The following is a 60,948-nucleotide window of genomic DNA, read 5'->3' as shown; positions in this document are numbered from 1 at the left end:
GAGTGGCCTCCTCTGCCATTGACTGTAACCCTTCTGGAACAGCCCTCAACTCAGACCGGTGCACCTGCCGGACTGGTCCTTCTCCATCTCTAGGGGCCACAGTATATACTGTTCCAGTCCCAGAGGGACTCCGTAGCACCCGAAACACAACAGAGTTCCAGTGATCTTGGATCTTATTCCGTCCAGGCACATGGTTACGCAGGTACACCAGCCTCCCCTCTTCAAGTCCAGGATCGTTCACATTGTCATTATGACGCTGGTTTCGTCGGCGTATCAGCTCATCTGATCTTTGCCGGACATGCTCCTGGGTCACCCGCATACTCTGTTGATGTTTCTGGATCCAGTCCTCCAAGTTGCCGGCGTCCTGCACTGCAACCCCAGTCCCGAGCAAGAAATCCACGGGTAGTCTTGGATGGTTACCGAACATAAGATAATATGGAGTGTGCCCAGTAGTCTGGTGAGGTGTCGTGTTGTAGGCAAAAGTCAGCTGTGGCAAATGGTGGGGCCAGTGTCGTTTCTCGGCTGACGGTAGGGTACGCAACAGGTCGTGCAAGGTACGGTTAAATCTTTCACACTGTCCATTACCTTGGGGGTGGTAAGGGGTGGTTCTACTCTTCTGGATGCCATACATCTGACAGAGTTGTTTAATCAAGATGCTTTCAAAGTTCCGCCCCTGGTCAGAATGGATACGGCCTGGGGGGCCGAAACGATGGAACCACTGCTGGACCAACACTTTGGCCACAGTGGAAGCCCTTTGATCTTTGGTGGGAAATGCTTGAGAGTACTTGGTAAAGATATCAGTCAAGATCAAAACATTCTCCCGACCATCGCTTGCAGGTTCCAAAACTGTGAAGTCGATAGCCAGGATCTCATTTGGCTGGGTAGCCTGCAGTGTCCCCCAGTAGGCACGAATCTTGGGCTGGACAGCCTTCCCCAATACACACCTTTGACATCGTTGGCACCACCGTTCAGTATCCCCGGTCATATTCGGCCAGAAGCACCGGTCCCGTAGGAGCTGGAGAGTCCTCTCGGTGCCCTGGTGCCCCTGATTATCATGGACACTATGGAGGACTTCTTCCTGCAAGCACTGGGGAAGCAGCAGCTGGAGTATCTCCAGGCCTTCACCTGGGGAATGAATGAGGCGGTACAATACCCCTTCCTTCTCGACTAGGCGGTCCCATTGACGCAGCAGCGCCCTGCTGGGGCGGGACAACGACTCACGCTCCTCAGCTCTTGGACGGCGACCTGCTTGATGATATTTGCGCACCGGGCCGATGACTGGGTCAGTCTCTTGCAGCAGGCTTAGGTCCTGAGATGTACGGCCAGGTAGCGCCACCACTTCTCCACAGTGACCCTCGGCAGCAAGGGGCTGGCCCATACCAGCCAGGGCTCCCAGCAATGGGACGTCTGTCCCAACAGCAAAACGGTCCAGGTATTGCCGGGATAATGCATCAGCATTTTGGTTGTTCCTCCCTGGGCGGTACTTGATAGTAAAGTTGAATGATGCGAGTTGAGAGGCCCACCGCTGTTCAGTCGCCCCCAGCTTGGCAGTCTGCAAATGGCTCAGAGGATTATTATCTGTCAGAATGGTAAAATGATTCCCCAGCAAGTACTCTCTATACTTTTCTGTCACTGCCCATTTCACTGCAAGAAGTTCAAGCTTCATTGAGCTATAATTCTCCATGTTTCTCTCGTTGGGTTTCAACCCTCGGCTAGCAAAGGCGATGGGGCGAACCTTCCCGTCACACTCTTGAGAGAGAACCGCCCCCAAACCCCCGTGGCTGGCATCTACTTCCACAATAAAGGGCTTTTTAAAGTCAGCATAGGCCAAGACTGGGGCAGAGGTAAGTCTCTCCTTCAAAGACTGAAATGCATTCTCACAAGCATCATCCCATGCTGTTGTTAAAGGAACCGGAGGAGTCTTCCCCTTCCGCCTTGGTCCACTGAGCCTCCCCACAAGATGGTGTAATGGGGCTGAAAGCTTAGAGAAGCCTTCCACGAACCGCCGATAATAGCTTGCAAAGCCAAGGAAAGATCTCAAGTCGGCCAAGTGGGCCGGGCGCTGCCACTCCTTAACCACCTCGATTTTCGCAGGGTCAGTAGCCACCCCATCAGCAGAAACCACATGCCCCAAATAACTCACTTGATGCTGGAAGAATTGACACTTGGGCAACTTAACTTTCAGGTTCTGATTTTGAAGGCGAGCAAACACTTCCCCTAGCCGCTCAAGATGTTGTTCTACTGTAGTGGAGAATACAATCACATCATCAAGGTACAGGAGAACTGATTGATGACGGCAATCTCCAAACATGCGCTCCATAAGGCGCTGGAAGGTGCCTGGAGCATTGCAGAGCCCGAATGGCATCCTATTAAACTCAAAGAGGCCAAACGGGGTGCAAAAGGCAGTCTTTGACTTATCTTTATCTGCCATTGGGACTTGGTTATACCCACTTGCGAGATCAAGGGTAGAAAACCATCTTGCCCCAGACAGGGCATCTAAGGACTCCTCTATCCTGGGGAGAGGGTAGGCGTCACGACGAGTCTTGGAGTTCAACTGCCGATAATCCACACAGAGACGAAGACTCCCATCTTTCTTTGTTACAAGGACGATGGGGGAAGAGTACGGGCTGTTGCTTTCTCTTATAACTTGGCTATCTAGGAGCTGTTGAATGTGTGCCTTCACAGTCTCATACTGAGAGGGCGGGATTCGTCGGTAGGGCTGGCGGACTGGGGCATCATCAACTAATGGAATCTCATGAGCAATCAGAGAAGTACATCCCAAATCTCCATCACCCTTGGAGAAGATGCTTTCGTACTGGGCAAAGAGGGCCTTGGCTTGGAAAACCTGCTGTGGAGCCAGCCCCTCGAAGTCAGGGAGGATAGACTCAGGGACACTGGAGGAAGTGATTGCCTCCTGGATAGAGACATAAGCGCTACACTCTTCCCATGAGGGCTCAACAGCGACTGGTTTGGTTCCAGCAGAGGTCGCCACCACTGCTTGCACAGTCCCAACGACGCGACGAGGGGAAAGCCACACTTCAGTACACCCAACATTAACTATGGGGGCATACAAAAGACCCTTTTTGGCAGAAACCAGGGTGGGAGACACCAGAAGACCTTCGGGCAATTGTCCATCTTCAAAACCCAACGGCTCAAGCAAGAACTCAGCGGTCTCGAGCTGAGGGCATGTAACTGGAACCATAGTCAGGGCACCAGCCCCAAGGCAGATCGGAGACTTCCCTTGGACTTTAACCTTGAACGGCTTGGGGGCGTTGACGAGGGTCTGGATCTTCGCACAATGTCGCAGGGCCCGTTGAGCTGCTGGGGCCGCCGACTTAACCGGAGGGAAGTGGAAGAGCTGTGAACCATGCTGCTCAAAGAGAACCCTGTAGCACTCTGAAAGTACATTCATACCCAATATTCCAGGGGTAGCCACCTTACGGTCTTGGAGGGTCACATTCGGTGGGTCCCTGACAATCAATACCCCCCTCCCCGGAATACGCTGTCCTAAAACGACCACATCCAATTCAATATAGCCAGTGTAAGGTATGTCTAGCCCGTTAGCTGCCTTAAGGCCTAACCACTTGCAATCTTTCCTCTGCAAATGACTAAAATGCTTACTAAAGAAACTCTCAGTTACAGTTGTAACCATTGATCCAGTGTCAATTAAACAAGGGACTGTCACACCTCCCATAACCACACTCAACACCGGGCATTTACCCACTAACTGTCCAAAAAAGGACGGACATGCAGAGCCAGAACCCATCCCTCCCAGTGTGCGGCTCTGTACACTGGGGGGTTCTAGTTTCCCAGCTGGCTATTAGAATTACTTACAAGGGGCAATGACTGACTGGTGGAATCTGATAACGTGTGAGAGGTAGATCTACTATTGCTAGCAGGAGCAGACTGACAATACCGGGCTATATGCCCAGGTCGATCACATCTAATACAGATAGGCTGACCATTAGGAGCACGTTTAAAACGGCCTTCCCTATTTAACAGAGGGGCGTGAGGTTTACCAATAGACTGTCCCAAGTGTTGGACCAGCATATCTAGTTGGGCTTGTTGCTTTAAAACCATTTCCTTTAACTCCGCCATCTCAGAAGGTTGAGCAACAGTGGAGTCACACTGAGACATATAAGAGGTTTCACTACTGCGCCCCGGTACGCGGTGACTCCGGTCACGACCTGTCTGTCCCTCCTCCACCCACCTAGTGGCCTCCCGTCTTACATCCAAGAGAGACAAACGCCCATTAGCCCGAACCAGTCTTTTAAGTTCCCTTCGTAACATATGATCTCTCACATTCTCACAAAATTGGTCTCTTAACACTATGTCTGGATCAGAAATTGAATCTCCCTTGGACTGTTTCACCTTTTCCATAAGCTCCATTAATGCATGGGAAAACTCAAATAATGATTCATTTTCTCTTTGTTTTCTGTCAAAGAAACGCTGTTGCCAATATACATATGACTTAGAACATCCATATACCTCTTTTAACACTGAAATGATTTCTGTAGGATTTTCTCTTACAACTACAGGTCGATATTTAATCTCACTCCGGGCTTCGCCCTCTAAATGGTCATACAAAAACATTGCCTTTTCCAAATCAGACATGTACCTCGACCTAATGCAACTTTGTGCTTCTTCACTCCACTCTTCAATAGAAAGTGACCCAGCTGTTACAGAGCCGGAGAATTTAGAGCACCGTCTCTCTCTAGGCAGATATACTGCCTGCTCTCTTCGTACTGGCAGGGGACCACTCCCGCCAGCATCGTTTCCTTGGGCACCTGACAGTCTCTCATTTTCAGCTTGGAGCTGTGTCACACGGTCCCGCAGTTGCTGCAGTGCCGCATCAAATCCTCCACCGGCGTCGCCCGATTCCATACTGCCAGCCGCTGTTCTCCACGCACACACACACACACCACACACACACGATGCTGCTCAATGTAGCCAACCAACACTTCAAAGAAGAAAAAAAAAAGAAACCCTGCCGACTGCGCCAATTTGTGGCACCCCTAATTGTACAACTGACTACGCCACCCCTTGAGCTAAACTGGTTAGTGCAAGTGTCAGAGCAAGGGGAACTCTACTCCAATAAAATGTACAAACACAGGTTCGTAGAAAAGTATAAAAATACAATCTTTATTGAGGAATGATATTGATTGAAGGTGTTGGTTGGTTTAAGAAAAAAATAAATAAAAACAAATTGCCATAACTAGGGAATACCAAGCCCTCTGCACAGGAGCCAGTAAAACAGTTGTGAAAACACTAGGGGAAGCTGAGTTCACACTACCACCGGTGAACAAAGACCTCACTTTGAAGTAATATACACTGCACACTCACAGCACTCTAATAAATAGGGTTTAAAAGACATTAAGGTTCACACTACACAGCACTGCAAACTTCTTCGTTAAACAAAAGAAAAAGGGAAACTCGCTTTCAGTGAAGCTACGCTGGCTCCAATAACACAGAGGCTGGTTACAAACAAAAAGGGAATTGGGCCTAAAGAAAATAATAATAAATAAATAAACCCACTCTAGCCTGTGACGTACAACTCATACGATCACACGGTAACAGCTACAGCCAACAGGCTAGAGGAAAACAAACAACCAACAAAAGGGAGAAAAGAAAGAAAAGAAAAAAAAAAACTAATAAAAAAATAAACTATACTATGAGCAGCATCCACAATCACACAGTATGGAGAACAGCAGCTAGCAACTCAAGTGTAACTGCACAGGTCTGTCGTAGCATTCACAGTGAAAGGGGGAACACGAAGTTGAATATAAACATCCCACTGCAGTCACAGTCTCCAGTTGACGCTTATTATCCGCGGACGTAGTTGGGCACTACTTTGCTGTGATTCGTTCGCCCATACATGGTCAACCAGGAAAACAATAGCGTGCTGCGGCTCAATCAGCGTCAGCTCCTTCACGCACTCAACACTCAAACAGCATCTGGATCACTGATTCACCACACCAGAGCCAGCAGTACATTTACACCATCCCAGTCTAAGGACACCAGGTGTTTATAAGCCTGCCTCAATCGCGTTTGACGGCTTACTAAATACCCGCTCCACCCACCAATTAGTGACGTGATTAAACATAAAACTGAAAGAGAACGAGAGTAAACCGAAGGGACCCAATCCTAACCAGGCCCACAGGCTACATTCTATATCCCGTCAAATCCCATTAACTGGTATACCTTGAGGAAATCAAACAAACTGCTCTGCGTCTCATGATTTATAAAGCAACGCAGTCTGAGTCTGTGGCAAATGGCCTTGATACTTTAAGACAGATGATTTTCTTTATTCTCGTTCAGTTCAATTCTCTGTTATTTCCACCTGTCTGGGCACCAGAGAGTTTCATTACACCCTTTTATTACACCATGTCTGTTCTGCTTGCTAGCCCCACATATTTTTTTATAAAATGAAGATCTGGCATGTTTGTCACTGAATCTGTGGACAATTCAAATGCAAATCTTTTCAAATCCACATGCTTTTCATTCTTCCATTTAAAGGTCCCTTTTTACATGTTTGACATTTATTAACATCGAAAATGTCAACATGAAAGGACCCTATGTATACATAATTCATGTTACATTTATGTTACTTACTTTTTTTTTTGTCATATTATAATTAATACTTTACTTTCCACCCATTCCTTTCAGGTCCGTAAAACCCATTCTCTGATCCAATCAATTCCTAATGGAGGATCAGGTCCTAATCAAGTCCCATCCTAATTTTCATTGAATATCATGTGTTTCAATGTCAAATTACAACAGTAAGACTGTTGTAAACCAGTCATGATTCAAACTGTCAATAAAAAGTCAGAATTCCGAGATAAAATCGTAATTTCTCACAATTCTGACTTTTTCCTGCGATTGTGAGTTTATATCTCAGAATTCTCAAGATTTAAACTCACCAGGCATTGTGAGATAAAAAGTTGCCTTCCCTTTTTAATTTTTTTATTCAGTGGCGGAAACAAGCTTCCATAGTGGGCCAACTCAAGCTTGCTCATTTTAAGTAAAATGCAGCATGCAAATCTTTTTAAGTGTCTATATTCCTTTACATTTTAATTTTAACTGAATTTAAATGCATTTGTGTCACACTTATTCAGTTGTGTGTTGTTCTTAGTTTAGTTTTCATGGACTTTTAGTTTGTTTTCATTAGTCACATGTGTTCCTTTGTTTGAGTTTCCGCCACTCATCAGTTCCCATGGACATAATCATCATCACATTCACAGCTGTTTGTCATTTAGGTTATCACCTTCACTCGGTGTTGGTCTGGTCTCGTTTGTGTTTGCCTATGCATTACCTGTTGGATTGTTAATAAAACGCCGCATTTGAACTTTATTCCTTTATATCCAGTTTGTGAGCTATTCATTGACACTTCTCTCCACATCTACTGTGTATACGATTTATTGTCATCTCTGCACCCGAAGAGCGTTTGATAAACAGAGATGATTTACCTTCATAATACATTCACGCATCAGGAGCTATGTACAAAGATAATAAAAAGATTCCCCCCATGTGTTTAGAGAGAGAGAAATCATCTTTCATTACCAAACAAATAGACATAAGCTTCCCAGCCTCTAAACTATATAACCCAGCGACAAGCTCTTTTTCCAGGATTGATTGCTATGAGCTCGTCATTTAATATTGGATATATTCTCAGATGTCACTTAACTTAAACTTAAATGTCCGTAAATTTAACTGAACTTAAATGTCAAGTTGGCGTAATTTAAGTTTGAATTAAAAACCATTCTTTCAGTCTAGGCATATTTGAACTTAACATGCATTAACTGTATATATGCTTTTTGGTTTGACTCTGTTGTAATAGAAAAGATGAATTATCTGTGTTCCAAAAAGTTGTTAGAACTTCAGAAGAGTATGCAAACCAAAATAATAATAATAATAGTTATTATCAAGTTAATTATTTTAGGACCGGGCTATGTAAATGAAACATCCCACCCTGTCTGTTTGTTAATAAGCCCACAATTAAGATAAAAAACTTCTACATACAGCCCCATATACACTTTTATTTTACAGTGTGGGCTGTGTCCCCCTGCATTACAATATTTCATGATTATACTCTCAAGGTGTTGCTTTCGTTTAAGCTGTCCTTTTCCTCCCATGACACACAGTCATTTAATCTGGCAACTGTTATTGTGCCATTGGAGGTTCATTACACATGAGGGACTTCCCCTGTCCATCAGCAGTCTCTGCGGGCTCCTGTTTCCCCTACTGCTCGTCACAACGTGTTCTTCCTTACACCAGAACGAAGCATCTGAGTGTGACCTCTGGTCAGCTGGAATTGTGCCTCATTAGAAGAAGATGATTAAAAATATAAAGGAGAAATGACAGCAGGCTTGATTGCACAGAGCGTAAAAGTGCTTCATTTACTGTCGTCGACGCTAAAAGGCCTCCAAATTGTTCCGTAATTAAAGCAGGAGGCGTAGTTGTGCCTGTTTGAAATTCATACAGCGCGATGGAGTCTCAGGAGGAGCTTTTAGTTTTCGTGTGGTATCGAGGCGCTGGTTTTAAACGTTCAATCAGCACTGTGAATTCAATAGGGGAAGCCCTCGGGTCTGCAGTCGTTCATGAACTGCTGCTCTCCTGCAATAGTGGACCCGTATCCTATTCTCCCAGTGTTCCGTTCCATGTTCCCCAACATATTAACAAAGACCTATTGCCTGCGAATGCAATTATCTGCAAAGCTGCGGAAGACATTAAACCCCACACTTCGGTAGGCAGCATAGTCAGGCTCGTAATCCACTGGAGTTTAATTAATCAAAAAGTTAGACTGTTTTGCAGAGTGGGGGTTGCGCTTCAGATCAGTTTATGACAGTGGATAAATCTCGTTCTCTCTTGCCTACGCTCTTGTGCGGCGGACTAGCTTAAATATTAATAGAGCTCATAGGCTTTGGGACATCTTCCATAATGAACACATGATCATCGGTGACTGATTTCTGGCATGGACTGAATTTTTCAATCCCTAAAACTGATTGGTCTGTAATAATTTGCTATATTTTCCCCTTCCGTTCTCATCTCCTGTATGAATTGTGACTGATAGACGTGGATATTAATTGGAATGGTGGAGTAGAATTGTGTGGATAGGTGAGGAAGAGGCTGTGCTTGGCCCAATTAGTTCTGTCACTCATCACCTGTCGTATCTGCAAACTCAAGTCAAGACAGCGGCATTAGAGTAATTCCTGGAGATGATACAGTGGCCTTGGAGCTTGGTTCGCATTACCAGCAGTATGTCAGACTTGTTCCCGGTGCATGTTGGACTTCGACAGGGCTGCCCTTTGTCGCCGGTTCTGTTCATAATATTTATGGACAGAATTTCTAGGTGCAGCCATGATGTTGTCGTGTTGGCCCCTTTAGACCAGGACCTTCAGCATGCACTGGGACGGTTTGCAGCCGATTGTGAAGCGGCTGGGATGAGAATCAGCACCTCCAAATCCGAGGCCATGGTCCTCAGTCGGAAAAGGGTGGCCTGCCCACTTCAGGTTGGTGGAGAGTTCCTGCCTCAAGTGGAGGAATTCAAGTATCTTGGAGTCTTGTTCACGAGTGAGGGAAGGATGGAACGGGAGATTGACAGACGGATCGGTGCAGCTGCTGCAGTAATGTGGTCGATGTACCGGTCTGTCGTGGTGAAGAAAGAGCTGAGCCGCAAGGCGAAGTTCTCGATTTACCGGTTAATCTACGTTCCTACTCTCACCTATGGTCATGAGCTTTGGGTCATGATCGAAAGGACAAGATCCCAGATACAGGTGGCCGAAATGAGCTTTCTCCGCAGATCCCTTAGAGATAGGGTGAGAAGCTCGGTCACTCGGGAGGAGCTCAGAGTAGAGCCGCTGCTCCTCCACATCGAGAGGGGTCAGCTGAGGTGGCTCGGGCATCTGTTCCGGATGCCTCCTGAACGCCTTCCTGGGAAGGTATTCCGGGCGTGTCCCACCGGGAGGAGGGACTATGTCTTCCGGCTGGCCTGGGAACGCCTCGGTGTCCCCCCGGAAGAGCTGGAGGAAGTGTCTAGGGAGAGGGAAGTCTGGGCATCTCTGCTTAGACTGCTGCCCCCGCGACCCGGCCCCGGATAAGCGGAAGAGGATGGATGGATGGATGGATGAATGGATGGATGGAGGCAGGTACAAATTCTGCTTTATTTTGGGATAAAATCAAGACTGTTATGTATAAATGTTAAACTTTTATTCTTAATTTATTTTATTTTTATATTACAAATGTTTATTATATTTTCCGAAGAGACATCTTAAAAAAAAAAAATATATATATATATATATATATATATATATATATATAATTAATTATTCCAAACGTTTGACCTGTAGTGTAATTTTTTATTATTATTAACAGACTCTAGAGAGGGAATGCTACTGCTAGACAATGGCAACATGCAAGTTTCACTGTATTGAGGAGTTAAGCCCAATGTAAAAAAAAAAATTAAACGGCTTAAAGATTCATAATGATTGAGATTCAGCGTTTGTGACGTGATAAGTGCTGAAACCTAATATAGACCCACTTCATTTCCCTATTATTAAATGCTTCTCATCACTGTCAGGTCTCTGGTGGATAGAAGGGAGGAGGACTGGCACATCCTATACACATTCAGCCAAATAATGTGTGGACTGGAAAGCGATTTTGAGTGACATTTCAGACTGAGCCAGCAAGTTGGATTGATCGCTGAGCAAACCACAGAAATTAATCTATCCATCTATCTATCTATCATCCATCCGTCCATCTGTCTGTCAAAAGTGGAAATATTTTTAGAAATAAGTTTCATATGGCTTGTTTGTGCTGAGAAGGATTGATTTATGAACACATATACCACCAGATCACTCAATGAATGCATTTTAACTGCATATAGTTTATCCGACACACATATTCACACAATCCTGAGAGTGTGAATCTCAACCACAGCAACCAATTTCTGGAAAAACACACTGATGATCCTGTTTCCACCACACACACACAAACACATACACTGCAGGGAGAGACACATGTTACCAGAGTGCAACACAAATAGCCATTTAATCACTGATCTCTGGTGCTGGAAGGGTTTGCCGTGCAAGGCGAGACACTGCTGTGTTCTGATGAGATTCCCCACATCAGCTCTGCTCCATGTTACTGAGTGCACACAGTCCTGTAGATAATACAGCCTCACATTACCACTGCAATCCTGGAGTGAACTCCAGTGCTTATTCTCATCATTAACACAAGGGTTAGATAGTAAGCAGAAAAAAATGCAGCCCATTGGGTATGTTTGTATTAATTTTATTATTGTTTTATAAATTTGCATGTATGGCTGTCTATAATTTAGCTTTTATTTTAGTGTTTATGTGCTTTTGTCATTTTTTATTATTTTTATTTTAATATTATTTTTACTCATTTTTAACTTATTTTATTTAACTTGCCAAAGTTTTTCAAGTTTGTCTAATATTTGTATTTTTATGTCATCTTTATTTCAATGAACAAAAACATTTTTCCGTTTCAGTTTTAGATAACAAAGGCTACTATACATTTGTTTGAGTTTCTTCTCATGCCACCTCACATTGCAGGCTCTCCTGCGCTGACACTTTTATCTAAGAACTTCTTTAGAGACGGAGCTTCAAAGTTAGTGGGTCAGTGAACCTTGCAGGCCTTTGAATTAAATCCCAACCTCAGATACAAAATGAAATCAAATCCAGAGGGGAAAGTTCTTCCCTTTTGAGCCAGAAAGGTTTTAAGCCCCCTTGCAGAACTCTTAATGCTTGAAATGCGTCCTCTGCAATAAAAGTACTCAGCGTCCTTTGAGATTTAGAGTTGTGTAACTCCCCGATTCAGCATTCACACAGCGAAAGCTCTGAGATCCCAACGCACCACGCATACTAGTCCCTACACATCTGAGGAAGAATAAACTCAAATGCAATCATATATTAATCCCGAAGCTCTACTTTATTTGAACAGTATCTATTTGAAACATCTAAAACTGTTCAGAGATTGGAATAGCAGATTGACGGCTGAATGGCACACATGTCCAGGTGAAGGACAGGAGAGCTGGTCAGTATTTCAGGAGAAGAAACTCCCAAAGGCTCACAGGCACAGCTAACAATAGTCCTGCCGTTGTACTTGTAGTTCTCTGTTGGTCTGGCCTTGGTCAAAACAGGGAATTGAACTAATAATGCTCAAGGAACAGCTGTGCTTTTTGACCTGTTGTTTACTGTCAGTTGTTTTCTTCATAGTACCATGGTACACACTGTTGCATCAGTTGGTAAATCATTGTGCTTTATTATACTCATGGTAATCTATCATACTCACTAACGGTTTTATCTTCAGTTTCACAGTGATGTGCACATCACTGTAAAAAAGAATTGTTTTTTTAATAGAAAAAAGCTATCAAAAATCTATTAATTTGATAAGTTTAAATGATAAAATATAATATTCAATTTAACCGGATACATGTAATTTTACTGTAAATTGTATAACATTTCTTGTGATGTTCCTAATTTGTTAGTCACTTTGGATAAACAAATCTGCCAAGTGAATATGTAAATAAATTATGTTTTTAACATTTAGTTCAATATTTATATAGCTATTAAATCTTTGGAAAATTATATATATGTGTATGTATTTACGCACACACATTGTTGTAAATAACTGTCAGAATTACAGTATGTATTTTAATTTACAGTGATTTAATAAATTTACTTTACAGTAAAATAGTTTTTGTGAGTAAAAGTGTAAATCATCTAATAGTTTCCAGTGAAAAACAGTCATACAAAAAAAGAAAACCATTTCTAACAAATCACCTTTTTAATTTTGGATTTAAATTGAAAAAATGTCTCCTCTTATTTAGTTTATGCAGATTATAGTGTTTTGTTTCATTTTACGTTAATGTTTATAGCATTATAGCTATATAGTTCATGTATATAGCATTTTAGTGCCTTGTATTCAGTGCTCTGTCCATTGAGTTGTAGTTCAGGTAGGTTAATTTACTAACATTATATCAGTCAGTTTAACAGTTAATTGGACGTCACTGTTTTCTTTCAAATCAATTTCTGGCAACAGCAGCTGCTTTTTACAGGTGATGGTAATGCTATTTTGAAAGGATATTCTGAATCCTCTTGTTGAATATATCAATGCTAAGAGAATCTCAGCAGGCTTTAATTTCAGCCCTGTGTTCCCTGTTGTTCTGGGTCAAGCAAACAGAATGAGAATCAGAGATGCTGCAATTAGCCGTAAGCTCCACACACATGAAGGACACTTCTCTTCTTGTTCAGCTGTAGGTTTGTGCCCAGCATTTGCATGATTTAACATTTGGAGATGACAGGAATAAATAGCAGATATCTGCACCATGTAATTGCAGTCACAATCACTGGGCACTGGCATTTGCAGTTAACCGATGCTCCCTCTTGTTTCTGAGATGTGCCTGGCATTAAACACCAAAGCCTGATATGCTTGCAGCTTGCTGGTCACGTTGTTAGACCATTGAGGAGGTCAAGAGGGGGGGTGACGGGATGTGAGGAAAATGAAAATTTCTTCCAATTGACTTTCTCTCACACACAAACACACACACAGACCTGGAAGCCGAGGCCCAGAGAAATCTTTAAGCTGGGTGTGTGATTTTAGCTCCGCTGCCTCTATTACTTATATATTGGCAATGCAATTTTTTTTAGCAAATTACTGGATTGTCCGCTTCCTTAGCTCAAATTAATGTAGCTTGCTAAGTTGCTATATGTCTATATTACACTAACATTTGTGTCTGTCAAAGATGTATATTTCTAATATTATACTTGTATATTATATATTTTTTTATAATATATTATTTGTATCTAATAATATGTTAGATAATATTGATATATTTATATACATATAAAATACTCTAAATAACTTTCAAAATTATTAATAATGTTTTCTGAAAATTCTATTTTCTAATGTTCTAATTTACAGTGATAATTCAGAATTTGAGAATTTGCTCTCTTTCAGTTTTCAAGAGTGGATATAAATTGAATTGTCCACGACACAGGATGTTGAATTCAAATCTGAATGACAGGAAGAGAAATTTACTGAATTATAATTTAATTAGAAGAAATTCAACTTAGTCTTATATTTGGACTAATTATGCCTGCTTTTTTACCATGATATGGTACGTTGAACATGTATTTTTCTTCAACTGATTAGACATCTATTACATATAATTCACGACTGTCAAAACAATTAACATCATAATAACACTGGATTTATGGCAGCACAAAATGTCTGCCACATTATTCCTTATAACATCATAAAAATACATTTGCAAAAAAAGTATTAAAAAAAATTCTGGAAATCCTAGATGTTTAAATAAATAAATAAAAGAGTTATTTTATTCAATTCTGCCCATGTCTGCAATCTCAATTCAAATTCAGGAACTGAACCCTAAACAACCCGGCTGATCTTATACCTAAACTCAGAGGGAGCTTGAAATATTTCTATTTATAAACTTTTATATTTCCTTGCATAATGCTATAAAACAGAAACTTACATGAGCAGACAGATGCCATCTTTAGCTACTTCCGCTACACTGAATCAATCTAGCACCGGTTACATTCCCAGCACATTGTCACTTAACATCTGCAGAGATGATGCCGCCAGAATGCTTTGGATTTTCACTGCTTTCATTAAACACATCTGCAAATGTCTGTTATCTTAGCAATAAATGCTAAATCAGCATCAGTCGTATCTTCCTGCTGTGTGTTGTTTCCTGTCTTATCGGTTTCAGTCTGGCTTGTTGTCCCCTTAATTGCCTCTTTACACATTGATTGACCCAAATGAAAATTGTTTGGATGGAGGGGCGCCAATGCCCTTGAGGCCAGACGGAATCGGTTAAATGAAATGAAAATGACTTGTGAGAATTGGTTTGCTTAAGATGAAATAATCTCTCAATATGTGAAGTATACACTTGCACTTACAAGGATTTCCTTGCACAACTTTAAATACAACACAACTTCTTTTTTTTCTTTTTGTGTCAGTTAAGTTACACCATTGTTTGAGATATAGATCATTTCCCTCACTTTAAGTAATCCCTTGTTCAAGCAATACTAGAAAAACAGAATATGTAAAACTGGGTTATTTTGTGAACACCGTACGGTTGTTTGACTGTCGTAACGGTTCAATACATGGACATGAAAATCAACAGTTCAAACTCATTCATTCAGTAAAATAAGTGCCAATACATTTAACAAATATATCATTCAAAAGTCTGGGGTCATTAACATTTTTATGTTTTTGAAAGAAGTGTTTTATGCTTACCATGGCGGTATTTATTTGATCAAAAAATATTTTACATTGAAAAATTATTGCAATTTAAAATAACTTTTCTATTGTAAAATATAATTTATTCCCATGATGCAAAGCTGAATTTTCAGCATCATTACTCCAGTCTTCAGTGTCACATGTTCCTTCAGAAATCATTCTAATATGATGATTTGCTGCTCAAGAAACATTTATTATAATCATCAATGCTGAAATCAGTTATGTTGCTTAATATTTTCGTGGAAACCATGATCATTTTTTTTCAGGATTCATGAATGAAAAGTTCAAAAGAATACATCTTTTGTAACACTAGGTTTTACTGTCATTTTTGATGAATTTAATGCATTCTTGCTGAATATATGTATTAATATCTTTCACACATAAATCTGACTGACTCCAAATGTTATGTTTATTTAAACTAAATTGAATCAATTTTATAAAAATATTTCTGACAGTTATTTGACACTTTTTTTTTATCTGACAGTATTGTCCGATATATAGAGTGATATGCAAGGAAAAACTTTTGCAGAGTGTGTGTGGCTGAAGAGATTGCGAAACGACTGAAATGGCTTCAGTCACTGTACTGATGGTGAACATGAACTGTTTACTGTGGCTTGACTGGCTTCAGGTGCTGCTTAAAATACCTGAAATACATCCACAGAATCCTCAAAGGCTCTGAACTCGGCGGCATCAGACTTTCGGATGCTCTGTGGCTGCCAAGATTTAAAGTGTCTGATTTTTTTTTTTTCATTTCATGCCACAAAATGACAGATCTGTGTCCTTGTCTGTGAACCCGAAAGAGCAAATGTTGGTCTTTGAAACAAGATCTTGATTTGCACAGATTGGCTGCAGCCTCTTGTTGTATGTGCCTTGTTCTGTCAGAGTTTTTAATTATTCCTTTGCGTAAATGGAAAGCCAATTTTGCACCGATGTTCTCATTATACTCGTCAGGGTTGGTGTGGTTTTGAAAGGATAACATTTAGCGCCTTTGTGTTTAGAAATTGAGGGGCAAGAGAGAATGAGAATGAGAATGAGAGAAGCCTATACCAGTGTGTTGATATTCTGAGGATGAACCATTGAAGTGAGTCATTTAGCAGAACAGATTCAGACGAAAGCAGTGTGTGTGTGTGTGTGTGTGTGTGTGTGTGTGTGTGTGTGTGTGTGTGTGTGTGTGTGTGTGTGTGTGTGTCCTCTAATGATGCTCTCAGTACAGTATGAGACCTTGAGCAGTTGATCGACAAGGCATTGAAAGCTTTAAATGTTTTTGCAGCAAAAGCTCTGGATGTCATGGAAACACATTGCACATTGACATGCACCTGTTTTGTGCAGATGTGCATAACTTTATGCATAAATAAAAAACTGACTGACATAATCATCATTAATGTCTGAAATGTTAATTTCCATGAACTCCAATATTCTGACACAAAGTTGTACACTTTAAAGGCAAGGCAAGATTATTAATATAGAATGCACAGTTTTTAGTGGAAATTCAAAGTGCTTCACGCATGTAAAATAATAATAATAAAAACATTTAATTAAAATAATTGAATATCACAAGTCAAGTAAAATTGGAGTGAATTTGATTTTAATAGAAAAAAAAAGAAAAAAATGTGTTTAAACTCTAGTTCATTTTTCAAGTGCGTCTGTGCATCAGTTTAACAAGGAATACTCTGTGACTAGATCTGTTTAATGCACTGTTTATGATATTTATATATTGGTATCTAAAGATATCACATCACCACTTCTGTAAACAGCCAAAAAAAGTCAAGAGGGAGTGTCAGAACCCTCTTAGCCAATCAGAATCACTCTCTGCCTGTCAGTCGTTTTGCATCCTCAGGATAGAGCGTGGATGTTGCTTTGAGTCTTCATGATGGTTTTTATGGAATAATACAATTTGTTAAGGGTATTAAATGCAATATGTGTAGAGAAGATTTATGTATTCTGCTTATTCCTTATGTGTTCTAGAGAATAAGCTAACACCATGCATCTTTTAAATGGATATTTGCACATGGGGACTCTTAGAGAAAATGTCAGGAAAACAGAGGTCACATGTAGTGCAGGTCACATGTCTGAGTCAGATGGAGGAGGATGATTAAGAAGAGACGGAAGAGAGATTGGGCTGATCCAGTGAGAGAGAGGCTAATGTAATATAGATGAATAATCTCATACTTCCTGTTTGATCTCTACGGGGGTTGAAGTTGCTTTGCAATAATGGAGCGATTATTATAGCCTATTGTCATTTGGTGCTCAATTAATGTAGTGCAGGGACCTGATTTCAGTGAGGGGCTGTGAAGATATGACATGCTCATTGAACAGTGTGTGAAATCTGATCATTGAAGCCTATCAGACAAATTAGTTTAATCAAATTTATGTTTGGCCTTCATATTTTCTTTGTATTGCTCCTTTTCTCTCTTTTTCTCAGCCTGCCATTTTCCCCAAAGCAGTCGCAGGGCTTTTTTAAAAACCGCGCAGACACATACTCACGTACCGAAGCAATGGCGCTGACAAGATTTGTTCTCTTTCATTAACTTTCACTGCCTAAAGTGTGTTCCATTTGCAAAACAACTTGAATCATTAATGCATGAGGTATTTTGACAAGAAAGCCTTTCTGAAACCAAATGTGAAGTGTAAAGAGGGTCGGAGACCGAACACAACACTGTTCGTGTTAAGAAGCAACAAAATGATACCAAATCAATCTGCTTTGCAGATATTTGTCTGCAGTTTATTCCACATATTCCGTCACATTTTAGTACTCTTAAAAAGCATACTGAACATTATATAAAAAATGAACTAGCCATTAATATATAAAAGTGATAGTTGTTCAGCCAAAAATGAAACTGCTGTCATCATTTACTCATACAAACCTGTGACTTTCTTTCTTCTGTGCATTTTTTTAGTTTATTTTGTATATACAGTGAAAGTCAATGGGTCCACTGTTCCCATCGTTCATCAAAATATCTTTGTTCACTGAAATATTATTGCAATCCCTTTGTCCACATCAAAATATCTTTGTTCAAAATATGTGTTCACTGAGGAAGGAAAGTCACAGGACAGGTGTCGACATGATAACTGCATTTTAATTTTTTTTATGAATTATCCATGTAACCTTCATGTTCTGTGTTTAGGATACCAAAGGCTCTAATGCGGCATGTGTACACATCATATTAGTAATTTAAAATGTTTTTTTTTTTTTTCTGAATGCTATATAATGTATTATTGAAGCTTTAACCTTCTGTTATATCATTAAGTTTGCATGAACTTATAAAGAAGATATTAGTTATTTAGTATACTAAAAATGAGTAGCACTTTATTTTACAGTCTTGTACTTATTACAGTAAATAAAATAGCTGGGTAATAACTAGGTAGCCCTGAACCTACACCTAAATCTCACATATAGCTATTGCATTACCTTAATTTACCCAGTATTTAAATGTATGTGAGTACACGTACTGTAAAATAACCTAAAAATAATTCTGTTTTGAGTCAATTATAGGTTTGACTTAATGCTTTTCATCAATCCAATTACACCAGTCTAGGCAAATGGGAAAAATCTAGAAAAATGTATCTCATTTCTGCACTATATAGAAATGTTGTTCTTTTTGTAATGCGTATAAAGTTTGCATATGGGGCTGGAAAAAAACAGATGCATTTACACTTGGCCAAGCCATGCCTATTATTCATCTCAAACCCCCTGTTGGATTGCATTGACACTGGGTCTTTTAATGATTTGATAGCTATGCAAACAGCAAAAATGCAAGTGACCGGAAAAAAGTGGTAACCCCAGCAAAAACACTTTGTAGAAAAATAGAATACAAAACTGGTATAAGTGTACATCTACAATGTCTGTGCCCATACAGATAATTTATTACACTTTGTTGTAAATTGCGATTATTTAAATGGAAGGGAAATGCTGTTTTCGTGCATGTATCTTTAAATGCAAATGAGGTGCTATGATGATCTACCCACTTTCCAGAGGAGGGCGGAGCCTACAGCTCGCGTCGGATATTCTGCCAAAAACTAACAAAACTCCTCTTTGGTTTTGATTATCATCTTTATCACGGTCGCGGTCACGCTCTCGTGACATTGTAGTTCTTCATCATCATGAAAGTTCATTATCTGCATACATATTAAATCCACATCAGTCTAAACTTCTGATATGGTTTTCTGAGGCACACACCCTTAAGCACGTGTGTGGTCACAGAAGCTGGATTTCAGACAGAGTCATGTGAGTATTAAAACTAAGTTCTCTTTTACGTGTTATTGCGCTTGAACTGTCAAATACAAACAAGGTTATGTAAAAAACACAAAGTTCACATAAACATAGTTGGTTATGTCAGCTACGTAAACATCAAGTAAAGAAATCGCATGTGTTAGCCTATGTGAGATATATTAAAGTGAAAGCAGCGTAATATACAGTAACCTACCTACTGCTATGCTGTTAATATGAATCAAACAGAAAATCACTCACTGCTCTTGACTGCGTGGAGATAAACATGGCGTAGGCTACTGTGTACAGCCAGAGAATGTCTAATAAGGGGAGAAGGTTCACTCTCGCTACACTTCCGGCTTCTGACTGGTTGCAGTTCCACTCTGATTCCATATGAGGGCGCTCACAGGACGAGTGCAGAATGAATGGAGGTCTATGGAGCTATACCCCTCAAAATCCACTTTTCTCAAGATATAATTTTTTGTCTAGTAATTTGAATGTTGTATTCGAAAGGAGATGCAAAGAAATTGCACATTGCTGGGTGTTATATTTTTTAGAGTCACTTATTTGCTTTAAAAAGTCTTTCAAAATGTCAATGACGTCATACACATCGTACGACCAGAGATACTGCTTTACGGCAATCCTTCAGTCACTGTGGTGCTTTCGCGCTCTGCACTTTATTTTCTCTCGAGGCATCGCCAGCACAGCTGACACAGGTAAACACACGTGCTAGAAGAGTTTCTGCTAGAATACATTCTGTTCCCGCTTCGGATGCCATTATGCCATCAAGCGGTATCTCTGGTCGTAACCAGTCCTTCACTGACCAATCAGCGTTCATTAGCAGAATGCTAGCGTGTTATGGGCAACAACAACTCAACCTGTAAGAAATCGAAAGGACATAAGTACTCGTTCATTCAATTTTCGACCTATAACCCATGTTGAACTTGCCAAACCTACAATCAAATCTGAGATTTCTCAACGGCAATCGGCTGAAAGGGACAAATTTAGCCGTCTAGCCCCATAGACTCCCATTCATTTTGCACTCGGGGGTGATCGCCCCCAGTGGAACTCTGGTGGAACTACAACCAAAATTCGGTACAATAGGACTTAATAGGGAGTGAACAGGCTCTCCGTAGACGGGCTCTGGTACAGCTCACTCAGGGCGGGTCTATGCTAATATAGACCAACGCTACTTTTGCGTCATCGAAGGGTAACGCCCCTTTTTGGGGGAAGACAAACGGATTCCCCTGAGAACAGAACTCGCTCTAATAAGTTTCTTGACAGCAAAAATGGTACAAATATACACACTCTTTGCCGGCCGAGGACCGTGAGTGGTATTTAAAGAAGCTACTGGACATGGGGATACAGAGGTGTCCCTTTGAAATGGTCGAAAACTGGATTAATGATCCCACGCAGTGGCCAAATATGAACTATTCAGAGTTTCAGACATCTAGCACTGTCTCGTGGAATCACCAAATAACGTTAGCCTATTTTTTTTGTCATTAACACTCACAGTATGACAAACTAGACGATGTCTAGAGGAGTCGGTGGTTTACTTGGATCATATTTCACTTGATTTAAGCTATTGACATAGTTTTGTTGTCGACTAGCAGTAGCTAACGTTGTTACTAGTTAACGTTAGAAAGACGAAGCTGCTAGCAGCAGTTTAGTTGGTATGATAACGAAATTAAAGCCAGTAACTAGCAAGTACACTACTTCATGTTAAATACAGATAGTTTGGGGGATTGAATTACGTTAGTGACACAAGCAGAAACCAGCCAAGTCCACTTTAGTCCTAGCCTGCCACTATTTCAACAGTAAAATCAGTTAACAGCCAAGGTAACGTGCCTAGTGAGAGCTAATCACGTAACTTTAACGTTAGCTGCTAGCAGCTTCGTCTTTCTAACTAGTATAGCTAGTCGATAACAAAACTATGTCAATAGCTTAAAATAAATCAAGTGAAATATGATCCAAGTAAGTTAAACCACCGACTCCTTTTGACATGGCCTCATCGTCTAGTTTGTCATACTGTGAGTGTGTTAATGACAAAAAATAGGCTACTTACTCTTTAAATACCGCTCACGGTCCTCGGCCGGCAAAGAGAGTGTGTATATTTGTGCCATTTTTGCTTTTTAAGAAACTTTGCAGATCTAGAGCGAGTTCTGTTCTCAGGGGAATCCGTTTGTTTTCCCCCAAAAAGGGGCGTTACCCTTCGATGACGCAAAAGTAGCGTTGGTCTATGGCAGAGGCTGTCAGCAGTCGTGGGCGGAGCCTAAGCATATGTGACGACACTGCATAGAAACTGAAAATGCTTATTCTTACTGCTTATGATTTATGGGGATTTAAAAAAAAGGGAGTGGGTGGATTTTTACAATTATTGGGTGGTTGTGTACACAAACTGCTGACACACAATATGTTCAAACACCATGTAATAGGTATGTTTTTGGGACTTTAAAAATGGCCTTGGAGTCTCTTTCAAGAGCATGATGGTTAAATTCCTAAAATATTCCAGAAAAAATTACCTTTGTAAGCCTTTTGATTTTAATTTGTTGCTTTTATTGTTGTAAGTAGCTTTTACCCATCAATGCACGTGGCTCAGCACTTTTGCATTAATCGGACGAAATTTAAAACAGCTTGTCTCATCACAGTCACATCTGCACTTGTACACGAGGGCAATGTCTATTTGTGTCACTTATCTCGGAATAAGTCCCTGTATTATGTAATTTTGCAGTGAGATTAAGCCTCTGAAGTGTCCACCAGGTCATCCATGTAATTATGGGGAACGTGGCTGTTCGTCAAAATACAAATCGCCTTTCACTTGATAGCTATCTGCCCTTTTCTCAAACCTCTCTCTCTCTCTCTCTCTCTCTCTCTCTCTCTCTCAAATTACCTCTCGCTTATTCATTCCTCATACGTCTCTGGCCACAGAAGGAAAAAGCGGTTATGCATCGTTCAAAGGAACCCTTGAGGACAGACTATAGAAGACTCATTTCCACCATTTAGGCATGTACAGTCATTGTGATGGGCGATTTAGGAGTGATTGAGACGGAAATGAAGCCGCAGTGGGCGCCACATTTCACTGAGATGATATTTAGAGAGCTAGTGCATCTTGCTGTGTTGTTGAATGAACATTGTGTTTCTCTGGATTTTAAAAGGCACAGTAATTGTAGGGCTAGACCAATTTCCTGGGAAACAGGATTAGTTTTTCCAGTTCAAGTCATTGTGTTTATATACAAAAGTACTTTTTTTTTTTTTAAAGCAAATAATTGTTTTGCCCAGATAATATTTATTTGTTTAATTATCATTTTGAAAAGGCTGTGTTGCACTCTTTAAATGTTACATTTAGCGAATATTACTACAGGAATTATACTTTTTTATTTCTGTCTTATACAAAAACGTAATGGTTTATTGGGACAAGAGCACTGATTGCTGCCTGCATGACTGTTCCATGTCAAAAAGGTTATTTCGATTTAGCAAAATGATAACTTTCTACAAATTCAATAAATGACCTTCATATCTTTTGAAAGGCTGGAAGGTCCTTTATAACTTTTTCTATATCCAAAGCAAGTAGCAAACCATAAAGTTGGAAAAACTGGGCTATATATTTGGATTGCAATGAAGAAAAAGTAATCATTTTTATTTATTGTTGAGGTTAAAGTTTCCTGTAAAGAGTCCAATAAACCAATAACTCTATTGTTCCCATATTTAATACATAATAGAAAGCTCTGAATCTGTCTAATACAGAAGCTGTGATGTGCAAGTTACCTCATTATACATTTATATTATATTTGTCTAAAATGTGTATTGTTTCAAGGCTGCATTTATTTAAACAAATACAGTAAAAACAGTAAAATTGCTTAATATTATTACAATTTAAAATAAATTTGAATATATTTTACATTTTTATTTATTCATGTTATGGCAAAGCTGACTTTTCTGCATCATTGCACTTCAGTGTCACCGGATCCTTCAGATATCATTCTAATATGCTAAATTGCTGCTCAAGAAATATTTCTTATTATTATCAACAATTATGCTGCTTCATATTTTTATGGAACCATGAATTTCAAGGTTCTTTGATTCTTTGAAAGTTTAAAAGAACAGAATTAATTTGAAATGTAAATATTTTATAGAAGTTTACTCTCGTGCACTTTTGATAAATGTATTGTGTTCTTGCTGAATAAAATTATTATTATTTCTATTTTTAAACTTACTGTCCCCAAACTTTTAAACAGTTGGAGATATCTCACATCTCAAGTAACCTTTTAAAACCCCCCCCCAAAAAAAAAGTTTCAAAGAGGATTTAAATAAAATACCAAACTCTAAGACTTCCAAAGCCACATGAAAGCATTTAATAGAGCATAGGCCAACATTTGTAAATCATAAAATATAGATCTTTATATTATAGTCCACATATTAGTACAGTACTTCAGACATTGTTCTCGCTTAACACTTGCGGTACGTAATAAAACTGGGCTGTGGTGTCAGATATTGGAGGAATACCCTTTAGCTGTAATGGAAAAGTGAAATATACACCACATAAAGCCCTGAGCTCAACACAATAGTGTGCATTCATCATAATAAAAGTACCTGCATGCTTTTGCCCTTTTAAGAAAGTTTGTTTTAGACTGAAGCTACACAATAACTGAAGCTCAATGAGTAGAAGAGAACATGAGAAATGGATTTTCAATGATGGTGTCATTGTTTCATGATATTTTTTTGTGATCATCATCCCCAGTCTCTTGGGTAATGAGGGTTGAGTTAATAACAAAAGAAGCTATTTCCATAAACCGTCTGTTCTGCCATCCTTGCAGAGGTGCAGGAAAGTTGAGATACTGCCACAGGTAATCATAGATCATTATATTGCACTTCAGTGACCTCTCTGTGCTTTAGAGCCAAAAAGTGTCCCAATTATCCTAAATTCATCTGGCAGAGTATGCAGTGACACAATATTTAAAAAAACAGTTTATAATATTTTGATAGAAATAAATGTGTAAAGCAAGTACAGAACTTACTTGATGTGCTTTTCTTAAAGGGATAGCACAGCTTAATTGATTCACTCTCATCTTCTGCAGAACACAAAAGGAAATATTCCAAAGAATGTTGGCGTCCAAAAAAAACATTGATTATCATTGTAAGAAAAGAACAATCAAAATATATTCTTTTGTGCTCCACAATAATGAAGACGGGTACATGATGACATAATTTGAGTTAGCCTTTAACACTGATATGAAGTCAAGTGCATTTTATTATTTTGTACTTTTTGCTTTTGTGCAGTTTGAATAATGCAAATGTCCAAAAGAAATTATGAATCACTAATGTTACACATTTATATGCCCCCTGCCATGAGACATAAGATGTTGTCATTTATCTCACTGTGCAGTTGCATCACAGACGTCATTGTTGAATTATTCTGAATTGTGAAATGCATCCGTGTGCTGCACGCGCGTGAAGAGAGACAGCACAGGACCTGTGGGAGGGGACATGTGTATCACGAGTTCGCTCATGCTCCTGTGTTTCGCCTACCAATTCCACATCATCGTGCACATTGTTCCTGCGAGTGAACGATCTCACTGACACTACGATCCAATACACCTTCATCTCATGTGGATCTGCCCGCGTTCTGAGAGAACCGGAGAGCTGGCCAGAACCACAGCTTTGCGCTTTGCGCGACTCATTCTTGTATTCGTCTGACTTCATGGGACGTGGTTTTAACCCAAAACGGTTTAAAGACCATCAAGTCGTCGACATATTGTCTGTTTATACGCTTGAAGACAATGTTTTAAAGCAAAAATTGGCGCGCGCGCTTCTATTTAAATGAGCTCAGATTGGAGAGGCACTGTGAAGCAAAGCAAGGAACTAACTTGAACTACGAAAGTGAGTATTTCGATTAATTTTTATTGACTTTAATTGCTGCACGATTGTTTTGTTGATATTTCAAGATTTACATTTTATAAACGCGCTTTTGACAGCTCGCCTGTTTTCAGTGTAATTCCGATGAGTTTTTAACATCTGTAGCCACTAGCCAGGTGTTTTTTTTTCCTGCTGTGTCTCATGCTTTGATATAGCTAATATTCCCATATTCGTCTGCTTCAAATTAAAGTAGTTTAAAAACCTACTATTTGTCCCAAAACTGTGTAAGTCAATGTCAAGTACAAAGATGCTATACCTCACTACTGATAAACAGTCATTTGTTACTGTTTAGATATTTTGTTTATTGTAGTAATATGCCTACATTTCACTTGAGTATTATGCCATTTCGCCACCCTCGTTTTATTTGAACTATTTCAATTCATAATTCAGTCAGCATATACAGTTTGGAAACAAATATAGAATAAATTAAACCATAACAGTGTGGCTGTATACACTTTGTGTGTAATCTCTTTGGGTATTTGTGAAGTGTTTCAACCCTCCTCAGTCAGATCAGTAGCGATACTTCTATTTTTTATGTTTGCTTAGATGTTATTTAGCAAATTCAACACAATTCAGATGAGACTAGTTCTGTCATCTGATAATTATCTGTCTTAAAATTTGACTTACTTATCCAAATCTAAGTGCTGCTTTTGGTTGACATCCCAGCTCGCATTGCTGTTGTTGTTGTTTTTTGTCCTGTGAATCCTTTATACTTCTACACATTGTCACCTCAGGAGGGTGGTGTATATGTATGTTTTCAGCTCATTCAGCTCATTTCTGATTGGTTGAACTGGTGACTAACTGGCTTTAAGTGTTTCCATTTATTTCATTGGCACTTCCCTTCCTCAGCTGGTGAAGGACCCCCTCTTTGCCCAAGGGTGCTTAGTTATACTTCCAGTGCTTTACACCATGACAACACTGGTTGTCTAGTGACGATACAAGGACATGCACAGTTCCAAATCCTTTACTAATGACTATCCTGAGCTATAAGGCTATAACATAAGGCCTCAGTTGCATAAATATAGCCATATGTTAAGACTGTCTTAAGAACTAGTGCGAACAACTTTCAGTTAGTTAGGGGTAATCAGTTTTACTTTTCGGTATCAAATTAGACCAATCTATGTTTTTAAGTAACTGACTTGAAAAAGATATGAGCAGTCTTAAAGAAAAAAAATTGATAACTAACTTGTAAGACTAGTCTTAGCATTAAGCCAGTATTAGGCTTTAGTTAAATTAGGACATTTAAGTATCTTTTATAAACATGCCTTAAAAAAAAAAACATTTACTGGTGTGCATTTTGAGACAAAACAATGGCACTGATATATTTTTAAGATGTGTCAGTGCAAGTTGCTTTCAGTTCAAACATGCATTTAAGTTTGAGTTTAAGCCTTGTCTGTGAAACTGGGGGTAAATGCAGCAGACAGGGGAAAATAAGTCAATTTTACAATTGTAAGAGTCTCCAAGAATAATCAGGCACTTGTGAAATATATACTATAATATAATTAATTATTTGCAAATGTTTGAAAATTATGACATTTTAAATGTTTGAAAATTAAAATGTCATTAGAATACTCAGATATTTTTGAATAACCGTGACGTTTATCGATTTTTGTACATGTGGTTTACAGCTGTCTTCTGAAAAATGGGACTTTATCAGAATTACATGCCTAAATAATTGACATGCATGAATGATTAATTCAGACATAAACCTGAGCATGGTTTTCATGGGAGTACAGGAGCCGACTGTTTGTCGCTCACGCTTCTAGGAGGCTATTGAATAAATCATCGTTCTAGAACTGACAGGGAATGAGCCTTGGGAATGGTGAGCTCACCAAAACCCTGTTTGTCATGTTAATGCTTTAAAAAAGGCAAAGGCTCACAAGACCTACAGGCAAAATTAGTATTTTTTTTCTTCCCTAGCCAGTGCAGTGGCATATGTTTGAATTGCTGGGTGAACATTGTTTCAAAGGTGAACAACATTCAGCCGCTATGAGGTCTACCACTAAATCTTTTATGAGGTGTATTAGGATGCTGCTTATATGGCATTTTGGGACATATAGGGGAATGCTTATATTTACATTTATTCAGTCTTGGATTTGATTTGGCACATTATCTTAACTTGACTGAAATTATCTACTAGGTGTATTATAATTAATAATTAATTTATATAATTAAACCTCTACAAATTATCCAGAATGCTGCAGCCCGTCTTGTCTTCAACGAGCCCAAAAGGGCCCACGTCACTCCTCTGTTCATCTCTCTGCACTGGCTACCACTCACTGCTCGCATCAAGTTCAAGGCACTGACGCTTGCTTACAGATCGACCACAGGCTCAGCTCCCTCCTACTTTCACTCGCTCCTACGAGTCTACATCCCTACCAGAAGCCTGCGATCGGTCAATGAGCGACGGCTCGTGGTACCATCACAGAGAGCCACAAAATCACTCTCCAGAACATTCTCATTCACGGTTCCTTGCTGGTGGAATGATCTCCCTACCCTCGTCCGGAATGCAGAATCCCTGACCACATTCAAAAGACAACTGAAAACTCATCTCTTCCGTGAGCACTTGACATAAAAATAAATAAAAAAAAAACCTCTCCTTTACCCTCCCTTGTTTTGGCTTATGCTACTCTGAGCAATGCCTGAACTTTGTATTTTGAGCACTTCTTGCGTTATTTTTGCCTCTTCACGATGACTCGCTTGCTGTAGTCCTCAGTTGTAAGTCGCTTTGGATAAAAGCGTCTGCTAAATGACTAAATGTAAATCTACTAGACAAGTGCAGTTATTTACTGCTAATATAAGGGTAGTTTGAGAGAGATTTGAGTAGTTGAACCAAAAATTCTGTCTTAATTTATTGACCCTCGTGTTTGTTCCAAACCTTGACTTAATTTCTTCTGTGGAACAATGAAAAAATATATTTTGCATCTCTGTGTTTTTTGTCCATATACTGTCAATGAAGTCCAATTGAATTGTTTTGGTTCCCACTGACTGTTATTGTATGGACAGAAACAGTTTAAAAAAAAATCTTCTTTTGTTTTCTGATGAAGAAAAAATAGTCAAGAAAGATGGTCTCTCTCAAATCAAATTGAAATTTTACTTTCTTAGACTCGAATTGGTTTAGAGCAACATGAAAGTCAGTACATGATGACAGAATTCTCATTTTGAACAATGTCTTTAAAGCAATCCCTTCATTTTGTGCCACATATTACCAAAAATAACTCCATACTTTCAGCATAAATTAACTCATGTACATTATCATGATCTCTTGACTTTGTTCACCCAGCATTTGTTTCCCCCGCAGGAACCAAATGTCTTTCCCACATGTTTTCATTTTTGTAAGTACACTGATGCACTCTATGATAACAGCACTTAAAGACTATCACACACTAACAAGGACTTGGATCATACGTGAAACAGCAGAGACTGGCAATACAATGAGGTCCATAAATGCATATTTGTTTTAAAGAAGGTTGTGTAACTCAAAAGTTTCATTAGTTTTCTCTCAAAAGGCAGTGTAATGGAAATGCTCAGGGAAAGCTGTGATACTTCGCCTGTTTCCCCGCATATAGCCATCAGGATATTTGACATCAGCAGTGGACATAGACTCAAGCAGTGCTGCTTTTGTTTGGCTGGGCATCCCGGCTCACATTGTTGTTGTTTTTTTGCTTGTGTCAAGGTCAACTCGGGGTGAGACGTGCTGCCCATTTCCTCTAATGTGCATCGAGTCTCTCACTTATGGAGATCACAGCTTACAGTCCATTACAATGTAGCACAAACCCCAAGGCATCTGTGAACATAAGTGAGACATGGTTACGCTCTTAGTGTGAACTGTGGTCGGAGAGAACAGAGGGACTGTTGGGTGATTTAAAAGGTGGAATATTTAAAATTCAATCTTTATGTTCTAGTGCTAGCTGTAGAATTCATGACAGAAGTTTGCTTTATCTTTATATAATAATGCGTTTAAAATTGCTCCCATGCATGTGCAATAAATGGATATATTGAAATTTTCAAAGAAATAATGAGCAATATAAGTTTATCCCATCATAGTCTCAGGTAATTACCATTTGAATGGAGACAAGAGTCATTCTTTAAGGTAATAATTTTCACCTGCAGGCTAAAAGCGACCCATAGCGCTTCATTAATGTAATGGATTAACTTCCGGCTCTATAGATTAATGAGGAAACGGTAAGGCCCTGTTCAGGTCTCTTTAAGCACTCTTTCATTCATTTGAGACTAAATGGAGACATAGAATGTAACCCAAGGCTGTAATTAAACTCAAACTGAAACAGGACAAGTAGTTTTCCCCGAGGACATCCCTTACCCAAGGGAAATCCAAGGCTCAAACTTTTTCAAATGGGTCTCGGAAGAGTGCCAGATCTGTGAGGGGGGGAAATACCCTTGTTAAAGGGATAGTTCACCCACAAACTTAAAATTCTGTCATAATTTATTCACCAATATATATCTTTTTCTTCATGCATTGAAAATCAGTGGGATCCAATGTTGTTTGTTCCACAGAAAAAAGAAAGTCATACAGGTTGGGAACAACATTTTCATTTTTTTGGCTAAACTATTCCTCCCTGATTTAGGTTTCTTCTCATTTATTGAATGATACATGAGATGATATGTATGAAATTATGTTGTCCGAACCCTTACCTACTCTACACGAGTGGAGTGGCATCAGTGAACCAAAAGCTTTGTAAATGCAGGTCTATTTTTGGGCCGTGTCGAACGGCTCTCTCCTCTCCACTCGCTTGTGTGTATCTGTTGTTTTGCACAGAGAATAGACAGCTGCCAGATACAAGCAAATGATTTTATCGCTTGAGATGAAGATGCCCTCCGTTGCTGATAAAAGGGCTTTGTAAATAGACAAGTGCATAATGAGAGACCATCTCCATTCTGACAGCGTACATGATGGAAATTTTTCCCTCCTGCTTTTTATGTATCCATCCTGTCGTATTTTATACTGCTTATGTACAGGATGTTATTTAGTTTTTCATACTTAAATATTCTAAAGGATTTAAACAACCGTTTAAACATTAAGACAGTAAGTTTCTCTGAAATAAGTCTCTTTTGCTCACCAAGGATGCATTCATTTGATCAAAAATACATACAATAAAAACAGTACTTTTGTGAAATATTATTACAGTTGTTAATTATTAATTGTTGTTTTTTAAAATATATTTCGTTTTTTATAATATATTTAAAAATATATCTGATGCATCATTACTTCAGTTTTCAGTGTCACATGATCCTTCAGAAATCATTCTAATGCTGATTTGATCCTCAATAAATATTTCTTATGTTTATTATCAATGTTGAGAACAGTTATACTGCTTACCGGTAATATTTTTGTGAAAACTGAAATATTTGAGCAATATTGTATATAGATTTAATTGCTAAAAAATTAGAACCTCATTGATTTTTTTTCTAGCAAATTGATACACTGTAAAATGATTATTGTTGGTTTAACTTAAAAAAGTAAGTAACCTGGTTGCCTTAATTTTAAGTTCATTGAAATAAAAAAATGTAGTTAATACAAGAGATTGGTTTAATCAATATAAACTCGAAATATTATGTTATCTGAACCACGACAAAAGAAAAAATGCTGTTATAACAAATTCTGAAAATATTTTTGTACAGTGTAGATATCCTTGGACTTTATTCAGAGTAGATGCCATATTTAATTAGTTGTGAATGAAAACAAGGCTCAACATACAGTCCATTCATACTGTCTTAAAGATGAACTGTGCCATTTCAATTCTATTGCAAAATTATGCAGTGTAATGTATACAATGTAGTTGCAATAAACGCTTTAATAATCCATACAAATAGCAGCAGATGACTATTATTCTGTTGTGCAGAACTGAGGAAGAACTGATGACGGGACAGTTTGATCTTTGGTTGACCAATCAGTGGAAATGGGCGTTTCATTCATTCCCGCCCACATGTAGAGACCAAATATTCAAGCTGTTTATCCATTTTGTTTTTTATTGTATTTCCATTCGGTGCATTAGAACCATTAGAAGTGTGATAAACTAAAAGAAGTTTGTTTTTGTGTGAAAACAAATTATCTGAAGATACATGGATCTGAACAGACTGTGTATTTATCCTTTGCAGCGCTGTGTTGAAATTAAATAAGGTGTATACTCAGATGCATGTTGTGCTACTCTGAAATTCTGTGCAAAGTATTGTCGGCTTTTAAAGACGCGTCATAAGTTAAACCATTAGAGTCTTCTTTCTGTGAGCTGCAGGGTTCAGTGGTTTGACATATCAAAGGTTATGAAATCCAATTTAATGACCCAGGCAAGCTTCCAGAGCATCAGACCTTTCCTTATGTCAGCATTAGCAAAGGTTGAAGAGTCATCAGTGCATGCATGTTGCATGTAGTGCAGTTAAATACTTGAATACACACAGAATGCATCCATGATGCAATTAGACCACTTAAATGTTGAACTCAAGGTGAACTCTCCAGGCATCATTGGCAATGATGATCCAGTCTATCTCAGAAACAGAGGGATTATGTAAAAATAGTTGAAAAGGTAATTATGCAAACGGTGGGAGCAGTCAGTGAGTTAGTGTCCTATGTCACCGCTCTGCAGTTCCCGAATGCTGGATGGGTCTGCAATAGAAAAGCCTGTTTTTGCCCTTGAGGTAGTGGCTTTTTCACCACTGATTGTAGATCATTAAGCAAGCGAAGTAAGACTTTTCACATTTAAACAGCGGTGGATTGCGTGAAGGTCAGAGCCTGTGACGGAGATCAGTCTAAGCCATCTCAATGGATCTTTCCTCGAGCACTGTGCAATGGATTTCAGCATTATAGTCATTTTTATGTCTTCTCCGTCTGGCGTTTTTTAATGAAGGTCACGGTAAAACGGTCTTGGAAACTTTGTACCATGCCTATGATTTATTTTTGCTACTTGAATGTGTTTTATGTAGGTTTTATTGTTTTACTCTTATCTCAGACCCAGACTTTGATCCGTGTGTGTGTGTGTGTGTTTTTTTTAAATCAAAACAAACATTTAAGTAAAACATTAAAGGGATACTTCACCGATTAGCATTAAGCTTTGTATCAGTAGAAAACCTGTAGTATTTTCGAATTACCATGCTTCCCTGCCTTATGTCCCCCTGAGACGAGAGATTTATGTATTTTTTGTCTAGAAAAGATCTTCCTATGACGCAAAAATCGTCATTTTGCGTCATCGGAGTATTTCCTGGCCAGAGGCTAAAAACGACAGCCAGTGGAAGGTGCTGGTCCGCATGTTTTCAACCCGGCCATAGTGGGTGGGATCTCACTCACAGAATGTACAAACAGTACATCAGATATATATATTTTAAGCTAAGCTAACAGGCTCTTGCTCTGTGGATAAAGCTGAGTAGTAGGGGTGACTGACCATACATCCTCTTTTTCCCGGACATGTCAGGCCGAGACTGCCCGGGCTCTTCCTCCCGACCGCCAAGCAGGTCTCGCTCCTCCTCCGCTGCAACAGCTGCTCCGGCCGCCTCCCCCTCATCCCACCATCCGCGCATCGGACCCGCGCACCAGACCAGACCTCGAGATTGCCCAAAATGTCTGGGACTCGGCTGCTGCTTTACACATTCACTAAGCCTACATTATTACATTATTTGACACTGACATGTACGTGCCAGCTTTGCAGGTCATGCATTCTGCTTCACAATGCTAAAACGCACATCAACCGATCACTTGTTTAGCATTCATGTAAACACTACATTCAGATTCACCAATCGGAATAAATTCAGTCCGATTGAAACAAAAGGCGTGCATGTAAACATAATGAATGGCGACCACAGAAACCAAAAGCCGAATCCTCCGGCGCGTGAATCCGACACTCATGGCGTGGCCACCCGCACGAGCCGCAACACAGCGAGGAACAGCCGCGGACGATGGAGGAACCAGAGGCGGCCAGAGCAGAGGAGCGAGACCTGCCCGGCGGTCAGGAGGAATAGCAGACATTAATTTACGATAAAGCGGCGTCTTTTCAGTATCGAGTCAATCAATTATTTCGATACTAGCCTCTGTTACCGGTAGGCGTGGCCTCGTAGAGCAGTGAAGCAAGTGCATTCTGGGAGTTGTTCGTTCATCCACATGAGCCAAAAATAAATTTTCTGGCTTTTCAGTCTAGAAGGCACCAACTTCTAAAATTATTTCAAATTTCTACTACATACATAACCCAATTTAAATACACATTCATGTTTCCAGCGGTGAAGTATCCCTTTAAATATTTATTGCGCTTAAATTATTTATATACATTTTTTAGACAACCTATGTATATACACAACCGCATTCTCGACAAACCTGCACTAAATGAATGGAATCGTATTGGACCACTTGCTGTCTGCCACGTCATATAATGTGAGAGCCACAGTGAACTGTATAGTCAAGACCGGTCTAGTTTACTCACGGAGATGGAGAAATTATTTGCGTTCAGCTCAAAAAGGCACGCAGCTCAAACGTACTCTGCACTCGGTTACTAAGCATTTACAGTCCTTGTTGGTTCTTTAAAATGGATGAACTCACCCCTCGATTAGACTTGATTATTTAACGCACTGCCAATTGTGCTAAAATTTCCAGACGTGATGAACATTGCCATTTTTGATACTGTCGCTGACTCGCTGAATGCAGTTGTGAGTCCTGAAAATGTGCAGGCTCGTATTAAGTATGGCCGGCGCCATACTATCCACTAGCATCTGCTCTAGAGCTTTGTTTTTTGTTTTTTTGTGAAACATGACCGGGGATTAGGGATGAACATAAACAGTGTGTAATTGACGTAATCGATAATGTCAACACGTCGTTCCAGCCCAGTAGAGATTTAAGTCATAATGAAACCATGATCAAAAAGATGCAAAGTGCTTCAATCTCTCGCGGTTTGTCATGGTTGTTCGCTCTGCTCCGTCTCAGTGAGGGGCACAGAGGAACAAGAGTGCTCTCCTGCTGCTCACTCCAGTTGGTGACATTTTACAATGACCCCTGGTGATATCCAGTGTTCCTGTTTGTGATGATGCACCAGTTTAGGCAGAGGGACAGTGGCACAGTTGAGGCCGAGCTTGAGGGTGTTTGACTGCAAAATGTAACGGTGTCCTGGTTAATTCAGCCCTGGGGTTCTGATTTGCTGAAACCAGACGAAGTTTGGCATTTTCTGCACTTTCAGTGGTATATGAAAGCATAATGAAATTGGTCAAAATATTTGATTAGCGAACATGCAAGGGATAGGAGATGTATAGCTTTGTAAATGTCCGGTGTTCCAGTTCTGATGAAATCAGTTTGTGTTTGTGTCTTAAGGATAAGCTACAGACATGAAAAGCAGGACGAAGCATTGCTGCTGTCTCTGCAGTTTGGTCAACCCTAGAGCCTGTGTCTGCCCATAGCACTTATCCAATTATATGGCAAAGCCTCTTTAATGGTATTGGACTCATTGTTCCGGTATATGAAATTCCACAATAAAAAGTTCTGGTAACGCCTGTTTATGCAATCAGGGTTTGTGTGCTGTTTAGAATTAAATTAAGAATCCCAATTGAGTTCCTAAATTTCATTTGATTTTAAATTGAGGTAGAAGACAGAGGGCCCTATTTTAACGATCTGAGACGCAAGTATCAAATGCGAAACGCAAGCTACATTGTGGGCGGATCTCGGGCACTGTTGCTATTATACCGGCGGGATAAATTACTCTTGTGACCCACGCAAATCTAAAATGGGTTGGTCTGAAGTGGCTACATCACTCATAGGTGTGGTTTGGGTGTAATGTGCAATAAACCAATCAGAGCGTCATCTCACATTCCCTTTAAGAGCAGGCGCGCTTGTTCCATGGCGGATTGCTATTATAACGGTGGATTTGCCAGGCGCACGCAACTTACATGATGATGGTAAAGGTGATTTCGCAGCCTTCAGAATTTTGTTTCCTGGTTCTTGACGGACAAGCCACTTTGTCAGATGTCCTTGTATACCGATGTGTCTTGCCACTATTGGTCAAACAGATTACTACAATTAGTCTGAATAATTTGGGTAAATGTGTAAACTAGATTTATGCCTATTATGCCAGTTACTCACCCTCATGTTGATGTATGTGAAGTATGCCATTTCGGACGCAGCCACTGTCTCATTCATCTAACCGATTCATTCAAAAACACTCTAAATTCAGAACCACACACTACTCTTACTATTTTTTTTCCCCCCATATCTGTGTATTGCATGAATAGTGAGAGTAGTATGCTAACATGCAGTTCTGAACTCAGCAACTGATTCATTCAGGAACACAACAAATTGAAGAAAACACATTGAAGAAAATATTCAGCAACATATATAAAGTTTATTTTAGCTTGTTTATGGTCCTGCTACTGTAGGGACGGTTTGTGTTCTTGGCTCCTAAAGATATTTGTTACACACACTTCTAATCTTGCACAGGAAATTTGTCATGCCACAATAATGGAAAAACAAACAAGTCAAGATATTAGCACTGTATAAATAATTAATTAGTTCACACAATGAATCATTTCACATCGCTTTGGTTTATCTCCTTTTAAGTTGTTATCTGTCACTTTCTCTCTCTCTCTCTCCCTCTATCCTCTCTCTCTCTCTCTCTCTCTCTCTCCCTTTATCCTCTCTCTCTCTCTCTCTCTCTCTCTCTCTCTCTCTCTCTCTCTCTCTCTCTCTCTCTCTCTCTCGCTCTCTCTCTCTCTCGCTCTCTCTCTCTGGACCTATGTATGTATGTCTGATCGGATCTCCTAGTGGGCGCCGTCTGTCTCCATCTGACTGCCTTGCTCCATGTTCTCCATGGGGAACCATCATCAATATTGCTTTCATTTGTGTGCTATGAAGAAACCCACTGGTTCTCGCCCACACCTGCTGTCGGTGCTGTTGGGTGATGCTTGGGCAGAGAGAGAGAGAGAGAGAGAGAGACGCAGTGTCACTGGAGACCTGTGAGCTAATGGCTAACTTGTGGTAACAGATGTGGAATTTTACAGTCAGTGAACATGATAAATAATGTGGAAATAAAGTGTTATACGGATTTGTAAGAGAGATGAGGCTGATACAAAATCGTGTACAGGCTTGTGTAGCCTTTTCTTTAAGATAAATGTTGACTATCAAGTCATTGGACTTTGAATATGTGATTATTATTATTTTTGTATGCTAAAATACCCTTTCTGAGTAGAGAGTGCTGGTGTAGTCCTAGTCTGGGCTGGTGGACCAGCATTGCCGCTCTGTTCACCAACAAAATTTTGCCGTTAAGTTATAAAAAAAGCTTAATTCTGAATGTTCAATGCATCCAGATTTTAAATTTTTAAAAAGGACCTTTTTTTTGAGGACATGATTAAAGACCAGATAACTGAACAAATGTTCTATTCATATTTTCATAACTTTGAGAGAAGCTTGGCTGAACATTAGCCAAAGTTCTGAGAATGTTCCATGTTTGCTGGGATGGTCTTTCTGGTGAGTGAATTCTTGCAATTTAAGCTAGTTAAGAAGCCCGCTGTGGACACCAGTATCCCATGCTGTAAATATAGATATACATGAAAATTCCTTAACACTGTAGAGCAACAAGCATAATGCAGGCACATTTGTCTGACCAGTTACTCCAATCTTTGCTCTCCATTACGAGTTTAACCGACTAGCTTTCATGTTTGCTTTTAATAGTTGGAGAGCTCCAGCTACTGTGTTGGATTGGCGACGGCGTCTACGGCTTCCGGGCCATGAGTAGTTTTAAGGGCCAGGATGTGGAAAAACAGGGCATCAAGCTGCCAAAAAAATGGATCGATTCCAAAGACAAAGTAAGTTCAGTTATCACATTTACTGTTCTTTTATGTTGTTTTACATGTGTGAATGTTGGGAAAGCTACTTTGGTTTCTTGCTACGCTACAAGATACTCATAGTTTACAGTAGTTCAGCTACAGTCAATTTAACGACTAACTACATTGTAAAGATTTGGGTTGGTAAAAAAATGTATGCTTTTGAAAGAAGTATTTTATGCTGACCAAGGCTGCATTTATTTGATCAAATATCTAGACAAATTTTATAATATTTTATTATATTCCTGTAATGCAAAGCTGAATTTTCAGCATCATTACTCCAGTCTCCTGTCACATGATCAGATCCTTCAGAAATCATTCTAATATGCTGATTTGCTGCTCAAGAAACAGCTCTTTTTATTTAGAAATTTGGAAACAGTTGTGCCGAATAATATTTTTATGGACACAAAATAGATAAATAGAAAGTTCAAAAGAACAGTAATTAATTGAAATAATAATAATAAACGGAGCAATTCCATATTTTTTCTTTTAGCCTATCTTGAAATGTTTCTTTTCTGTCTTTTTCTATTCTTGCTGTATTCAATCGCACATGTAGATCCCCACAGACCATACGATGGTTGTCAGGGGAGGAGGACACTGTTTCGGTCCTGCAGGAGGTCCGCTGAAGAAACGGCGCCAGCGCTACGTGGAAAAGGACGGCAAGTGCAATGTCCACCATGGAAACGTCCGCGAAACCTATCGTTACCTGACGGACATCTTCACCACGCTTGTGGACTTAAAGTGGCGCTTGAATCTGCTGGTCTTCACTCTGGTCTACACCACCACCTGGGTGTTTTTTGGCCTCATTTGGTGGCTCATCGCCTACATCCGTGGAGATCTGGACCATACTGATGACAACGAGTGGACGCCTTGTGTGAATAACCTCAATGGCTTCGTCTCTGCGTTCCTTTTTTCAATCGAGACTGAGACCACGATCGGTTATGGGTACCGTGTCATAACGGACAAATGCCCCGAGGGCATCCTCCTGTTGCTGGTCCAGGCCATCTTGGGCTCCATCGTCAATGCCTTCATGGTCGGTTGCATGTTTGTGAAAATCTCACAGCCAAATAAACGTGCCGAAACGCTCATGTTTTCCAACACAGCTGTGGTATCCGTGCGGGACAGCAAGTTGTGTTTGATGTTCCGTGTCGGTGACTTGCGAAACTCGCACATAGTGGAGGCCTCCATTAGGGCCAAGCTCATCCGCTCTAAACAGACCAAGGAAGGAGAGTTCATCCCCCTAAACCAGACGGACATTAATGTGGGCTTTGACACGGGGGACGATCGACTGTTTCTGGTGTCACCGCTGATCATTTGCCATGAGATCAACAAGAACAGCCCCTTCTGGGACATCTCTCAGGGGCAACTGGCACGAGAAGAGTTTGAAATAGTGGTCATCCTGGAAGGAATGGTAGAGGCCACAGGTGAGTGTAGATAACAGAGAATGAGAGAGCGAGGGTAACTAGAACATCGAGTTTAGTTCCCCTGCTGGCAAATATCATAACTACAACATTATGCAGACAAAACAACTTTTCTCCATTGACTGGCATTCAAAAGTAATCATATATTCAAGTTAAAAAGCAATATTTACAAATATTTGATTATTAAAGTAGATTTTTAACCAATTCTTAATTTAAAAATGTAAAAAAAATATATACATATTTATTTATTTAATAAATAACTACCATATAATAAAATATAAAAAAAATCTTTCTTCGGTGGAATGCAATTTTATAAGAATTTAAGTTGTCAAGCTCAAAAATGACAACAAAGAACTACAAAATGATATTGTGATAAAATATCATCAAATGATAAAATTGTATATTGTGATATGAATCATGTACTATATTTCAAGTCTTCATAAACTTAATTATACCTTTGTGTGATGAAAAGGCAGTTGAATAATTTTTTTGTTGAATCTTTTCAATGAATCTGTTGATTCAGTTCACAAAAAAACAAATGATTTATTAATGAATAAGAATGATCTGGTTGGAGTTGTTGAATGATATGAAAAAATTCAGAATGCTTGGAATATAGCATGCGAGTCGTTTTCATGAAAATCTTTATGGTGGGTTTGGGTCCTTTAAATAGCTTGACGGCCTCCGTCCTCATTTACTTTAATTCTATTAAAAGAGGTTGCCAGGATATTCTTCAAAATAATCACCTTTTATTTTCTAGAGTAGAGAGATGGTCACAAGGTTTTTGATAAGCATGAGAGCATGATGCCAGAGTTTAAATTTCAGATGAACTTTTCTTTTAACAATGTGAAATGTGAAAATTTGAAAAGCCTCTCTCGAGGTATATCAGAGCTCCTGAGTCAGGGGTATTTAAATGGGTGTTGCCTGAAAGTCAAATATGAAAAGTGACCAGATTTACCACAGTTCCCCTGGTAACACAATGCTGACAGCAGGGCGTTATGTGGTATTTTCATGGGATTCAACAATTATATTGACAGTGAATTCATGTGACAGCAGTTGCAATTACACTAGGCTAATTGGCTTTTGCATTGTGCTTTATGTCAGTATAGATAGACACATAATGCTGCCTGCATGGAGCAGAAAGACAGAGGAGTCTTGAGATGTTTCTCAGTAAGACAAGCTTATGGCCTGTCAATAGATCCGCCTCAGGGAAATTAGCGAGCAGAAGACAATTGAAAGAACTATAATGCAATTCATTCTCACGCATACATAAATACACACATGGCTCACAAATACACTCTCTCCTACATCTGAAATAATGAATCATTGCTCAGGAGTGGGATGCTGTGAGTGGATTCAGTCCACAATCATTGCACTTGTTCAGTGCAGTTATACTTTTTTTGTCTCTCATCTGACATTCAGGAGCATCCCACTTTCAGTCGATGTAGGTTTAACCTATCTATTATTAGACAAAAAGCAGGATAATAGTAAAATAATCAGTTTCAGAAATGATACCAAACTATTCAGGTCAGGACTGTACCTCAAGGCCTAATGAAATTGGAAAATTATAAAGAATAATTATTGATTTCTTTCATGTCTCCCTTTTCATGTCTTACAGTGCTAAGTAATGGAAGTAAGATTGGTGACTCATGGCCAATCAGGGTAATGATGACATCAGGGAGACACTGAACTTCCGAGTCCAAGTCTAATAACAATTATAATTGTTCTCATAACAGTTCTAGTTTAAGCCTCAACCTGAACAACAACTCACTCTAATAATTTACTCACCCTCATGTTGTTGACTTCCACTTCTGTTCTGTTCAGTTCCACTTCTGGAACTGTTCTTGTCCGTATCATGAAAGTCAATGGGGTCCAAAACAACATGTATGGATTATATGATTCATTGTATGGTCCAAACAACACTGAGACACTTTTCTATCTTGTTTTGAATTCTGCAGAAGGAAGAATGTCATACAGGTTTGGAACTGGACTTGGACTCTTATTTTGATATTCTGTTGTGTGTTGTTTAGTTCCTGTTCCTATCTCCTAATTATCTCCTTGATTGTTTCTGTGGTTATGTATGATTATCACCAGTAAAACTCCCTATTTTGTTCACGTGATTATAGAATTTAGTCTGGGACTATAGGATTAAGCCTTGTCTGTGAAATCGGGGGCAGATTTATTGGGTGTGATACAAGTGCTTACTAATCATATCTGTGCAATATTACCTGTGCAAGTTATTTCCAATTTACTCCTGTCATGAACAAATCGAAGGAACTACTTGCATAACCCGAGGTTCATCCACCTAGAACAATAGTGTCAGCACTAAAAGGATGATTCAGACAAATGTTCAGCTTAAATTGTCTCTCTGTATGAAAGAATTAATGTAAGTGTTTAACAGAAAATTCAAGCTGCACATTTCAGCTTTTAAACCCTTTGCAATTAATTGCACCATAGACTTCCATTATTTCAAGCACGTTTTTACAAACTGAGGGATGAAATCATTTTCTGTGGTAGTCGACGGCACGGATGCTGTCGAGAGAGCTTAACTTGTGTTGAACCTTGAGCGTACCCTTAAATGAAGCCTTTTAAACTGCCCACGGGGTGCTGCTCTTAGCAGGATTTGAGATGTTTTAAAACCACTTTCCTTTTATAAATTAAGGCTTTATTACCAGCGAGGCTACTTCCACTTGCGTTCTAGTCTAATGTTTTGGAATTGCACTGGGTGGCTAACAAAGCATTTTATTCACAGTGAAATGTTTTTAAATTAACAGACTTCATGTTGAAAATGTCTGAATAGAGGAGTTAAAGTCAATTGCAGAGCATTAGCACTGAAACTGAAGCTTCTCTTGTGGTTTTGCTGTAGTATGCATTGATTATATAGATGCATACCAAGTGTGGTTATCGAACTGCCGTACACTGGGAATCTCATGAATTTTGATGCGTTTGATGAATGTTATCTGCTGAGTTTTTCCTGGATATCATTTATATTCATTATGACAGCTGCTATATATCACTCTGTGTGTGTTTGAAAGTGGTTGTAAAAGTGATGCTTGTTGAAAGTGTTGTTGCTCCGTCACTGCGTGTCTCTGGGGTAATTGATGCGTACATTTAAGCTTCACTTAAGCAGGTGATTAAAAAGCTTGTATTCTATTTTTAGGAGGTGCGCATATAAATATTCAGCGGTGTCTGTGCATTTCACAGGAAATATGATATTTTCAATTAATTAAGCTTACAGTACATTCCTGTTGACATATCGGCAGGATCATTACAAACCATAAAAGGTCAAAAGCACAATTAGACGGCGCACAGGGATCTTTAGGTATTTGAAGAAGATGAAATGGAACAGGTAGTTCTTCAGCAAATGTTACAGAAGTTGGTTTTATAGAGGGATTAATATGTTGCAAACACTAAACTGATCTCATCAGGATGAAAACTGGAATATTTTTTGCATTGCTGTTTTATCTCTACACTTACAGCATCATGCAGACATTTTCAGCTCATACAATGTGTACTATATTATATATTTGCACTACACTAAAGTTGTATTTTGTACGTAACAAAATATCAAATAATAGTAAACATTTTGCAGCAAAAAAAAGGTTTGTTAGGTTTTAAACTGAGTTTAAATGATAAAACAATTAGTATTTTTTTTAAATGAAGAATTAATCAATTCTATTGTATATAACATATTACAAACATAAGCCACAGTAAAAAAAAAATATGAATGTCATAGCATTAGATATCAAAATAAAATAAAAAATATGTACCTAATGTATTTATTTTTTTAACATTCCAAATGTTGCTCTTTGTCCTACTTTGGATTTAATTTAACAATAGTCTTGATTCTTCAAGTCTCAAATTTTTTCTCTAATGAACAAAGGCCATGCTCACACTGCAAGTATTAGTGCTCAATTCTGATTTGTTGTTCAAATCTGATGTTTTTGTTTGATGTTACTGTTGTGGCAAAAATTCATCAAACAAACATCACTGCGTAAGGGAGACTCAGAGTCAAATTATAAAATTAAAAGTATTTATTCTTGCAAGAAGGAGCAGTCTAATACACAGCTGTTACCCTGTGCAGAAGAGTGACACACCCTCGGACAGACTCAACAAGCTTTTATCTAAGATTCAAGGCCTTCTTCTTCAGAGCCCTCCTCCCACAGTAGTTTTCCATTCAGTAATTTTCCATAGACAAGGAAGCCATAACACTAGTTTAGATTCGTCACTAAGCCCCCCCTACATCAAATGGCCTTCTGACATCTAGGTCAGAGGTCCTCGTTCGTCTGTTCTCTGGAGTGTCTCTCCCTTCTGCCTTCCCAGGTACATAAAAAGAATCTTCTCTCACTACAAGTGAGAGTCACACATGTGACATTCTTTGAATCATCTATATTTTACTAAAGAATAATGAATATCATAAAACCGCCACTACACTCCTCACTTTTTATCATTATTAATCAAACATAATAATAATAACAACAATAATAATAAATGCAAGTTCAAGTCATTACATCACACATCATAAAAATCACTCTCCTTGAACCTGTGAATAAAAAAAAGTTTAGGATGAAGAAGCATAAGGCTGTTTTTGTGGGGAAAGTCCCCAAAATATTTTAGCAAGCACGTAAATAGGTTTACTAATGCCGGGCTCACTACCGCAGTCACACTAGTAAGGAAAAAGATTATAGCACAGTAGGAAAACAAACATATAAAATTCAAATCATAAAATCCCTCAGTTTCAAAACATATCCATCGTTCTCAGAAAGAAAAGAAAACATCAACATATTTAACTGTAATCTTTACTTGAATCATCTGCATAATTTTGTTCATCATCATCATCATCATCCAGATAGACTGTCATTTTCACCAATTGAACAGACATTCCAGTTTTCTCATATTCCCCCATGAATAACAAAATTATCAGAATAACACATACAATCATAACTCATACACTACACATTCAACATTTTCCCCATATCCATTTCCCTAACCATATTTTGTTCTTTTACTTTTAATTCAATCAGGCAGTGGTTCTACTTAATAAGCTTCAATAATAATCCCCATAATTTACATTAATTAATAGATCTTCTCTTCCTGAAAACCTTTGCCTTAAATATTTTCTAATGAATCAGTAACCAATCAAATCATTTGTCATATACCAATATCAATACTAAGCTCAAATAAAGTCCTCAAAATCATCCCAAAACCACATTCTTAATTCATTAGTTGGTCCACATCCTCCTCCAGGCGTGTTGGTGTAGGCCTGTGGAATTTTCAAAAAAATCATTATTTTCCATTTCATTTTCAATTATCATTAGACATTTCTTGCTTATTAGAGTCAGAGTCCTTTTCCCCTGAAAAACACATATCGTTCACAAGTCAATATTCATACATTTGGAAAAACAGAATCAGTTCAGCTTGATGCAATCCTCCTGACATTCTGCAAAAGGAAAATTTTAGGTTAAGGTGTAGCACCTTTCTGCCACAATAATAACCCAGGCCAGGAGAGTTAGCAAAATTAATTGTCTCCCAAACCTGCATGTTCTCTGTAAAGAAAAACAAATTTTGAGGTTATCATCAGATAGTAAAGTACGTATTTTCTTTTGTCTACTATTCTGCCACGGCCTTCGATGCCCTTGGAAACGTCCTGTTGAAACAATATTTGTTAGGCAGAAAAATGGCTTCTTTCAGGGCTTTTACCCAATTACCCTATAGTGTTCTCCCAACATTTATTCCATAAAGAATATAAAACATAAAGCATCCCCCTTTTGATGGTCGACACAACTCGATCATCAATTTAACATAACATTTAACATAGTGTCTTCAGACAAATTTCCTCCAGACATCTTTCTCTGTCTCTGAAACAAAAATATTACATTCTTCACTTAAAGCCACAATTTCATTTTCTTATCGAAAGTACTTGAAGGGCAACGGCCCTCAGTCTCGCCCCGTATCCTGCTTTTTCAGGTCTGTTATTTTGTCTCGCAACTCAGTCCTCTTCAACCATTTTAAAGTCATCAATAGTTTATCAGGTCAGGTCGTGCTGTACAGACTTGGTCAATGTCAGTCAAAAAAACCAAAAACATTCTCCTCTTGTTTACGATAATCATATATGGCTCTCTCTGGATAATTTTATATTGACTTAGCCAATGTGTCCCTTTGTTGTTGCCGTCAAATCTATAACATCTTCTTTTATTTCAACCCATGATCTACAACTCCACAATTCCAATTTGTATAAATACCTAAACTTATCCAAAAGTAATTCAAATCCACATCATAAATGACAAAAGTAATTACTACCAGACGGAGCGTGATCTTAAAGCTCGTCCCATGTTCTCTATCATCTTCTCATCAGATTCACTCAGCATTTGCCTTCTTTACAATTTGTCACTTGCCTTAACACATCTGTAATGAAAAAACACTCTTCAGAGGTTAAAGACACAATATACTCACTATTCAGGCGGAATAGCTGCCCTACACTTAACACCTACAAGACATAAAGTGCTGTCACCCTCACACACACTCATGCTAGACACACAGCATGTTAACTGCTCATTTACAATGTTCGAAACCTTTATTATTAACTCTAAAAGTATAATATTTAAGGTTTAAATAAGATTTAACCTTCACATCTTTCTGTAGCTTTTATATAATTTTACATGGCCTTTCAAACCGTTTCAAATGTTCTATCTGTTCCTTATTCATTTTGTCCCTTTAGAAAAGTCAGCTGCTTTGTTTTGGTTCATTATCATTATTTTGTTTAAGCTTGCCTTACCATGCCTGATAACAAAAAGACAAACAGAGTACCAAGTCCCTTCCTCCACTCAGCAGTCTCTCTTATACAAATAATCTTTTCAACAGCCTCCTAAGACTGAAACTTAATTAATCATAGAACCCTTAATAGTTCATAAATGTTAATATACAAATGTTTAACTCAAATTAGAACCATTACAATAATCTAAAATACATTATGCTCTGAGTATTTATAAGGTTATCTTTAGTTTGAATACTTGTATAAATTCTCAATTCACCTAACCTTTGTTATCCAAACTCTACAAAATCGGTCTTAATCTATAGCTATCACCATGTCTAACCTTCAGGAGTTAAAACCATCTTATAGACACATTAGTTCAACATCAACTTCTATAATTTTCCTTGCCCATAAGGCAACCAACATGTTCCTGATATAAATGAATAAGTTATGTTACTGTCTCCCCAACAAATAAGGACAATCACCTCATGGTCTCAGCTGACTCTTGAAAGCACATTTCACATTAGCTCTTTATCTATAATTTCCATCAGACTTGTCACAATTGAAAACAAGCCATACAGTGAATTGCGGGGTTTTCTCTGGTGAGTGATATAGAGGAACTTACATTCTCTCGGGTCAGACCGTCGCGATTCCTCACACAGCATCTGACCTCCCAATGCTATGCTGACCCCGGTTGGCCTCCGGTAATCAGCGCTCAACTCTCATACCTTCTCACATATGGCACCTCCATCCGGAGGTGCCCAGTGTTATTGCGTGACCTCCCTGCCTTAGGTATAGTCCCCTGGCCAGAAGGATCTGCCCCGTCGTTGGATAGGCCACTCGTACCCACTGATGACCCGCTCACACAATCAGTTTTCTTCAACAGAACTCAGCTGTTTTCTGGAGCTTAGGAAAGGCACAGTTAAGAGTCACCTCTTTCTGGACTGCATGCCTAATAAATGTTAAGGGAGACAGGCTAATAACAACACTATTTAATCACTCAATCTGTTAGACCTGTCTCAATCAACAAAATCTCAGTGAACTTTATTCACATCCGTCTATTCAGTGTACATCTATAGCATGGTCATAGGTCCTGTGTCATGGTGAAGGCTAAGATCAGACAAATACGTTACTGGTCCTAAAATAACAAAGTACAAAAATGTCACCTGTCATTTAAGGTCTACATTATTATTTTAAAGACTTCTTTAAAGTCATTCAGTTTTACAATCTAAAATATTTAAGTACTAATTGCCCTCAGTATGGCAATGATTTCCTTTAACATGATTTCTTTTAACATCTGTGTCTATAATTTTCAACTGAAACACTTTACTATAAATAGCTTATTGTCATGACAGGCTAGATAACAGCCTTCTTACATTGAATGAGAGAGAGACTCAGGCCTTCAGGAGTTGGTACAATGTTTCTCATATTCTAAACATTCACAACTTTATCTTTTAATTCTGGCAGCTTAAGGCATCTTTGCCAGAAATTACATACGTTTTCAATATCAAAATAATTTTAAAGTTGTCTTTTGCCCATACATCAGGGAATTTAGACATTAAAAATTTTCCACTCATATGAGTCTGCCACTGGCAGTTTCAGTCAAGTCCCAAAGCTTATCTTTTGAAACCAAAACATCTTCTAGCTGCTTCATGGTCAACACTACCAAGCTGTTTGTTTAATCAGATCCCTTTCTACATTTTTACATTTAGCCACAAATAGTTATTCTATTTCTCAATAACGTTTCATTAAAACATCTCAATTTTAGTTGTCAGATTCTCAATTACAATCTGCAAAAAAAAATGTTTAAGCGTTTCATTAAAAGACAATCATCTTTTTAGTTACTTTAGTTATTTTCCTTTTAAAAGGATTTCCTTACGACTTAAATCTTTCAACTTTCTTTTCTCTTTCAATCTACTTACGACTTCCATCTATCAACTTTCTTTTCTCTTTCAATCTACTTACGACTTCCATCTATCAACTTTCTTTTCTCTTTCAATCTACTTACGACTTCCATCTATCAACTTTCTTTTCTCTTTCAATCTACTTACGACTTCCATCTATCAACTTTCTTTTACACCTTTCTGAGTGGGCATTTACAGTTACTGCTAAATGCAGCTGACCACAATTAAAACACTCTCTGTCCCCTTCTCATATAGCTCGATCTCTCTGTGAGCTTTCAAACAGCTCCAACTTACTGACACCCTTGACGCAGTGTGTTCCAATCAGTTTGTAAACACAGCTGATAAGCAGTTCTCTCTATTCTTTGACAGTCCACCAGTGGCGGATTCAGTCACACTAGCCAAATCATAATTTTCATCATTATTGGCAGAACATTAATTTTCTGCACGGAAATGCATAAATTGTTTTAACAAAGTTTTCACAAAGTTTCTGTTTAACTTTAACACTTGTCCAGGGAAATTATCCCCGACCCATAATTTCCTTTATAAAACAGACAATGTCTTTTGCCTTCAATGACTTAATATCAACCAAATATCTGACATTTTACATTATTGAATTTCAAAATCTGTCTTTACATCTCTCTAATTCGGTATTATCATCAACAACAGTGATTACAATAGCAAGTACACATTTAACATCCGGAAGCCGGGCTGAATAAGCACGCGCTGTTGCTGTACTCTCAGCATAGCTGGAGTCTTTAGGTTCAAAAGATAATGGTTGTCAAACCAAAAATAAACATAATTTCACTCTTTATTTTACCACTAAAATATAGAATTGTTCCCCATTTTGCTTAATGAAACATTCATTATCTTTATATCATGTTAATCCCTGTTAATCATACTCAATACCTTATTATTTTTAATCTGAACCTCACTTTTCATACCATTTCTTAATCTGACTTAACAGGCGTTCATATATAGTTCCATAAATTTTATCAGAAATGTTATTTTCATAACATACATTTTCTACAGTTGTTTTCTTCTCAAAATGGTTAGTCTGCAGATTCAACAAGTATTATCATTACTGTCTCTGTCCCACTTATCTCTACTGTTTTTACAGAAACCAAAATATCATATTACTCAAATCTCAATCCTTCACAAAGACAGCCTTATTGCTGCTTGCTACTTCAACTTTTGTTACAAACAAAATCTTCTGACATCTAATGTCATGCATCCATCTAATGGATGAAAAATAAAAACCCTTTTATCAGTTATATTCAATCTGACTATATGGAAATACATTCTAAATCGACTCTTTTATCTGCTTCAAGCCAACAACTCATTGTCTTTTCACACTTTTACACACGTTGAACGCAGACACAACAACCTTTGTTTCTCACTGCCCTGTTCAACTGATTCCCGCACCATCTTTAATCTTGTGGCGCTCAATATCATACATTTCTGCACTTAATTTTTATCTCATTTGACAAAACACCGGTGTACCAAATTTCGCAAGCTTGCTTTTAAAACATCCCCATACTTTGGCTGTTTTCACTGTCTTCTGTGGATTTTCCTTTGCGCGCGTTCTCTTTATTTGTCAGACGTCTCTGAAACAAACCCGATCTTTTCTTTTAAACCCAAGTCGGTTGGGTTCGCACTATTAGTGCTTCTCCTAATTATGGTTTACCAAAAATCTGTTACGATTTTCTTGGCTCCCCCAATTAGTCTCCCCCAAAAATAACTTGCTCCGTGGTGGAACAATTAATTTTCAGGTACCTATCTGTATGAAATGTTTTGGTCTGTCACAGTTCTCAATTAATTCCAGATTATTTATCTGCTTGAAATATCTTGTTCTGTCACAGACCTCAATTAATTTCAGATCCTTACCACAGAAAACAGTTCCCAGCCAATATGGTTCAATTTCACTCTTCCCCCAATTAAACTGAATTTAATTACCTTACTCAGAGATGTTGTTCTGTGCCACCTTGAGTTCTTTTGATTTCCAGTGGTCGATCCCCCCGGGGCTCTGACATCGGCCGGCCTCTCTCTCTCAAGTTTACGAGGTAGAGCTGGAACTTACTCAGTCCAGGTGGCCAAACACCGTCCGATCTCAGGTCCAGGAGGCATCGTCCAAGGAATCTCACTTCTGACACCAAATTGTTGTGGCAAAAATTCATCAAACAAACATCACTGCGTAAGGGAGACTCAGAGTCAAATTATAAAATTAAAAGTATTTATTCTTGCAAGAAGGAGCAGTCTAATACACAGCTGTTACCCTGTGCAGAAGAGTGACACACCCTCGGACAGACTCAACAAGCTTTTATCTAAGATTCAAGGCCTTCTTCTTCAGAGCCCTCCTCCCACAGTAGTTTTCCATTCAGTAATTTTCCATAGACAAGGAAGCCATAACACTAGTTTAGATTCGTCACTAAGCCCCCCCTACATCAAATGGCCTTCTGACATCTAGGTCAGAGGTCCTCGTTCGTCTGTTCTCTGGAGTGTCTCTCCCTTCTGCCTTCCCAGGTACATAAAAAGAATCTTCTCTCACTACAAGTGAGAGTCACACATGTGACATTCTTTGAATCATCTATATTTTACTAAAGAATAATGAATATCATAAAACCGCCACTACATTACTTTTTTTTTTTTAATGTGGCCAATATTAGATTCAAGTGTGAACGGGTCACGATCCTGAACTGCCTCGCGCGCACAAAAGAACGATAGCAAATACAGGATGCAGAAGTAAATATGGAGGTTACTTATACATATATACATATACGCGTTCATTTATAAGGTGATGTGCTGCAGAAGCAGACTTCATGAAGCCATACTATCCATACTAAATTGTATGTAGATTAGAATAAGGCTGACTGACAGTTAAAGCTACACTGTGTGATTTTTACCCCCATCTAGCGGTGAAAAGGTATATGACCATCCAGTGAATATTAGTTTCTGTTCCTCTCAATTCCGATTTCGTTTGAACTCCTACGGTGGCCAATGTAGTCCAAGATTAACATGGCTTCCAGTTCGACCTCGTCCAGGAGTATTCCTTCAAGTGATGAGGTTACTTTAGAAAACTATTATAATTTGCAGTAATTTAATTTGTCAGTTAACATATAGGTTATGACATCTATGTAAAATGAATAATAGTTTTATGTTTTCGTTATTTTTTTACCATTTCATTGCTAACAACAGCAAATCAGGTTCCCAGACGAATGCAAGCTAATCTTAGTAAAGTAACTTTTATCAGTGCTATCGTTATTCTGTATATTGTACGACATCACTAGCGTAAGGCAAAGTTTACATGGTAGGCTATATCATTTTCTCCGTGAGCAGAGATCAGCTGATGTGACGGAGGGAGAGGGAGAGAGAGAGGAAAAATAAAAACAGGGCCGGTGCCAGTGAATTGCGGAGACGCGAAAGGCGAAGCTTGAATTAACGGGTATGTCCCTCTTTGGCTAATGTACTTTCAAGATGGAGGGGCAACATGGCGACCGACATTCGAACCCCTCACCCGTATGTATTTTCAATGGCATATTATACACTCACGAGAATACTTTATTACTTGAACGAAGTAAATATACATTAATGAGCACATATATTTTTGAAAGAACTAAGTGTTTTTAGCTCAGAACAAACTAAAAAAGTTACACAGTGTAGCTTTAAGTAGAGAGGTTTAGATAAAGGGGTTTGAGTGACTAACAATCAACAATTCACCTTTTCAAAAAATATTCATTTAATGTTCTCCGTGTTATATTTAATCTACAACAACAATGGGAACTTTAAAAAAGATCTGTTTGGCCATTAACTTTTAAATACAACATCATCCAAAGATATGAGCAGAATTCTCTGCATGAAAGACCACGACTGGCAGATCAACATGCTTCTTTTCTCTCCAATGTGGTAGGAAATGAAATTCAATTAAATGTGGAGGATGTAAACTGTGACAAGATGATTGACAGGCCAGTGTATGGTGACAGGATGCATGTAACGAGCAACAGAGCGTCCGTTGAAGACGCAATTTTATGACTTATGTCCCAAAGCTCGTATACTCTTCTGCTACACACACAAAAGTATGTACTTTTTTTTTCTTCACAAAAAAATAATATATATATACCTTTAGGGCATGGTATAAGTAGGAGAATTGGGACGCAGCACAACAGTATGTCAAATATTTGGAGTGACTCCCATCAGCGCAGAATTGTGACGAATAATGTAATAGTCCCTGATTCCGATATGACTGTTTAGACTGAGGTCGCATTGCCAAACATCATTTGACATCACACGTATAAAAGTGACCCAAATCAGAATTGATGTGATCAGATTCCATGTGGTGGCGTATAAGCAAAGAAAATCAGATTCTGACCACTTTGGCCTAGTCTGAATGTAGCCTAATACAGTACATGATTGTTCACACCATAGTCATTTGGAATCAGCGTCTCTTTCTGTTTTTACTGCTATTTTTGTTGTTATTTTCTGTGCCGCTCACAACCGTTTTCTTCTGTCGTTTCCCACAGGAATGACATGTCAAGCCCGCAGCTCGTACCTGAACTCAGAGGTGCTTTGGGGAGAACGCTTCACCCCTGTGCTCTCGTTGGAGGAGGGATTCTACGAGGTGGATTATGACACCTTCCACCACACATACCCCTCTCCAACCCCTTCCTGCTCCGCACGGGAGCTAGCGGAACTGGCAAAGAAAGGGGAAGCTATCCCTTTGCCCCCAATTTCACCCCCTATTTCACCCCCAGCAACCCTGGGAGAGCCCCTAAGCCCAAAGGAGATGCCCGAGGAGGAGCACAAGGAAGACGCAGCAGCAGCAGCAGAAGAAGAAGAGACTGTTAGCAATGGTGATGTGAACAGGCTGGAATGCGAGCAAGAATTTTGATGCATTGCAATCTGCAATCTTTTGCTGCCCCTGTGTGGCTGGTGGAAATAGACAGAGATAGAAAATCTCAGTTCAGCCTCATAAACGCAACATGAAGTTACACATCTATAAGCCTACATTTTGTCATTGACCCGATGCTGGTACTGTTATTAACCGTTTCAAGAATAGAACAAAACTGCACATGGTTAAGTTTTTGCATTTTAGGCGCAAAAAAATGTAAAACCTATTTCAGCTTGGACTTTAATGCAATTTATTTCAATAAGATGTAAATATTTGCAGCTTTGTGCTGTGCTTGTTGAACACACGCTACTGAGCTTGCATCATTGCTTTTGAGGTTTATAAGTAGGCTATTTCTAAATCCAGTTTATTTGTATAGATTGCAATGTATTGACCCAGATGGTGCTTATAACTATACTACAGCATAGTGTAAAAAGTGTAAAACTGCTGGTAAAAAAAAGATTTCCTATTTGTTTTTCATTTCATTAATAAAGGACATTCCATTCTTTATAAAGGGAATATTGAAGATGCTTAGAATTGCACATCATGTATGGAATATATTGAAAATAATTAACAGATATGTATCATAAACTCTATACGTTGGATATTAACACCCAGCAAACAGAAAGCACATGTAACTGTTGCTCTTTCATTTTATTGAAAATCTATGAAACGCATTGTAGCTACTATTTTTTTTTTTGTCATTTTCCAGATCGTATGTCTAACATTCATATTTCCACTTGAGGAATACCCTGACTGTTATTTATAGCTCTTTTTTTTACACCAGATTAATACAATTCTGTTTTATTTACAGGAAGTGAAAAAGGCGATTAAAACAAAAAAGTATTCTTCTCAGACACTGTGCTGTTTACACAATGTGCAGGCACTTCAACCTGTTAAAAGTTTGGAAATTGTTTATGTTTTTGAAAGAAGTCTCTTATATTTACCAAGGCTGCATTTATTTAATCAAAAATATTGTGTATTCTGCACTTACAGCTTAATTCATTTATAAGCTGTAAGTGTTAAGTTCAAAGTAGCATGTACTGCGTGTGTCTTGAGTAATCTAATCCTGTACTGTTACTGTTTTGGTGACTTGTATGTTTTCTTTAAGAAAATGAAAGTATATTTGCAATATTACTGTTTTTACTGTATTTGTGATTACATTAATGCAGCCTTGGTGAGCATAAGATAATTAATGTTTAAAAAAAGATAATGTTTCCAATCTTTTGACAGGTACTGTATATCCAAGTTGAAGCAGCTTCTGGAACAGAAAAAATGTAGGGCTGGGCTTGATTTTGTCCATTGGGAATTGATTTGATGGTTGTGGTTTGCTATTGCCGTGATCTCAACATGTGAGTGACAGGTTGTCCTCCCCCTGCACCAAAAACACTTTATCAGCAAGAGGAAGAAAACTTTATTTAAAAAAAAAATGTGCATGGATAAATCATTTATAATAAATACTGCAATATTCCAGTAAAAAAAAAAATCACATTAGGATTTTATGGTGACTTTAACACAAGCTCTGATTAATAGACCAAAAGCACTTTCTTGTTTACTTTGGTTGGTCTGCAAAGAGAATCTGCATCTGCATTAATGCATAGACATTTTATACTAAATTTACCAGAACTCAACATCCTTGTGTAGCTGGACAAAACCAAGCTTTCCTCATCACATGTCTGGTGAGTTATAGTTTGGAAAGTGTGTGCTAATGTTAAGTACATCAAATAAATCTTAAATGTATTTCATCAACTGACAGACCCACCCAGTAATATGATATGCAATGCCTATAAGAAACTAAAGCTATTCCTATTGAGTCATTGTAAACCAAGGTGCATGACAGACTACAATATTATCTAATCATGCCTATTGTTGGTGGTAATTTCTCCATAAAAAGAAAGGTTTTAAGAGTTTTAAAGAATGAGATTAACTGCTGTCACTACAGTAGAACTCAATACAGAATTATTATCCAAGTACATTACATAGATTACAGTACATTACTCCTCAAATAATATTTCCCCAGTGACCTTGGAGCATAAAACAAGCGTTTTCCCCCCCCCCTGAATAATGATCCAATAACCAACTGCATGGGTTCAGCCAAAAAAATACTTTTTTGCAAAATTCAGGCAAGTTCTAGTTTTCAGTTGTCACCACCATTGACTTTGTTGTTGTATTTTCCCCTATCATCTCTTTTTATAAAGTGAATCCTTGTTAATTAAGTCCTTTGAATTTTAAAGTCTAGACAGCTGACATGTTCCTTTTGTTTTATAATTATGAAAACGCATTAGTGCCACTTGAACAAATGTAGCTATAGCTGTCGCTAGCACATTTAATTAGAAGCTGATCAAAGTGCTTTCCTAATGAAATACATGGTGATGCCATAGCGCTGAATGATTCATGAAACATGATTTTTACATTGTAGCCTACTGCAACTTAAAGGATACTGTCCAAACATGGTATTACTATGGTACATGTGGTAGTACAGTGGCCATTTTCTTTAAGTGTGTAGTCTTTCATAAACTAATAATAATGTATGTCTATTAATTTATGTCTATTGGCTCATTCCAATCACATGAATGACGCAGTGCATGATTGTTGTTGGCCTCTAGATGGCGGAACAACGAGCAAGAGCCACGGTTTTTGCAAGTGCATTATGGGTAAGACGTTCTACGCACATGTTTCCACCATCTGATGATCAGAAGAACTGAACGTGTCTGGAGGAAGAGCTGCGGGATTGTATCATCGGCAGCTATTTGTAGAATTAAAACCGGATTAGCTACATATAGTAAGATAAAATGAGACCAGGTAAGCTGTTTATAGTTTTTGATGCATTTATGTTTGTTTCCATGGTCGCGCTATAAAACATAAAATGTTTATGTGTTGGTTTTGCTCGTGATCATGCCGGCCAAGTTAGCCACGAGCTTAAAGTGTTTGCGCACGAATCGCCCTTTCTATTAAATGTAATGACATTGCTTTTTGTTTTTATTAGTATACATTTAAACATTTTATTGTGGTCTTAAAAAAAGGGGTTTCAATGTAAACAATTATATTTATTGCAGTATATAACTTAACTTTGCGCGTGTAAGCAAACGAGCCATGCTGCGCACGCGGTGCTGTAACGTTAGCCCCACATGGCTCTTAACTAGAGAAACTATTCATTTGTTTTTAAGGTTACTGCTATAGTTTACTTAGTTGCGTTGTTTTTATTATTAAATCAAAATCGTACTCTTTATCTATTTGATTTTGGCCGGACACATCCTGGACATTGTGCACAAGGCTTATTTTAATGGTGGAGTTTACACACTTTGTTGAGGAACTCTGGTCTAACCATGTCGATAACCTAGTAAAAACGAGTAGATTTGGTTTAGTGGACAATCTGTAGCAGAATCAAATATTATACACAACCCACAATTACCAAGTAACTTTGTATGTAACTGAGTAGTTACAACTTACAAGTGGTTGAGGACGTTTTTTTTAAACGGGGCCCACTTGCAACTCTTGTTTATAATATAATTATCTTTAACATCTTTCTTAACTTTGTCAAAGCATTTATAACGAAAAGATTTCCTAATATAAAGGTTTTATTGCAGCTGACTACAGTTTACTGAGTGTGACATTGAATTACACTGTCCCTTGTTTTGGTGTAAACAAAGTTTTACTGTTATTGGTTCCATTAATTAATTGATTTCTCTTGACAGGATTCAGCCCGAGAGGAGGTGGAGATAGAGGAGGCTTTGGAAGTAGAGGAAGCTTTGGAGGTGGAAGTAGAGGAGGCTTTGGTGGTGGAAGTAGAGGAGGCTTCGGAGGAGGTTTTGGAGGCCGAGGAGGAGACAGGGGTGGAAGAGGAGGATTTCGAGGAGGTAGAGGTAAGCGAAATGTTCATATTATTATATATATATATATAATTTAATTCTGGTATTGTTGGAAATGAAAATGTTAGTTGATGTTGATAATAAATACTTTTGGTTAAAAAACAATTAAATAGAATTAGATATTTGGTATGTAAAAACTATATACAGTACCAGTAAAAAGTTTAGAAACATACTTTTTTAAAATGTTTTTGCAAGAAGTCTCTTATGCTCATCAAGCCTGCATTTATTTTAATAAAAAATACAGAAAAAATGTAATATGAAATATTATTGCAATTTAACATAATGATTTTCTATTTGAATGTACTTTGAAATATAATTTATTTATGTGATGCAAAGCTGAATTTTCATCAGCCATTACTCCAGTCTTCAGTGTCACTTGATCTTTTAGAAATCATTTTAATATCCTGACTTATCAACGTTGGGAACAGTTGTGCTGCTTTTTATTTATTTATCCTGGCTGTGGGACTACTATCAGGATTCTTTCAGCATTTATTTAAAATAGAAATCTATTCTAACAATCTACCGTTCAAATGTTTTGGGCCAGCAATTTCTTTTTTTTTCAAGAAATCAAGACTTTTATTCAGCAAGGATGTTAAATTGGTCATAAAAAGCTATAGTAATGATTTATATTGTTATAGAAAAAAATATATATTTTGAATAAATGCTGTTTTTTTCTACTTTTGAAAAAAGTATCACAGGTTTAAAAAAAAATATTTAGCAGCATAACTGTTTCCAACATTAATTATAAATGAGCTTATTAGACTGATTGACACTGAAGACTGGAGTAATGGCTGATACCATTACTGGAGTATTACTGGAGTAATGGCTTTGCATCACAGAAATAAATTCTATTTTAAAGTATCTTCAAATAGAAAACCATTATTTTATTTCAAAATATTACTTTTTTCTGCATAAGGGACTTTAAAACTTTCCAAACTTGTATATTTATATATCTATATATCACTATTTCTGCACTTTTTATAAACCCTTTGTCTTTTAGTATATTGGAAAAATGTGCAGTGTATTTTTCATGTTTTTGATATCTGTCTCTTGTTTGATAAAGGTGGAGGATTCAGGTCCCCTGGAGATGAAGGGGGCTTCCGTGGACGCGGGGGTTTCCGTGGCACTCCTAGAGGCCGTGGAGGTGGACGAGGAGGGTTCAGAGGGGGCAAACGGGTGACCGTAGAGCCCCATAGACATGAAGGTGGGTCATCAATGTCACATCTTTCTCAAATGCGGAAATCATCGGCTACATTTTGGAGTTGAAATTGCTGTTGCTTACATTGTTACATGCTAACGTTCTGTTTAAAATGACAGGAGTGTTTATCTGCCGTGGTAAGGAGGATGCCCTGGTGACAAAGAACATGGTGATTGGAGACTCTGTGTACGGAGAGAAGAGAATAAATGTTGAGGTGAGCCTGTTGTAGCATGTCTGTTGTTCACTGGAGTAGTTCTAGATATTGTATTCATTGTATTTTTTATTTATTTTTCTGATTTAAGGAAGGAGACACTAAAATTGAGTACAGAGCATGGAATCCTTTCCGGTCAAAGCTGGCTGCAGCCATTTTAGGAGGTGTTGACCAGATCCACATCAAGCCGGGAGCAAAGGTCATGTACTTGGGAGCCGCATCAGGGACTACTGTATCCCATGTTTCTGACATTGTTGGACCGGTATGTGGAATTTTATTTTTATATATAAATTAATGTCCACATCTTCACACATCATCAGCAAATATAAAACACTGAAACGTTTAAAGTTCAAATGTGTTTTCTGCATAATTATGTGTATTGTTATATTAGTTGCTAGTATAAACTAGTATAGTTGAATGTTTAGCTGGGATGGGATTTTAACAGAAAAAAACCTTTACATATGTTCGCTTAAACAATCGGAACACTTTACAGTGATTTAGTTTTGATTTTGTGATTGTATTTATATACATTAGTGTTAATTCATATTTTGAATTAGTTTTATTTTAGTCTTTTTAAAAAAGTGTCTATTTTTCTAATGCTTTTTATTTATACTTAATACTTTATTTCAGTCGTAATTTCAGTAATTATGTAAATATCTTAGCGTTATTTCAATCGCAGAAAATGATTATTATGCTAATTTATTACAATGCTAATTAATAGTTCAAATTAATGTTTTATTTATATGTAGTATGAATGTTATTTTAAGTCTTCTAAATGTTCAGACCTTCCCAGCTCTGTGTGTGTGAATGAGCAGATGCATATTCAAGCAATTTTGCATTGTTAGTTTGGCTTGCAGACATGATACTGTTAGAAAGTATTTCTGGAAGTCCTGTTTGACATTGTCTAAATTGTATTATTTTGCTCTTCACAGGAGGGGTTGGTGTATGCTGTCGAATTCTCTCACAGATCAGGCAGAGACTTGCTGAATGTGGCCAAAAAGAGAACCAACATTATTCCCATCATTGAAGATGCTCGACACCCGCATAAGTACCGCATGCTTGTTGGTAGGTTCCTGTAATGTGAACATTTGAAGAGTAGGGAATGCATATTGCAAGGTTGTTTATTAAAGCACTGCTGTTTTCTTTAAGGTATGGTGGACGTCATCTTTGCTGATGTTGCTCAGCCTGATCAAACCAGAATCGTCGCCCTCAATGCACACAATTTCCTGAAAAATGGAGGCCATTTTGTTATTTCCATCAAGGTAGTGTAATGCTGCTAATGTTGACATTGATCATGTTTTTGATTCTGCTGTAAATCTTCAGTTGTTAACTTTTCCTTTCTCTTCATCAGGCTAACTGCATTGATTCAACAGCTGCTCCAGAGGCAGTGTTTGCGTCAGAGGTTAAGAAGATGAGCTCTGAGAACATGAAACCCCAGGAGCAGCTGACACTGGAGCCGTATGAGAGAGACCATGCAGTTGTTGTGGGAATTTACAGGTGAGTCTTGATGCATAAACCGAAAAGAACCATGTAGGAACTTTCAGACTTTAAAAAAAAAAAAACTTTTCACAATGTGCCAACTGGTTTGAGCAGCTTCTTATTTAGGCCTGAATAGTAATTGTGTAACTTATGGTCTGAAATGTTTCTTGTATAGTTCAGTTTTGCTCATTTTTATTCTTTTTTTTTTGCAGACCACCACCCAAGCAGAAGAAATGAGGTCTTGAAATGTCATCACTGTTCACATCCTCCTTTGCTCCTGAAATAACTGCTTCGGCCACTAGATGGACCCAAAATTTGCAGACGACAAAAGACTGATATATCTGAACCATTTTCCTGTTTCCACTTGGATGGGAGTGTATCCCGCTGTACCCGAATGGCACAGGCAACATATTGTTTATGGAGAGTATCTCTGCTCCTGTTTTTCCTTTGTATGATCATCCTCTGTCATGTAATATACTGTACTGAGAGATGAAGCTTGTATTGCTTGTAAGAATTATTGGAAGCTAAATGTGTTATGTTAACTAAATCAAGAGTTTTTCAAAGCATACATTTGTTTGTTTCTTTGAATATTTTTAGTAAAACATTTTAACAAACGAATGTCACGGCTGTTATTTGTGGAACATTTACAGAAAACACCATTGTTTCAAGTTCCATCTCCTATTTTCTGTATTCTGCATGAAACCTCATAAATCTCTGAAACAATTCAAAAATTCCTCTTGTTTTGCTGCCATAGAAGGGCTAGATATGGGTTTATACCCATTGAGGTCAATTCGAATAAATACTAAAGGTAATTGTTAAACCAGCCTTAAGCTGGTTTAGGGTAGTTGATCTGGTTTTCTCCCATCCTGACAAGTGCCCTAGACTTCTCTGAAACCATCATATTAGGTTTATTCAAACTTTTTGTTCCTGCAAGGTACTGTGTGAGCATGCCTAGTTATAGTTGTGATTTAGAGAAATTGTTAGGAATCTGAATTAAATGTCCAGATGTTTCCTTGTCCAGAAGTTTTTTGAACATAAACTGTAAATAAATTTTCAACGAAATCAATCACTTTTAATAAGTTGCCAGTTTGTTCAGTTCATTGCTCAAATGAAGTCAAAAAAATTATAGCGAGAAGTTTGACGATGTCAAAAGCATTTATAAACTTAATTCCCACGAGCCCATACATTGACCGTTTATGACCAAATACAAAATCGAACTATTTCGGCAACTCCCTTGGTCAAAGGCCTTTGATAATCGTCCACGCCCGAATAAAGCTACATTTAGATACACAATCTGTGAAAACGGCCCGATTTCTATGGTTCGATGTGGCCCTGTATTCGCCCGGCAATTGGAAATGAAACGTTCCTATCTTTCAACGTAAAAACAGATTAATTTTCACGTTTACTTTGTGTTCATAATGTCGGTGCCGAAGAATGGAAACTATAAAACTAAAATCTAATAAATCTTCAGATAAAAGACCGGAACACACGCCTCTAGGAACCAACTGTGTAGTTCGTGCGAACGGGGGAACAAATATGCGGTTGCACAATGGAGAGCAGCATGGACCGCTTAAAATGTGTCAGAAGATCTAAAGAGGAGAAAAAACTGCTTCGAAGGCAAATTAAAATCAGTCACACATTACTGAAACACGAGGGCATAAACACAGTGTCACATCCCACAAAGGTACCTACGAAGTTTCTTTTGCCGATATCGATTCAGACAGGCAGTAACATAGTTTAAATTAACTGCTGCTAGATTCCTGTCATTATGTATGTAATATTTCTGAATACTAATTTTACACTGTATACATATATAAGCTGTTTCTTACTATTAAACGAATGCAGTAAAATTATGTAAATGAGATCTAAATGATTTGTGGCTTCTCCAGTCAAGTCACCAACAATAATAGTGAACCACATTGAATAAAGGTCTAAGTTACGTGTCTTTGCATGTAACATGGATACAAATAAGCTGCCAAATAACGTAAGCTTAATTTAAGAGGTCATAGCAAATTGAGTGGTCAATAATTTA

The 60,948-nt window shown here is 38.4% G+C and overlaps 3 protein-coding genes across 5 annotated transcripts in view; all 3 read left to right on the top strand.

Moving 5' to 3' along the window:
- Positions 1 to 19,220: 19,220 nt before the first annotated feature.
- On the top strand, positions 19,221 to 53,243 carry kcnj21 (potassium inwardly rectifying channel subfamily J member 21). Of its 2 annotated transcripts, none has more exons than XM_079626518.1 (4): positions 19,221 to 19,513; positions 37,056 to 37,189; positions 37,764 to 38,631; positions 51,795 to 53,243. In XM_079626518.1, the coding sequence occupies exons 2-4, from the start codon at positions 37,112 to 37,114 to the stop codon at positions 52,160 to 52,162; spliced, it is 1,314 nt and encodes a 437-aa protein (XP_079482644.1). In that variant the 5' UTR covers positions 19,221 to 19,513; positions 37,056 to 37,111; the 3' UTR covers positions 52,163 to 53,243. The 2 variants fall into 2 exon arrangements, with proteins under 2 accessions (XP_079482644.1, XP_079482643.1); XM_079626517.1 differs by lacking the exon at positions 19,221 to 19,513 and adding an exon at positions 24,938 to 25,372 and having other exon boundaries at positions 51,795 to 52,846.
- A 1,483-nt stretch (positions 53,244 to 54,726) lies between these two features.
- fbl (fibrillarin) lies at positions 54,727 to 59,534 on the top strand. Its single transcript, XM_079625949.1, has 9 exons — positions 54,727 to 54,961; positions 55,855 to 56,022; positions 57,092 to 57,232; positions 57,346 to 57,440; positions 57,529 to 57,699; positions 58,370 to 58,502; positions 58,587 to 58,699; positions 58,789 to 58,934; positions 59,129 to 59,534. Exons 1-9 carry the CDS (start codon positions 54,952 to 54,954, stop codon positions 59,151 to 59,153), a joined length of 1,002 nt encoding a protein of 333 aa, XP_079482075.1. The 5' UTR covers positions 54,727 to 54,951; the 3' UTR covers positions 59,154 to 59,534.
- A 659-nt stretch (positions 59,535 to 60,193) lies between these two features.
- alkbh8 (alkB homolog 8, tRNA methyltransferase) overlaps positions 60,194 to 60,948 on the top strand; it is a 6,631-nt gene continuing 5,876 nt past the window's right edge. Inside the window, exon 1 of one of the 2 annotated variants that reach the window (XM_079625203.1) lies at positions 60,194 to 60,600. In XM_079625203.1, coding sequence (XP_079481329.1) covers positions 60,466 to 60,600 — 135 coding nt within the window. In that variant the 5' untranslated portion in view covers positions 60,194 to 60,465. The remainder of the gene's footprint in view (positions 60,601 to 60,948) is intronic. The other variant, XM_079625202.1, reaches the window with a different exon arrangement.

This window comes from Phoxinus phoxinus (genome assembly GCF_949152265.1).
Source record: "Phoxinus phoxinus genome assembly, chromosome: 10".
Taxonomy (NCBI): domain Eukaryota; kingdom Metazoa; phylum Chordata; class Actinopteri; order Cypriniformes; family Leuciscidae; genus Phoxinus; species Phoxinus phoxinus.
The sequence above is the reverse complement of the archived record's forward strand: the minus strand, read 5'-3'. Positions and strand labels throughout refer to the sequence as shown.

What these genes read in the sequence shown, in the direction of transcription:
- kcnj21 (XM_079626518.1), top strand. Translation starts at nt 37,112, where the DNA reads ATGAGTAGTTTTAAGGGCCAGGATGTGGAAAAACAGGGCATCAAGCTG. An exon ending in GGATCGATTCCAAAGACAAA is followed by an intron (nt 37,190 to 37,763) that starts GTAAGTTCAGTT and finishes TCGCACATGTAG; the next exon opens with ATCCCCACAGACCATACGAT. An exon ending in AGGAATGGTAGAGGCCACAG is followed by an intron (nt 38,632 to 51,794) that starts GTGAGTGTAGAT and finishes CGTTTCCCACAG; the next exon opens with GAATGACATGTCAAGCCCGC.
- fbl (XM_079625949.1), top strand. An exon ending in AGAGCCCCATAGACATGAAG is followed by an intron (nt 57,233 to 57,345) that starts GTGGGTCATCAA and finishes TTAAAATGACAG; the next exon opens with GAGTGTTTATCTGCCGTGGT. An exon ending in TTTCTGACATTGTTGGACCG is followed by an intron (nt 57,700 to 58,369) that starts GTATGTGGAATT and finishes TGCTCTTCACAG; the next exon opens with GAGGGGTTGGTGTATGCTGT.